The 72,089-nt window shown below is 41.2% G+C and overlaps 1 protein-coding gene across 1 annotated transcript; it reads right to left on the bottom strand.

Moving 5' to 3' along the window:
* Positions 1-39,208: 39,208 nt before the first annotated feature.
* On the bottom strand, positions 39,209-69,772 carry Hprt1 (hypoxanthine phosphoribosyltransferase 1). Its single transcript, XM_052170961.1, has 9 exons — positions 69,621-69,772; positions 60,610-60,716; positions 57,911-58,094; positions 51,071-51,136; positions 46,496-46,513; positions 43,922-44,004; positions 40,723-40,769; positions 40,478-40,554; positions 39,209-39,806 (listed from the first exon to the last, which is right to left on the bottom strand). The coding sequence occupies exons 1-9, from the start codon at positions 69,645-69,647 to the stop codon at positions 39,759-39,761; spliced, it is 657 nt and encodes a 218-aa protein (XP_052026921.1). The 5' UTR covers positions 69,648-69,772; the 3' UTR covers positions 39,209-39,758.
* Positions 69,773-72,089: the final 2,317 nt, after the last annotated feature.

Below are 72,089 nucleotides of genomic sequence, written 5' to 3'. Positions count from 1 at the left end.
AGGAGTGGGGCTGTTATTTTTTTGTATTTAGTTTAATTACATACTCTGTATATTTATTTAATTAATTAATTAATTAATTGGACCCAGCATTTATTGTACTAGTTTTGAAAAACTGACATAATTTTAAAAGGAAATACAGGAAATTTGGCAACATTAAATTTCTGTTTATGTACATAGAATGTATTTTTGCTTTTCAAGGCACTAGAGTTTTATTGTTTTAGTTATTAGGTTTGTGGTGAAGGACTGAAGGATATTTTTTGTGCTTTCTTGAATGCTTTGTTTAAAGAAGGAAACGAATGTAACTTATTGCTCATGTGTGTCCATTTTGAAAAGCAACAATGGGAGCTAAGGAGTTAATCACTAAGGAGAACACACAGTGCCCGCCATTTCAAGACATGCATTTTGGTGGAGTTGCTTAAGAAGGAGTGATTTGTATTTAACATCAAGTATTTAAGGATGTCATTTATTTAACGATCTTGATTTGTGATTTGATGTTGGTGATGATAAATGTAAATTATTTATAAATAAGCTTGAGTAGCCAGCAATGTATGAGAATATTCAGGAATGTATGTTTCATCTAGAACATTCTCATCCTTTGTCCTTAAAAATAACTAATGATGAGAGGTGTTTACTGTAAGAACGGAGGAAACTACTAGACAATTCTATTCCATGCCTATAGTATTCAGTAAAAACCATCTGGGTCTATCCAGAGGGGTTTTTTGATTATCAAAAGTTCCTTGCATCGATTTTCAATAAATAACCAAAACCCGGGGACAATAAATGAGACTTATACGAGGCAACAGGAAGTTTCACCAAGACTTTGGAGCTGGCAAGAGTGATCCAGATGTTACCAAATTGTCTCACTTTATTTAATCCCACTTTTCATCTACTTTCTGAGGTAAGAGTCTCTCCCCACCCCACTATCATAACCCTGCTTTCCACCAATACACCCTTTGCCTCACCAGCAGATCTAAGAAGTATTAGTTTATAAGAAGTCCACCAACTTGGAGTGCTATGTCCTAAGAGGGGAAACATTGTACTTAATTCCCACCCAGGGGCAGAGCAAACAGGGACTCCTTCCTTCTCACAGAGACTTTCTTCATTCGCAGGTACCCCAGAGCGGCCCCACCCTCGTTGGCTCCGAAGGGATGCAGCAGCAATTCATGTTTTGGAGTATTGCCAAGGTTCAAAACATGAAGCGCTGCAACACCCCTTCGTGGGAAATATAGAAGGTGGGGGCCTGCAGAACAGATCTGTGTGGGTTCCACTAAAGCCCTAAAGCAGGTAGGTGGGAGGGCAGGAGCCGCTCTGTCTCTTCAGTCCATCCTTCTTACTCTGGCAGAGCCTTAGTTTAGTGAGGGTCGCTCCACACAGTTGAAAGGCCTGGGTGGGGGTGAATTAGCAAGCTGGCCATTCAGTTGAAGAAGGGACAAGGTATCCTGCACTCAGCCCGCCACACTCAGTCGTGCCCTAGCAGCGGGAACAGTACTGCAGTGAGTCTTTGGTGCCCTGGAGTATTGTTTCCGCTGCCTGGGTAAGTCTGGGACTTCTACATGGGCACACCCACCAGGTAAGTTTCGGTCCATCGCCTACAGCACAGGCCCCATGGGAGGGAGACTCCAGAACAGCTCCAAACTAGAGTTGCTGATCTGTGACTATGACTGGGTGTGACTGAAACTGTTATTAGCACCTCATTCACTGCTCAGGTAAAAGTGAACCAACTGGGAAAAAAAGCACTTCCTGATCACCAAGTTGAAAACCACCCACAAGCCAGAAACAAGAAAGTTTGCCTTCAGTCCTCAACAACAAAACGGGGAGGGGGTCCCCCAAAAGGAATAAGAAGGGTTCCAAAGGAAGGATGACTTGAGGCAATCCCCATTTCACTCTGCAGTTCCCACAGAATGTTTAGGTCCAGCGTGGAAAGGACTTTAGAGGTTAGGAAAGATTAAGGGGCCCATGGGGGTGTCCCCCCATCTCTTCATGCCTTGCTGGTGGGGAGCCCCAGGTGGTACAATGAGAGACAATGGCCCAACAGGAAGCCTCAGTGAGGCTCTGCATTTCTAGTCCCCTTTTATCCCCCTTTCCCAAAGTCATCACACAATTCTACCATGGCAGTGGGGACATGGGGACACCCTTTTCACTGCCTAGAAGCCTCTGAGAAAATGGCTGCTTTGTGACATCCCAAACTCTGCTGTGACTAAATCATGGCACCTCCATTTCCCTGAGGAGCCCTTTGAGCCTGAAGTGAAAAAAAAAAACAGGTCAAGAGGCGCCTGGGAACTGGAGAAGAGTGTTAACTTCTGGAGCAAGACCTTACTTTTCCTGTGAAAAATCACTTTACATAATCTGGAGTATGGGCATGTAAAGAACTATTGGAAAATGGAGTGTGGGTGAATTTGTGCTGCTTTGTCTTATTAAAAAGAAATAAAAAATACATACACACACTCTTCTGGTCTGTATGAACTGCCTTGTGATCTTCTCCAGGGACTGGGTTCAGGCCCCCATAAAATTTACAGTTAGAGGAGGCCTTGTGAGCCTAGGAGTCTAGCTCTAGCCACCAAATGCCTTTCTCCCAGACTCCCTTGCGTTTGAACACTGTGTGGGAGATGGTTTGGGTCCCTTTGGGCCCCCAAGGACCCCCTGGCTCCCAGGAGCACTGAGGCCCCTTGGGACTTCAGCCAAGCCTTGCCCCCATCTCCTCCTTGGCTTCCTGAAGCCACGCCCCCAGCTCCTGCCCCACCCCTCTCCTTGGCAGGGCCCCTCTGGCCCGTAATCCCCGGACAAATGGCTAACAGGTTCAGCCCCGCTTCCTATGAGCAGGGTTGGAGGAGGGGCACTGTGAGGCCTCCTATTCTCCTTCACCAACTTCCCTTCTCCATTTCCACTGTTAACAGGGCTTTGCCTTCTGTCAAAGGAAGAGCGTCGGGGCGCACTGAAGGCCCCCACTCATCCAGAAGGATCTGGCCTGTGCCATGTGGCTGCTTCCAGTGGGTGTCTGCAAGACTCAAGTGAGATTCAGGTGGGTTGGGGACTTTAGGGCAAAGAGCAGAGGAGATCCAGGTTTAAGGCCATTGACTTTAAGAATCTAAGATGCCATTAGCCCAAGGTGCCCAAGGGGGCCAAAGCTGAGCTCATCCACATAGCATCCGGCTGCGTGGTGCCCTTTTCTGATTTGAAATGCTCTTCACACCTTTATTTGCCCAGTCGAAGTTATGATGTGCTTAGATTGTCTTCCAAGGGCAAAATGTGAATAAAGCAATATTTTAGCCAAACACTTCTATGTCAATTAAGAAGATGATAATTCGTTCCAGATTATAAATTCTCTTTAACAACTCCCTACGGTATTCTTTTAAATTGTTTTTTCAAACATTGCTAAATGTGCATCATAATGTGAGGGAGACTTGTATAAAGTGATTCATTTTATGGTCGGCTGATTAATTGATCCTCCATTACCACATTCAAAGAGGCACCTCTCCATTGTTTTCTTGATTTTTCCCCCCCAACACGTGTTATTTGTTAGTGAGGAAGCTGTGTGCACGTGGCATTGTATAAAGTTTACTAGACAGACACGGCTCTTAAAACTAGGAAAAGCTTAGCCTGGCTCTAAATCTAAACTATGACATTTCTATAAGTTGTAGGACAAGACATTCAGGTTATTATGAAACATTAGAATTGAACACAATTTTGTAACAATTTTAATAACAGGAATACATCTGAAGGCATCTTCAGCTAGCCGTACTGGTTTTGTTTTCTTTTCTTTTTTTTTTTTTTTCCCAACAAGAGAACACTACTTCAACAATCTTGGGGATATGGACAGAGAAGACTTCTGTTTCAAGAAAGTACAATCGTCTTTCAAAAACTGTAATTTATATGCATTTTACCACACTAAACATTGAAAACCACCTAACTAGGGGGTACAGTATATACATTATTGTATGCCTTTTTAAAATGTTACTGGAAAGTGTTTTATGATCTGTAAGTCAAATAATCTGGTCCCACCATTTCATTCTTCCTGTGATTCCACCAAATCCAGGCTCCTTTGTTCCAGTTGGCATGTAAACTTGTTTTTTTCCACCAAATGAGTCAGTCATGATAGGAGTGTCAATTGATTTGAACAGATGTGTGTCAATGTTACTTGGAAAAACTAGATGCCAATAACCAGGGCCACAGAAAAAGTCAGTGACTGTAACTGTAAAGCATTTATGTATGCACACAGACAAGAACAAAAGTCAAATCCTAAACAGGAAAACATTTGGATATACTCCAGTGCTGGGAGACTAAATAATTGTGTGTTGCTTTTGATGTCCATTAACATGGGCAACTGTCCAATTAAACAAAAAAAAACAATAAGGAATCCGCAATGACCATTATTTTGCTGATTATTCTAAAGCACTATACCTTAGAGGAGGAGGGATTAGCACGGGACTGGGTTTGCGCCTCAAATCCTGGAGAAAACATGATGATGCTACGAGCAGAAATAAATTAATAGGCAGCTTTCCTGAGAGACAGTGCAGGATAAAATATACAAATAGTTTCAAAAAGTATGCTTCAGGAAGACCAATGGATATATATTGATAAAGATCGAAAGACTTGAGCTGTGGGCTATCCCAAGTTAACATTAATTGCTAGAGATCTGTTTTCCCATTGTCCGGAGCATCTCTCCTGCTGCCAGAAGTTTATACGTCCATATTTAGAGTTATTGTATAACTCTTAAAATGAAACACAGTATGCATACACCAATCATATGAAATATGCATCTCCCTGGCCCAGTAGAGCCCGCCTTATGCCCACCCATTAATACCTGTGCATTGAGCTAGGATTTCCTGGCTCTGTCCTGTCCTAATATTTCGCTCATCTGTTTCCCCCGCCCTGGGTCCACAATTGATCTCCTGCTCAAGTTTAAAGGGGCTTAGAGCCTTGTGGGAGGAGCCTCTAAAGACTTCCATTTCCTGTGGTCCCTCAGCCTTGGAGCAGTCCCCCTTAAGCTCTTGAGCTCTGTCATCGGAGCAACTGGTGGAAATTGAAAAGGGGGCCCTGGCTCCAAGTCGGGGGCGGTGTTGGGGGCTGGGAACACTGCTTGCTTTGCAGCCTGACTCTCCTGAGACAGTGCCCTTTCGGGTCTGTTGCTACCCCTCCCCCACCTCCACTCTGCAGAGTGAAGGCGGAAATTTTGTGCCCTAGAAACAAAATCTTTACAATTCTCATCTCAGCACTCGCCTTCATTTCCTCTGTTCACTTACTTTCCCAACTGCTTTCAGAGATTTGTTGTTTGCAACAACTTTGAGAGACAAGTAAGACAGAAACCTGAGGATTCTGAAGAAGCCTCTGAAGCCTCTGTGCAGACTTCATGCTGTGCCAGGTAACATCTCTGCCTGGTCATCAGAAGCTCACACCATAGTGACTGCAACAGAAAGTGGAGCTGAACTAGTGTGTTTGGTTAGAAAAGGTCTAGTTGAAACTGTCTAGTCCTCAGCCGAGTGAGAGTCTAACTGCCGGACACTTCCTAATTGAGGCTCAAGATTGGCTTCGCAATTAAGTAAAGACTGTAAGTTACCTACCTATGCATGATTCAATGTGTACAAGTATAGTAAATTGTAAAGTGAATTCACTTTAAAGCTTTGATCCTTTCTATAGACGCAAGTAAATTAAGAGAGCAAATGTGGATTAACCATAGAGATTAATTTAGTGGCGTCCTCAAGAGAACCTTTGTAGTCATTATAAATAATCATAAAAACTACCGAGAAACATTCTTAAGATAACAAGTTTTTAAAAAATCAAGGTCACAGAATTACACCGACTCTGGTGGCTGAAAGTAGAGTAAAAACTGGAGAGAAACAGCAAAACAAAGAGACTTTTTAAAAGTAGAATTAGACCCAAAGGTTGGTTAGTTGCTTGGTTGGTTGTTTTATTTTTTAATTCCCTTTTCACAGTTTTGCTGTTTCTTTGTTTTGTTGTGCTTTGATTTGTGTCCCATTGTGAAATGTTACTCTCCAAAAGGCCTTTAAGGGTCCTGGGAGATAAAGAAATTTGAGGTTCCATATGTGAGGATCTCAGACGTCTCGGGGATCATCATGTCACGAGATACCACTGCGCCCTTGTGACAGATTGATAACTGAAAGGTCTGGGAGCCACTCCTCTTCTGAAGAATAGGTGGGGTGAGTATTACAGAGATGAGAGGTCAGGAGGGGAGTGGGCCCTAAGCAAGGAGGACAGGGGTTGCCATGGAGTGGGGGAGGGTAAGGGTTGTGTTTTTAAAGAGGAATGAGAGGGGTTTGATTAATTTGCATTTCTATTCAGTCCATCGAAGCCTAGACAGAGCATATGGTTTTATATATAGGCTAAAATATTAAAACTATTTTTCCTCAAGCAAGAAAAACACTAACTGTAAGCTTTAGAAACACAAGTCAACTTTAAAATGTGGAGTCATATAAATAGCCATGAAGAAATATAAGAGACACAGAAAATGAAAAAATTCTTTTCAGGATGTTTATTACTATTTATTTATTTGTTTATTTATTTGTTTTTGAGACAAGATCTTATGTCACCCAGACTCACACTTGTGTAACAGAGTCTCATGTTGAATTCTTTAACCTCCTGATGCCCCCTCCCAAGGGCTGGCATTGTAAGTGTGTGCTGTCATACATGCTTGCAAATTTTTTTTGAGACAAGGCCTCACTAATTTGCTCATGCCGGCTTTGAACTCACTCTCTAGGCCTGCCAGGAGGAATATGAATATGTGGCTCATTCGCCTCACCTTCTATGTTACTGTGGTTACCACCTCCTTCACTTCAGTAATTTTGAGGATAAAATGACTAACAATAAAAGGTTACATAAATAAAATACGCTTTTCTAAGACAATGTGATAGGATGCTATGATTAAGATTGATATTTCTGAAAATGATTTTTGTGACATAAAGATATGCCACAAACACTAATAAAAAGTGTTTAATGATAAACATGCAAAATATTTTCTTCTCTATTTTAATTTTACATACTTGGGATTAATATACAGATGTAAGGCTAAGAGAACAGATCAAAATATTATAGTTATTTCTGAGCCATGCTTTAATGTTATTAAACAAATGGAGACAGGGGTGTGGTTGAATGATAGAGGAAGGAAGAGGGTAAACAAAGATGCTGAGCTGTTTTTGCGATGTGTTCCTAATATGTGCTATGAGTATATTGGGGATGCTTTGCATTCATAGTTCTGCATCAATAATATGGAGTGAAGACGGTTACCTCCAAGCTGTAGCACCGCCAGTGACCAAAGAGAGATGCTGAGCTGTTTTTGCGATGTGTTCCTAATATGTGCTACAATTATATTGGGAACATTTTGCATAAATAGCTTTGTATCACCACACAGGCAAAAGGTTGGAAGAAAAGAGCTGCAGATCTAGCCATAGCTGTTTATGGTTTGTTTTTATAATAGGAATCAGATACAGAATTATTTTTGCAGTATGTTCCTAAATACATAACATAAGCGTATTGGGGACATTTTGCATACATAATTTTGTATCAATATATGGGGGGGGACTGGGAAGAAACATGACAAAATTTTAACAGCACTTATGTCTGTGGTATTACAGGTGATGTTTATTGTTCTCTTTATAGTTTTATTGTTTTTTACCAAGTATTATGTAAACAAAAATTTTCTTTTATAGCAATAATAAAACTTATTTTATTTTACTTCTAGACTCTACATTGATTTTGGGGGGGTGGGGAGTACTTGAAACAAGGTCACCTAATGTAACTAACTGTGTGTATAGCCTCACTATATAGTGAGGCCGGCCTCAAGCACATAGAGATCTAGCTGCCTGCCTCTGCCTCCCAGAGTGCTGGAATTAAACACAGTTGCCACTGCACTTGGCTTTACATTGATTTTTTTTTTTAAATCATGAAACCCTGGCCCATGTGCAGAAGAAGATTTCTATGCAGGCAGTGGTCAGCCTAGAACACATTTCCAACCTGTCTAGGAAAAGCCTACAGGACCACCATAGGATCTGCACTGCATACATACATACATGTGTGCAAAAGACTCAAATATACTTTTTTAAAAGTCATAATTGTACTTGTGTTCTGGGGAAGTAGATCCTTAGGGATCTAACTGAATTGGGGAGCCCCGAGTCCCAATGAGAGTCCTTATGTCAAAAAACAAGGTGAGGAGCTCTTAAGGAATGATATCTGGGGTTGACTCCTAGCCTCTATGCATTCACACACATGTACAGGTATAACAACACACTTACACACACAAACATCACACACTGAAAGAAAGAAATGAAATAAAAATACAACTGTCACGGCCAGGTGTGGTAGCTCAAGCCTTGTGATCAGAGCTTCTGGAGCCTGGGAGAGGATGTTTGCTGGAAAGACTGAGCTGAGCCTGGACTAGAGAGTGAGGCCCTCTCTCAGACCTCTGGATCCACACAGAGTAATCCTAGTGACTGCTCAGCAGACCGAAGGCTCTTATCTAATCAAACACTCTAAACACAGAGAGAGTTAAACGGGGCTCATTTTCTCCCAGGAGCAATTCAGGAAGGTGGCACTTGGGTGATTGCTCTTGGCCTCAAGACACACTGGCTAGTTCGGGAAATGCCGGAGTCAGTGAAAGCCCTTCCAGAAAGCCCACATTCATGGACTACAGATGCCAGCAACTGGCTGAAGTTCTCCACCTACTGCCCATCCATCTAAATCCCTGGATGTTGATTTGAATGCAGGAGACCTCCCAGTTCTGCTTCCCCTCTTCTTTCTTAAGAAGAGAGTTGGACCTATATCTGGTAACTTAGTACACCCATGATTTTACTGGTTCCTCTCAGGAGTATTTTTGGTTTCTTGGGATTTTGTTAGTGTTGCACCATTGTAAATAAACATTTGTGGGTATGTGAGGAGGAGGGTTCATGTGTGCTCTGACCCTCTTGCGGCCATCAGAGGACATGTGGGAGTCAGTTCCGTCCTTTCACCGTGTGGATTCCTGGGATTGAACCTGGGTCCCCGAGCTTAAGGGCGAAACCCTCCCCCAAGACATAAGGCACCGTAGCAAAATCCATATATTCCCTCAAGCAGACCTAGTGCTTTGGGGGAGAAGCAGTCAGTCAGTCAGGAAGGTACTGGGAGATCATTCATCCCACAGTGCCTCACGCCCCGCCCGTCTGCTTTAGAGCAACCGCACAGCCAGACATATCCTTGGCAGTGGGTTTTTCATAAACATTTGACTCTGCCACATTTAGTTAGAACATTTTTTCCTGGACCCCTCCCTCTGTACAGGGAAGGGAGGATGGGAGAGAACTGGGAATTAAAGTGAAGCTGAGCCAGAGAGACCTTGGATGCGCACATCCGCTGCTCTGTATGGTTGAAAGCAGAAATCGGCAGGGTCCTGTGACCTTCTTCCAGGCCAGGCCCAATCCCACAGAAAACGTCCTTCTACCCTGAATGATCAAAGCGACCTCCTTCCACACAGACCTCACTCTGGTCCTTGCTAGGCAAGGATTATGGAAAAGGAGGGGAGCCAAGGTGAGAGCCTTCCTGAAATGGAAAGTCTCGCCTCTAAGGGCGGAGAAAGTAATAACTCCATCAATTTAAGCACCGAGCTTCAAGGCCTCTCATTTCACACTGGACTAAAGTGGAGACTTGCATTTCTGAATCACAGAATATCCTAGAATTTGGCGGATGGAGAGAGCATGCCCCCTATTTGGGAGGATGCCAAGTGGCCCAGGATGAGGGTGGTGCAGAAGAAGGGAGGGCTTCCCTTTCTAACAAACCAGTCTTCCCTTGGTGCTCAAAAGAGGAAATGCAGTCACAGAAAGAGGAAATAACTCCCAGGGAGGTCATGCAAAGAATTGGTGGCCAACTTGAGTTTTGATCTTCAGGCCTTTTCCTACTATAATACACTGGACCTAAAGGACAGAGAGGGTGACTTTAGAAGACACTGGGAAGCATGTGGGACTTGAGGAGCACCTTCAAAGGTGGGTGGAACTGGAAGGGGCAGAGAGAATGCGGGAGTGAATTTCAAACAGAGGAAAATGACAGGGGCACAGGCAGAGGCAGGAACAGATGGCTTCTGTCACAGAACAGTCAGGAGCGTCTGGAGGAACCTGTCAAGGACAAATCCAGTTTCCAAATTCGGGTAGGGCTATACCCTGAGGGCGGAACTGTGACTTGGGGAGTGGGGAGTGCAAAATGCCCCAGAAAATGGATGGCATGAATTCCCAGGATGCAGACTTGATTCAGTAGTGAGAAACTTACAGCAGTTTCTCTATGCAAAGGAAGACAGATTTGAAAAAAGCTAGGCTCTCAAAGACCATTTCCAACTTTTCTATTTGTCTTGGGCTTCTCCAGCTCCTCCCAGGCCAGCCTCATCCCGAGGGGAGAATTCAGGCACCCTACTCCAGACAGTTGGCTTTCCATCTGTTACTGCTGCCAAGACTCTAGCCTCCAGGTCTTCTAACAGTTTGGAAGGGGGGCTCTTTCCCTTTGTAAGATATCCCTCCCCCATCATAATCATGAGACTCTGGAAGAACTGTCAATCATAGTAAATAGTCAAGCCTCTCCCACAGGCCTCCAGCAGACAATCCTAGCACCTTTTCCTTTTTCTATTGATTGGCCTAGAACCAGTTCATGTGATCCTAGCTTGCTGCTCAGAGTACTTTCTAGGAATTGGTGGTGGAGGTGGTGGTGGTGGTGGTGGTGGTGGAGGTGGTGGTGGTGGTGGTGGTGGCTGTTGTGGTGGTAGTGTTTTGAGGATTTTTGAAACAGGGTCTCACAATGTAGCTCTGGCTAGTCTTGAACCAGGCTGGCCTCAAATTCAAAGATTCCCCTGCCTCTGCCTCCCAGTTGCTGGGATTAAAGGCCCAAATCACCATGCCTGTCTTTAGATTTGTGTTTATTCATTAAATACTGAACCAGACAATCTCTTTTTCTTTGGCAGTTTTTACCTCTAGAATTGTATGTAGCAGAGTCCTCCTACACATCTTTGAATTCTTGCCTCAGTTTCCTCTTTTATAGCATGAGGATTTGACAAAGTGGTCTATCTCACTCACCACACTAGGACAGTAAGACAAATGACACAGAGAGGGCTGGAGAGATGACTCAGTGTTTAAGAACACTGACTGGTCTTCCGAAGGTCCTGAGTTCAAATCCCAGCAACCACATGGTGGCTCACAACCATCCGTAAAGAGATGTGATGCCCTCTTCTGGTGTGTCTGAAGACAGCTACAGTGTACTTACATATAATAAATAATCCTTTAAAAATGACGCAGAGGAAAGTGGCAGGGAGAGAGAGAGAGTGTGTAGAGAGCTAAGAGGGAAGAAGAGAAAGCAGAACGAGAGAGGGAAAATGGGGGAAAGTGAGAAACTTAGTTCCCAGACAGAAACTGCTCTGTGGTCAACTGTACTGTCTCTGCCAGTTGTTACAATGTGTTTTAGACTTCTTTTAAAAACTAACTTTATTTGTTCATTCAACAAACAAAACCGCCATGCTCCTATCCAAGGACTAAGCAGGTTGGTCTTGTTTAATTTCAGAAGTCAGGGACATTCATGGATGTATAGCTGTAGTGCAGACCATCAAGGGCTTTCTGAGTGGCAGGCTCCATTCTGGGTCCGAATATGGAAAGGAACCAACGCGTTCTTTCCAGGCCTGCTTTCCTGCTGCATGGGGGCTGGAAGGGATGGTGCTGCCTGTCAAATTAGGAAAGATTTGTTACTATAAGGAACTAAAAAAACAACCTCTGCCTGAAGATTTCCCAGAAGAATCACGCATTCCTTCTAAATGTCCAGATCTGAAATCATCCCTGTACATTGTCAGCAATAATCAAAAGGCCAAAGAGTTTTGTTTGGGGTTTTGGGGGCTTTTCAATTTTTTTTAAAAAGGATTATTTTATTTTATGGCTGGTTTTGCCTACATATATGTATGTGCACCATGTATATGCTAGTTCCTGCTGAAGCCAGAAAAAGACATTGAATTCCCTGGAACTGTGGTTGCTGGGAACAAAACCCAGGTCCTCTGGAAGAGCAGTCAGTGCTCTTAACCTTTAAGCCATCTCTCCAGGCTCTTGTTTGTTTGTGCTTTAAGTTACATTTTTATTATATTTTGTTTATGTTGTGTGTGCAAGCGCAGGAGTGTGCAGCTGACACTTGTGGAGGCCACAGAGGAAATCTGGGGGTTCTCCTTCCGCCCTCCTTCATTTTCTCAGGAGACTGAACTCAGCTCCTCAGGCTTGGTAGCAGGTACCCTCACCCACTGATCCCAAAAGACTGGAGTTTGGGGTACTTCGATTTGCTCAAATTTTGTTTTTATTTTCAGAATGATTTTTACTTTTAATTGTGTACTTGTGTATGTCTTTGTGTGGCCGTGTGCATATGAAGGCAGGTGTCTGCAAAGGCCAGAGACAGCAGATCCCCCCAGAGGCTGGAGTTACAGGCCGTTGTGAGCCACTCTATGTAGACTCTAGGAATCAACTTCTAGCCCTCTGCTAGAACAGTCTGTGCTTAAGCCTGAGATGTCTCTCTTTTTTGTTTTTGTTTTAAAGCCAGGGTCTTGATATGTAATTGAGGCTGGCTTTGAACTGTTTGTGCAGCCCAGGCTTCCATCCAACCCAACCTCTGCCTCAGCATCCCTACTGTTACGAGTGCATGCATACTGTGCCAAATCTTGGGGTTTTGTTTTGTTTTATTTTTTTAATTTTTTGTACCTTTTGGGTTTTTTATTTTTGTTTTGTTTTGTTTCTTTGGTTGGTTGGTTGTTTTTGCCAATTTTTTTTCTCTGAAATGGAGTCTCGCTTTGTAACCTGGGTCTGCCTTAAACATGTGACCCTTCCACCTCAGCATCCTAAATGTTGGGATTCCGTTTCTGTCTGCCCCATGCCTGGCCCTGATTGCTTCAGTTTTTGCAATACCTCATGAGGTGGATGGCATAGATAAACCAAGGTCCCTTCAGTGGAACCCGGTTGTGAAAGAAAACAAGATCTTTTCAGGAAATAGTTCATACCCAGTCTTCTTGCCCTCTCTTGTCTGTTTATTGTGTCTGAGTTCAGTCTTCCATCCTCCTGCTCCATTTTCTTGCTTTTGGCTTGAGTGGTGCAATGATTGACTGTGTTCACTCTGGACACCTCCATCCATGTCTATCTGCATGTGAAGTCCTTATGCCACTGTGATGGTTTGTATATGCTCTGCCCAGGGAGTGGCACTATTTGGAGGTGTGACCTTCTTGGAGTGGTGTGTCACTGTGGTCGGGGCCTTTTACACCCTAGTCCTAGCAATCCAATATTCCACTAGCAGCCTTCAAGTGAAGATGTTCCTCCTCAGTTCCTCCTGTACTGTGTCTGCCTGGATGCTGCCACACTCCCACTTTGATGATAATGGACTGAATCTCTGAACCTGTAAGCCAGCCCCAGTTAAATGTTGTCCTTGTAAGACTTGCCTTGGTCATGATGTCTGTTCACAGCAGTAAAATCCTAAAACAGCCAGTACCAGTAAAACACTAGCTGAAAGAAACATGTCCGGTCCTTGCCCCTGTCCTTTCACTGTCAAGAACCTAGTCAAGTACTGCCTTCTACTGAGCACTGTTTCATCTCCCCGCACCTGCCCCACTGGACCTCCTCTGAGCTCCTGCCACAGGCCATGGTCAATCACATGCTGAGAGGATGCAAATGTTTTCAAATTTGCCCTTTCTCTCTTCTGTAGGATTATTGACAGCTGCCCAAAGGGCCCAATGATGGGTTAAAAAAAATAACTATACAATGGGAAATTATTCAGCCTTCAGAATTACCAAGAGATCTGGGGAGATGGCTCAGTGGGTAAAGAGTTTGCTATGCAAGCATAAGGGGTTAAGATCTACAGAGCCTGGCTGGAGAGATGGCTCAGCACTTAAGAGCACTGACTGCTCTTCCTGAGGTCCTGAGTTCAAATCCCAGCAACCACATGGTGGCTCACAACCATCTGTAAAGTGATCAGATTTCCTCTCTGATGTGTCTGAAGACAGCAACAATATGTACACACACACACATACACACACATATAACTCCTTAAAAACATCTACAGAGAGCCCATGTAAAGTGCTGGGTGCTACTATGCATGCCTATAATTCCAGCACCAGTGACACAGACGGGAAAAGCCCAGGGCTGGCTGGTCAACCAATCTAGCTGACTAACTGAGCTTCAGGTTCAATGAGAGAGCTTATTCCAAAGATTAAGGAGGAGATCGGTGAGGAAGACATCTTCTGTTGGCCTCTGTCCTCACACACGTGTGCCTTCACATGAACATGTATACATATATCAACCCCTCCCCCTGACAGACAGCTATGATTTAAGCCAGAACTGATGATTCATGTGTCCATGACGCCAAAGCTAGATGACTGAGCTCCAGGCCAATTTAAACTATGCAATGAGTCCCTGTCAAAATAAAAGGAAGCACACACACACACACATACACACATGCACACAGGCACACACACACACACACACATGTATGCATGCACATACACAGAATGGTGCTTGCATTGCAAACTGAGCAGTACAAAGAAGGGAATTAGTGACTAATGAGTTTAAAGTCTAGTCGAGGGAGGATAGAGACCCTCTAGAACTGGAGAGTAGATATTGGTTGTACAGCAATCAAGACATGCTGGGATGTATATTTTGAATGTTTACAATGGCAAATGTTATGATATGTGTCCATTATTATAATTTTAAAATTCAAACTCTTCCACAGATAATAATCACTAAAGTTGAGGGGAGCAGCTCTGTGGAGGTTCACACCTAGAATCCCAGAATATGTGAGGCTAGGACAGTGGGATTTCCACAAGTTCCAGAAAAGCTTGGGCTACATTGTAAGTTTAAGACCTTGGTTTGCAGAGCAAAACTATCTCAAAAAATGAATGAATGAATGAATGAAAAGAAAAAAAGGAAAGAAAAAGAAAAAAGAAAAAAAGCTGTGGCAAGCTAGTGAGATGACTCAGTGATTAAAAGGCATTTACTGCCAAGCCTGATGGTCTCCTTGGGGCCCACATAATGAAAGAAGCACTCCTTCATGCTGTCCTCTCCCTTCCACATTCTTTTATTATTAATCATTTCTTTGTTTACAATTCAAATGTTATCCCCCTCCCCATCAGCCCTCAACAATCCCCCAGTGCATCCCCTCTCCCCCCTCCCCTTTGACTCTATGAGGGTGCTCCTCCACCCATCACCCACTCCCACATCACTGCTTTAGCATCCCTTTATCCTGTCCACATTCTTTCCATGTCATGTGCACACTTGTACACACAGACACACAACAAAAATAATTTATTATTATAATATTTTTCCCAAACCATTTTAGCATACGAAATTTCATAGCGCACATGAGCCCCTAGATTTGGTACCCTTTTTGTTGTTGTTGTTGTTGTTTAAAAGCCCAGGATCTTCCATGTGATGAGCAAATGCTACCACAAATGTTGCCAACTAACCCATCTTTCTACAGATCTTTCTTTTTCCTTTCTTTTAGACAGGATCTTGCTCCTTAGCCAAGGCTGGTCTCGCATTCACAGTCCTCTTGCCTCAACCTTCTCAGTCTTGGAATTATAGGCCTATACCACCATGTCAAGATGTAAATTGCTTTTCTAACCTCCAACAAAGACTAATGAGGCGAGCATTGTTTTTAGCTTGTCCTCCTGGTGCAACAAAATGTTCCAGGTCTTCTCGCATGCTTCTTGACCCCGACCTTGAATTAGCCATTTGTCCAAGGAGCCCTGTTGCTAGCAGTGGGAAAGAATGTTTCAGGGTCACAATGCAGACCTTGCGTATCATATTTCAAGCTCCAAGTTTGCTTTGCTTTTTGCCTTGCAGTCTCCTCTCTCCTGCTTTATTTTTCCCTTGCCCTCTGTTCTCCTGCTACACTGGCTAAATGCATATTTCTACTATCTCAAATCATAAACACCACAAGAGTGAGGAACCAAGATGGTTTTGTTGCTGACCCTGCTCACTGACATTATCTCCACGACCTAGCTGATGTTTGGGAAATGTAGTTCAGTGACTGGATACACTTAAGCTCGCAGATGACAAAAGTTAACCGCTATAATAAAATGGGGACTTCTCTGGGAGTCTTGGGGCAGACTTGGAAGTGCTCTGATCTTCTGATCCATCTCTTCAAAACCCCTTTACATTTTTAATACTGTGGCTGTCTTATTTTATTTGTAAACTTTTAACTTAGTTACTAACTCAAACTTCATAGAAAAGTTACAAAAGTGGTACAAAGAACTTTTCTTTTATTCGATTTTTTCTTTATTTACATTTCAAGTGTTACCTCTTTTCCCTCATTTCCCCTCCACAAACCCCTATCCCATCCTCCCTCCCTCTGCTTCTACGAGGGTGTTTCCTCCACCCACCCACCCACTCCTGCCTCCCCACCCTGGCATTCCCCTACACTGGGACATCAAGCCTTCACAGGACCAAGGGCCTCTCCTCCCATTGATGTCCAATAAGACCATCCTCTACTACATGTGCGGCTGGAGCCATGGGTCCCTGAATGTGATACAAAGAACTTTTGACCAGCTTGTGAATGTATTAGCTATGCCATAACCAGTTCTGGTTGAGTATCCCTAATCTAAAAACCCAAAATCCAACATGCACTAAAATCTCAAAGTCTCTGAGCCCTGACATGATGTTATAAGTGGGAAATGACACATCTTATTCCATGTAACATATTAAAGTTACATATCAACGTTGAGGAGCACTAGAATACTGCATAAAGTTATGTATGTGTCATATGTTTACAATGTGTGTGAGACATAGGGGTTGGAGCCCAGCGGGTCAAATACTTGCCTCGCACACACAGAGCCCAAGGTTCTAACACAGCATAACGCACATGTAGTGCTGCATTCCTGCAACCCAAGCACTTGTGAGGTGGAGACAGGGAGTTCAGAGTTTCAAGGCCATCCTCCTCTACAAAGAAAGTGTAAAGCCAGCCTGAGATACATGAAAGCCTATCTTTAAAAATAAAAAATACAAAGACAGGCAGCTGTGGGAGCACCTGCCTTTATTCCCAGCACTCTGGAGGCAGAGACAGGTAGAGCTCTGTGAATTTGAGGCCAACCTGGTCTACAGAGTGAGCTCCAGGACAGCCAGAGCTACGTTAGACAGTAACAAGAACAACAAAAGCAAAAACAAAACAGAAGGAAGGAAGGAAGGAAGGAAGGAAGGAAGGAAGGAAGGAAGGAAGGAAGGAAGGAAGGGAGGGAGGGAGGGAGGGAGGGAGGGAGGGAGGGAGGGAGGGAGGGAGGGAGGGAGGGAGGGAGGGAGGGAGGGAGGGAGGGAGGGAGGGATAAGGGAAAGAACGAATGAAGGAAACAAACAGTGAGCAAGCCAGGCATTCATGGTGGTGGTGTGTGTCTTTTAATCCCAACACTCAAGAGGCAGAAACAGGTGGATGGCTGTGAATCTGAGGACAGGTTGGATGAGAGAGTGAGTAAATTAGACAGTAATTAGGAATCGGAAACCATTTGGGACCACATGTCACCTGTCTACATCGAGCCCCTGTGTAGGAGAATCCTTGGAAGCTCTCAGGCCAGGTACCCTGAAGTATGTCAATGAGAGATCCTGCCGCTAACAAATCAGTATTTATGTGGTTGTTTGGGCGCTCACATGTGGAGGTCCGTAAGCAACCTCAGCTGCCAGATCACCATCTACTGATTTTAAAAAGGTCAAAGGAAGTGTAACATAATAGAAGTAAGACTCTCTATTCAAATCCCGCTAGTGAGGTGCTGGGAGTTAGGATGCCAACATAGAAAACAGAGGCAACATAATTCATGCCGTGGCAGCGACTCAGCAGATTTACTCAGCTTGAGAGCAGTTCCTACAAACAGCTAAAAAGTATTACAGCAGGGAAAAGGGCACATGCCAGCAGGCTCGGCTAAGCCTAGGCCAGGTGTCCACGGTCCTTGTGAGGTGAGGGCACACACAGCACGTTTTCTTTAGAGCAGCAAAGTGCAGATATGGAAATCAATGAGTCTGCCCTGGGAAGACTGCTCGGTATCTCCAGGTCTGGGGCCCAGGTGGCTTCTGGTTACATAAACTCATCTGACAGTGACTGTCTATGACAATGCAAATTCAGGGTTCCAACACTAAAAGCAAGCAGCAAGCACAGACACATGCATGTGAGTGCGCGCACACGCACACACACACACACACACACACGCACACACACACACACACACACACACATCAGTCTTCGTGCTGATTTGGCAGGCCCTACCAAGATGGCACAGCATGCTCTAGTATTACAAGTGTGCACAGTGAAATCATCAATCTGTCAGTGACATGAGTGCTCGGGAAGCCAAGTTCACGAGGATTAAGAGCTCCTTGGAGATGAGCAAGAAATGAACCACCAAACCTGCTGAGCTAACTGTACCTCACAGCAACCCAAGCCTAAGAGTTCTAGGTTACTAATGCCACACTGAGGGACAGGTTGGATGAGAGAGTGAGTAAATTAGACAGTAATTAGGAATCGGGAACCATTTGGAACCACATGTCACCTGTCTCGGGACTGATTTGTTCAATGGGTTCTTTTGATCTCACTCATGTAAAGGTCATATCTTCTTATAGACTGGTTTCTTATATCAACCTTCTCAGCTATAGTAGTTTCTTTTTTCTTGGCTTTTAAATTTTCACTTTATGTATGTGGGGTTTTGCCTGCGTGCGTGCGTGTGTCTGTTCACCATGTGCAGGTAGTGCCCAAGGCCCAAAAAGCACATCAGATGCCCTGGAACTGGAGTTACTGATGCTTGTGGGCCTCATGTATCTGCTGGGAACTGAACCTGGGACATGTGGAAGAACATCCACTTTCTCTTAACCACTGAGCCATCTCTCAGCAGCCCCAGAATAGTTTGACTTTTATTTATTTTTTTTTTTTGAGACAGTGTCTCATGTGGCCCAAGCTGGCTTCAAATTTCCTATGTAGCTGAGAATGCCCTTGAATTCTGGCATCCCCTGCTTCTATTTTCCAAATGAGAGTTTATAGGCATGCATCATCACGTCCCATTTATGTGTGGTGCTAGAGGTTGAATCCAGGCCTTCGGGCCTGCTGGATGAGCATTCTACCAATTGAGCTACATTCCTAGGCCTCTTAGAATAAATCCAACCCTATGTCTTGGCAGTGTTCAGAGCCCTACTTATGTTTCCCTTCATCTCACCTCTCTGACCTTACCTCCTATAATTTCCCTCTTCCCTTTCTTCTCTGTCCCAGCTGATGGCAACCTCAAGGTTCCTCAACACACCAGGATCATGTTTAATGTGGTTGTGGAGGTGTCTCTGTCTGAAGGATTCTCAGTAATTGACAGCCTGCTCCCAAACTTCCCCAAGTCTGTCTATGCCCCAACTACTGTCTCTGACACTTTCCCAACCATGTTATCCAAAACAGCAGCCCCTGCCATTTCATGGACTTCCCCACATTTCATCTCTTCAGGCCTGACAAGGTTAGCCTGAGTATTGCCTTCCTTTATGCTTGCTCTCCCATCAAGCCCCACCTCAAGGCTTGCTTCGTGAGGGCATGATGGACCATGTCCAGTTCATTGTTAGCTCCCTTTCCTTACTGCCTGCCCCACAGAAGGAATGAATGGATGAACCAGATATCCAGGGCTGAGGACGGAGGGAGGAAAGGTACCTGGACAAGAGTACGATTGATTCCTTCTTTTAGCAGTGTGCCTTGGTGGCACACACTCAATCCCAGCACTCCCCAGCACTCAGGAGGTGGAGGCAGGAGGATCCAGAGCTAACCCTGGGAACCACAGCCAAAGAGTATATTAGTCAGGGTTCTCTAGAGTCACAGAACATATGGGCAGTCTCTATACAGTAAGGGAATCTGTTGATGACTTAGTCTGTAGTCCGAGTCCCCAACGATAGTCAGCAGCAGCTGTGGATGGGAGAAGAAGTCCAAGAATCTAGCAGTTCTCAGTCCCACAAAGCAAGAAGACAAAGAAGAGAGAAAGAGTAAATCTTCCTTCTTCCAATGTCCTTATGTAGGTCTCCAGAAGAGGGTGTAGCCCAAATTAAAGGCATGCGCCACCATGGTGCATGCTTTTAATCCAGATGACCTTGAATTCAGAGATCTCCCTGACTTTTTTTTTTTTTAGATTTTTTATTCAATATTTGCTTTATTTACATTTCAAATCTTATCCCCCATTCTGGTTTCCCCTCCGCAAACCCCCTATCCTATCCCATTGCCCTCCCCCTGCTTACCAACCCCCCTCCCACTTTCCTGACCTGGCATTCCTCTACACTGGGGCATCAAGCCTTCACAGGACCAATGGCTTCTCCTCTCATTGATGTCTAAAAAGGCCATCCTCTGCTACATATGTAGCTGGAGCCATGGGTCCCCTCCATGTGTACTCTTTGGTTGGTGTTAAGTCCCTGGGAGCTCTGGGGGTATTGGTTGGTTCATATTATTGTTCCTCCTATGGGGCTGCAAGCCTCTTCAGCTCCTTGGGTCCTTTCTCTAGCTGCTCTACTGGGGACCCTATGCTCAGTCCATTGGTTGGCTGTGAGCCATGGGTATTTTGATCCCCCTTCTAAGAAGGACCAAAGTAACATACTTTGGTCTTCCTTCTTGAGCTTCATGTGGTCTGTTAATTGTATCTTGGGTATTCTGAGCTTTTGGGTTAATATCCACTTATCAGCAAGTGCATACCATACCACTCATGAACATATATACCCAGAAGATGCTCCAACATAGAATAAGGATACATGCTCCGCTATGTTCATAGCTGCCTTATTTATATTAGCCAGAAGCTGGAAAGAACCCAGATGTCCCTCCACAGTGGAATGGAAACAGAAACTGTGGTATATATACACAATAGAGTACTATTCAGCTATTAAAAACAATGACTTCATGAAATTCTTAGGCAAATTGATGGAGCTTGAAAATATCATCCTGAGTGAGGTAACCTAATAGCAAAAGAGATCTCCTTGTCTTAATCTTCTGGGATTCATAACCTCTATTCCTCAAGATCTCCATGCCAAGATCCAGGTCAGAAATTTGTATCTCTCAGCCTCCAGATTAGGATCACAGGTGAGACTTCCAATTCTGGATTGTAGTTCATTCCAGATATGTCAAGATGACAACCAGGAATAGCCACTACAAAGAGTCTGCCTGGGGATATGGCCTAGTTGGCAGAGTGGTTTTACCTAGCATGCATAAAGCCCTGGATTCATTTCCAGTGCCATATGAATTGGACACAGTAGAATATACCTATAATCCCAGTGCTTGGGAGGTAGAGGCAGGAGGATTACAAGTTCAAAGTCACCCTCAGCTACATAGTGATTTTGAGGCAAGCATTGGCTACATGATATCTTGTCTCAAAAAACAAGTTGCCTAACTGTTAGCTGCAGATTTCAGAGGATATATCTTACTAAATAGTTTATTTATTTATTGTTTTAGAAATTAAGTAAGCAAATTTTATATTTAATACCACTAATATTTTTGTTAATTAATATTTTACTGGACTTTGTGAATCTTTGGCAAGTGTCTTCCAACTAAACTATATTCTTTGCTCTGTCATTAAATATTTTTATTGCCCTTTTGTATTATGCAAGAATTTTATATATCAATATAATGGAATTTTGATCAAATCTAGTAGATTGTCCTTAAACATTTTTTTAAATTTTACTTTTTTACCCCATACCTCCTTCCCTCCCCCTAAACATTTTTTAAGATTTATTTATTTATTATATGAAAGTACACTGTTGCTGTCTTCAGACACCCCAAAAGAGGGAGTCAGATCTCATTTCAGCTGGTTCTGAGCCACCATGTGTTTGATGGGATTTGAACTCAGGCTGAGCCATCTCTCTAGCCCCTTAAAGTTATTTTCAATTATATGTATGTATGTGAATCATTATGTGGGTGTATGGACGTGACTGTACGTGCCTGCAGAAGCCAGAGCCATTGATTTCCCTGAAGCTTATAGTTACAGGTGGTTGTGAACCACCTGATGCGGGTGCTGGGAACTGAACTTGGGTAGTTCAGAAGGGCAGAGAGTGCTCTTAACCTTCCAGTCATCTGTCAGCCCTGTAGTTTTCTCTACCCCCACATATCCAAGACTGCAAACCAGCGAATGATGTCAAGTGCTTCCAGACTGGGACTTCCCATGTCAATCAAAGCACTCATGACAATCACTCATAAGACATGCCCACAGAGCAATCACTCATCAACACTTGCTTAGTGAGTGATTCTAGGCTGTATCAAGTTGACTAACCATCAGCAGAGGCTGTTTAACAAGATTTTTTCTCTCTTTGTTCCTGATTAAAAGTAAGATATTTACAAAAGGCCATTAAAAAATGAAAAAAAAGAATACTGTGTGCTAGGAAGCCCAAATCATGTGGACTAGACTTGAAGGAGCAAGAAAGAGCCAAAAACCCACACATTTTCATCAGGGCAGCTGTTGCACAGTGGCTGCTGGATAGTAGCTGGGTCAAAAGGGCTCTGTTCCCAGGAATAACTTGGTCACATCAAAATGGCTTGCTTTACTATTTATATTCTTTGCCTACTTTGAAAGGGGGAAATTCCTTTGAATGTGTATTTTCAATTTTTTGTGTGTATTAAAAATCTCTATAAATTATTTCATCTTTCTCTCTGCTTATTCTCATCTTCCAATCAGTTTTTTTTTTTTTTTTTTTAGTTTTATTTAGACTTGTAGAAATCTTTCTCTTGGATGATCCAATTTTTAAGATTTATTTATTTATTTATTTTATGTGTAGGAGTGTTGTGCCTGCATGTGTGCCTGGTGCCCATGGAGGCCAAAAGAGAGAGAGAGAGAGAGAGAGAGAGAGAGAGAGAGAGAGAGAGAGAGAGAGAGAGAGAGAGAGTCAGATTCCCTAGAACTGGAGTTAGAGACAGACATGGGCCACCACTGGGTGTTTGGAACTGAAACTGAGTCCCTGCAAGAGAAGCTAGTACTAACTGCCAAACCATCCCTCTGGCTCTAATTTTGTTTTCTATTGGTTTTTGTTGTTCGGTCACCTCTTTTGGAGCTGTGCCTTTGTTTCTGCCATGGATATCATGCTTAAAAAGGTCTCCCCTAAGACTGGGAATATAGCTAAATTGGTAAAGAGCTGGCATAGCGTGCTCAAAGTCCTGGGTTTGACCCCCAAGCCCTACATAAAGTGAGTTCAGTAGCACACGCCTCTAATACAAGCACTTGGAAGGTAGTCAAGAGAGCCAGAAATTCAGGGCCATCTTCTAGGTGGCATGAGATCCTATCTGAAAATAAAAACAAAAAGTCTTACCTAATCTAGAATGACAAAAATTGTTCACCAGAACTTTCTTTTGGAACTGTCATGAGTTGATCTTACTTTTTCATCTTGAAACTTTTTTTTAAGATGTATTTATTTATATTTATTTATTTATTTATACATTACTGTCTTCAGACACACCAGAAGAGGGCATCAGATACTATTACAGATGGTTGTGAGCCACCATGTGGTTGCTGGGAATTGAACTCAAAACCTCTGGAAGAGCACAGTCAGAGCTCTTTTTTTTTTTTAAGTAGATGTATGAATTTATTGAAGTAACCAGAAGGCACCCCTCAGGGTGGGTAGGGTCTTCAGAGATGACTGAGTGCTAAGTCATCTCTGGGCAGCACATATTCACCTTCTATGGCTTCTCCTCTTTTTTTTTTTTATTTGATATATTTTTTATTTACATTTCAAATGATTTCCCCTTTTCTGGCCCCCCACTCCCCGAAAGTCACATAAGCCCCCTTCCATCCCCCTGTTCTCCCACCCACCCCTTCCCACTTCCCTGTTCTGGTTTTGCCTTATACTGCTACACTGAGTCTTTTCAGAACCAGGGGCCATTCCTCCATTCTTCTTGTACCTCATTTGATGTGTGGATTATGTTTTGGGTATTCCAGTTTTCTAGGTTAATATCCACTTATTAGTGAGTGCATACCATAATTCACCTTTTGAGTCTGGGTTACCTCACTTAGTATGATGTTCTCCAGCTCCATCCATTTGCCTAAGAATTTCATGAATTCATTGTTTCTAATGGCTGAATAGTACTCCATTGTGTATATATACCACATTTTCTTCCTCCTCCGTGCCCTCCTCTCATCTTCTACTACTTCATCTTCTCTGCACAGATATCCCTTGGCTCAGAAATAACAAAGGCAGATAGATGACTGGCTACATTCTATGGATAACTATATTTTGTATGTGGGGACATTATCTCTTTCCTTCCTACCTCTTCTCTAACTGCCTGTTTCCTGCAAACTACTCACACTAACACAATTATGTGTACATATGGAATAGGACTGGCCAGACAGTAGTGGCACAAGCCTTTAATCCCAGCACTTGGGAGGCAGAGGCAGGCGGATTTCTGAGTTCGAGGCCAGCCTGGTCTACAGAGTGAGTTCCAGGACAGCCAGGGCTATACAGAGAATCCCTGTCTCCAAAATCCAAACAACAAACAAACAAACAAATAGAATAGGACTGATTCCTGCAGTAAACAGCTACTTAGTCTCATCACCCTAGTACATCGATTTAAATAGAATCTTGCTTTCCATGTGCACACATTTCTTCAGGATTCCAGCTTATACAGAAGACCAGCTGAAACACCTAGCCTCATGGGATTGAGCAACTACTAGATTCTTGGTCTTCCCATCACAGCTGCCCATTGTTGGGTAAGTTGGATGGTAGACTGTAAGTCATTCCAATAATTTCCTTTAATATATAGAGACATTTTATAAGATCTATGACTCTAGGGAACCTTGACTAGTACATGCAGATACTATAAACTTGTTAGCCTAGATATGTAAAATGCTTAACAGGTGAGTAGGTTAAGCAGAGTCATGACAGAGAATGTCAGCAAAGAGGAGAGAGCAGTACAGGGAAGAATGCCTTGGGTTTCCTTGTATCTTGATTTCTTCCTATTGCCTTTTGTACTCTTCCTGTTGCTTGTTAGAAGAATTGATTTGGTGTTTCCATTCCATAGCAGTCAGTGCTCTTAACCACTGAGCCATCTCTCCAGCCCCCCCACCCCAGACACACAGTTTTCTAGTAGTACTAGGTAAGCGCTTATTGTACACTTCTATCAGGTCCTGTGCCAATGGAAAGTAGAGGCCCTAGGGAGAGAATTGCTAGTTGGAGCCTTGTTCTCACAAGCGGGAAGCATAGAGAAGCTGGCTGCTTCTCTAGGGCACACAGCTGGAGGAGGCTCAGTTCACCTAATGTTACAGCCTCCACAGGCCTTTTGTCAAAATTCAGGTTAGTATATGTGAAGTCTTTGGAAGAGTAGACAATAAATTAGAGAGGAGTTATAAAATTATTACTACATAATCTTCAGGAACAATATTTTATTTATTTGTTTTTGTTGTTTCCTTCTGTGAGTCTTTGTGGTAAGTGTGCAGGTAAGAGGACAAATTGCTGGAGTTGATTCTCTCCTTCCTTCTAGGGATCCAATGCAGGTGAGCTAGCTTAGTGGTAAGATAAGCCTTATTTCCAGACCCACAAATATTTCTTTTTCTTTCTTCTTTCTTTCTTTCCTTTTTCTTTCTTTCTTTTTTCCTTCCTTCCTTCCTTCCTTCCTTCCTTTTCTTTCTTTTTTCTTTTCTTGGTGTAGCGCTAGCCATCTTGGAACTCGTTGTGGAGACCGGGTCTGACCTTAAACTAATAGTGATGGGCCTGCCTCTGCCTCCAGAATGCTGGGGTTAAAGGAGTGCACCACCACCACCACCACCGAGCATAAATACAATTTTGGATGGCTGTATTTTATTTAGAAAACTTGATTTTCTTTTTAGGTATACTACTAAACCTTTTTGTTTGTTTGTTTTCCAAAACAATGTATCCACACACTGTGCTTCTTCTATATTGGATTAATTGAGTTCTTCTTTCCCTCTCTCTGTACCCAAGAACTATGAACAGAGAGGAATATGGAAGCCTAGAGGGAGTTGTCTGGAGCAGGAAGGGTGTGGGGAACAGAGCAAGACGTGCAAGGAGACAGCAAGTGAGAAAAGGCACAGTTTACACTCAAAAGGCCTTCTGAATTTGAGGCCAGCCTTGTCTACAAAGTGAGTTCTAGGATAGCCAGGGCTGTTCCACAGAGAAATCCTGTCTCGAAAACCAAAAACCAAGCACTAAAGACCAAATCAAACCAAGCCAAACCAACCAACTAAGCAAACATTCCCAGTACTACATAAAGCACAGAAAGACTTGATGGTTGTAGCTTATCTATAGTTTGTATTTTTCTAATTTTAAAAGTTATTTATCCAGAATCACTGTATAAAGATACATAACTTTTTTGGAGACAGAGTCTCTCTGTACAGCCCAAGGTAGACTCAAACTCAACATTCCCAGCTCAAAAATTCAAACTCCTTAAGATATGGGAAAATGTTATGCGGAAACAAAAAATGCTAATAGCTGTTTTCAAGTCTGAGCAGATGGTCGGCCAGGGGCAACTGGCTTTGGGGCAGAAGCCACCTGCAGAGACAGGTGACAGGAACACACACGTCACAATTCCCAGAGCTCTGACTCATCAGTGGTCTGGTTTTCTGAATGCAGGTTAAATGGTTAAGATTTCACGTAGGATTCAATCGTGAAACTGTTATATTGAAAACAACAATGTTCTATCTATTTACTGGGTGTGAGGAGTGCCCATTCAATAGTGAGTCGATGGAGGTCAGAGAACAATTTGCAGGTGTTGGGGTTTTGCCTTACAACATGTGGGGCCTGCCTCAGTGACTGAACCCGGGGCCTTGTGTACCATCGGCCTGCACTCTACCAACTGAGAGCTCCGCTCCTCTCTGGGGTTTCTGGGGACGGAATTTAAGGAAGCAGTTTCCTGATTGAGCTACTCCCAAAGTATTCCCCAGTGCTTTTGAGGTAAGAGGATTAGGATTTCAAGGCCACATTCAAGTTTGTAAAGCTTTTGTGACAATCCTAGACTATACTAGCCCCTAACAAAACAGAATGACAAAACCCCACCTAAAACTTTCTCCATGATCCCTGTGATCCCTATTTTTTGTCTCAACAAGCAGAATATGTTACTTTTTCAATACTAGAGACCACAGTAAGTATTCCTAGATGTTTCTCACACCCAATTCTCCATGCCTTCCAGTCTTACCAAATCCTGGAAAGGTTTAATGTATTCTGAGGGCCATGACTCAGGAGAGAGCTTCAAAAATCCATATGAGAATTACGAGGAGGATTTGTTAGAACAAGAAAAGTTCTTTTTATTTTATTTATTCATTCATTGTTTGATGTGGTGGTGTGTGTATGTGTGTGTGAGTGTGACTACTGTACAGCATCCATGTGGAAGTCAGAAGACAACCCTTGAGAATCAGTTCTTTCTTTCCTCCATATCAGTCCCAGGGACTGAATTCCGGTCCTCAGGCTCTGCAAGTGCCTCTATGAGCTGACCATCTCATTAGACCAACAAGAAGGCTCTCAGGAGAAGGAAGGGGGATAAATATACAGTACTGGGGGATAAGAAGTTTTAAAGTTTGTTATATACATGTATGTTGCTGCTCAACAATAAAAATTAAAAGTTAATTTTAAGGCCTGTCATGGTGGCACACACCTTTAATCCCAGAACTCAGGAGGTGGAGAAAGGTGGATCTCTAGGTGTTTGACGCCAGCCTGGTCTACATAGCCAGTTTCAAGCTACAAGTTCCAGGCTAGCCAGGACTACAGAGTAAAACTATGTCAATGGATTAGATAGACAGATAGATAGATAGATAGATAGATAGATAGATAGATAGATAGATAGACAGACAGACAGACAGACAGATAGATAGAGTACATATATTTTAAATATAAGCTTGAGCATCCATTGTGGCAAATGAGACATGAGGAGAGTATCTAGTCCTTTGAAGACAGTTGACACAGAAATCCATTTGGAGAAAACCTGTTCTCAGATTTCTACTAGCAGCCCTCAAGTGACCACAAGGAAGGACAACTGTTGCTGTTCTTTCTCTTTTCCTTTTCCCCTCCTTCCTCCATCCCACTTTCCTTTCTCCTTCTTCTCCCTTCCCTTCCAAGGACCTTGAGCTAGCACGTGCTCTACAACTGAGCTACACTCTCAGCCCAGGAGCGGCCTCTGAGCAGCAGTGTCAAGGGATGGAAATCACGTGGGTATCTCTGGACTTCCCACTTAGGAAGCTCCTATTATTAATAAGCTCCTGTTATTAAAGTAGGCTTGAGCTGGCAGTATGACCAGAAAGCCTAAAACATCCTGACTGGTACAGAGATTGTTAAGAGCTGACAACCTATCGACTGGAGCTTCCTTTTCATTCATGTTTATCCTCCTCTTTATCATCAAAACCAATTTGAGAAGCCACCATTTTCTCAGACAACCTGTGATTTTTTAACCTAACCCTTTGCTAAGGCAGGTCCTATGGCAAAAGTCTTCTTTCTGCTTCCCTCCCATCTATCTGACCAAGTCTTCCTCCAAGTCTCCTTAACATGGCTTCCTCCTGAGGACTTTAAATCCCACCTCTAGCTATTTCTTCCTTTGGATGCCCTCCCTTTTCTTTGAGACAGGGTCTTACTTTGTAGTTTTGGCTGATCTGAAACTCATCATGTAGACTGAACAGGTCTCAGAATCAGGGCCTCTACCTGTCTCTGTTTCTAGAATGCCTGGATTATAAGGCATGTATCACCATGAATACTTGACCTTAAGTCTAGCAAAGGCAGGCAGAGTATATACCCCTTCAAAGCCCCAAGTTCAACTAGTGCCAAGTTCAAGGAAGGCCTAGAACTAGCTATGGAATTTGGTAGCTCTTTTGCTTATGTGGCATTAGACCAGTGCTTTCTCTGAAGGCTTCGTGACTCCACACTTAAGAAATGGAAGGGAAAAAATCCAGGTAACTAGAGGTGTGTTCCAGTGATAAAGTGAATTTACTATGCATAAGGACCTGGGCTCCATCCCCAGCAAACAAAAGAAAGAAAAGGCAGAAAGAAGAAAAAGAAGGAAGGGGATGGACAAGGAGGGGGGAGAAAAAAGAGAAGAAAGACTGGAAGAAAAGGGAGGAAGGGAGAGAGAGAAGGAGGGAGAGAGGGAGGGAGGGAGGGAAGAGAGGGAGGGTGGAAGGGGAAAAAGAGAGGGAGGGAGGGAAAAAGAGAGGGAGGGAGGCAGAGCAGCATGGTTCACATACTGGTACTAGCATTAGAAAGATTGCAGTTTGTATTGTGGAGCAGATATCACCTTGAACACCTTGTTTATGCTGAGACTCAGTGGCTTCATCTAGAAGACTTGTAGCTACTATGCAGGGTCAAAGTGGACCCTGGCTCAAACAGTACACACAATACAGTAATGCTCAGTAAAAACAAGGATGCCGCTGCTCATATGGTGATGAGTGGGAAAAGATGGAAACTAGAAGTTGAACAAGACAGGGAGGACAAGGAGGGAACCAAGTTCCTTTAACTAGACCTTTCTATGTGGTTCTGACTTGTTTGGTTTTGTCGTAATAGGAATTAAAATTACAGTATGGTAAATGAGGGCATAATGGGAATATAAACTCCAACCCAGCAAACTGCTACAAATAACACACTGATATTCAAATTGGGGAAGAAGAAATAAGTGGTTATGGAAAACATGAACTTTTCATTGGGTACCAAAAGATTTAGGATTAAAAGATGCATAACTGTCTAGTCAGCTTGTTAGCGGTATGTGTAATTTCATGATACTAAGGTAAAATAAATGAGGGAATAGAGTATATAACAAGAACCAGAGCTCTCACTGCTGAAGAAACAAATCGAAAGCAAGGAAAGAGGAGCTGCCAAGATTCTCAGTGGGTAAAGAGCTAGCTGTGTAACCCTGACAACCTGGAAACCCACATAACAGCGGGAGAGGATCAGCTCCACAGTGGTCCTATGACTTCCACACACATGCTGTGGCACAAATGTACCCTGCACACATCCTACGCACAAATAAAACTTGTTTAAAGGAAAATACAGCTTTTAGAAAAGAGGGGAGTATAGAATGAAACCTGTATATAGCATGGAGCAGAGTTTACTTTAACCTGTGTGCAGACAGAGACAAAAAAACAGATTTTAACCTATGACAGAAAGGATTAGTATGACTGCTTGTTTTACCTAGCACTGTCCCTCAAGAGACCCCACAATCAATGACATTCCAACAGCAACGAACACCCCCAGTGCCCAAATCTTCAATTCTAATTTCATTTCCTATTAAAGGAACTAGGGCCCCTCAGAAAATGTCTGCATCTAGACCAGGGAAAGGATAATACCGATGAGTCTGTAATGTCTTGTACTCCAAAAAGAATGAGGCAGGTGATGAGAGAGCACAAGGGCTTGTGGGAAAATTGAGAGCAGTAAGTTCCATGCAGGGGTAGGGAGATGGCTCGGTGGAGAAAGAAGTGTGAAGACCCTTCACACTTTAGGATCCCTAGATCCCACATTTTAAAAAGAAAGAAAGAAAAACTGGTAGCATCAGGGCCCAAATATAATTCCAACACTCTCCTGGAGGTGAAAGGAGTCCCAAGGCAAACTGGAGAGAGCTAGACTAGCAAGCTCCAGATACAGTAAGAAACGCAGATTCAGTAAATAAAACAAAGGAAGAGTTGAAGAAAACATCAAATGTCAAATTCTGTTCTCCACATGCACACAAATACACACACACACACACTACATACACTGTGTATAGATGCAAAGTAAAAGTTCTAGACAAAGGAAGCCATGTGCGTTACAAGCAAACTCTTGACTAGGGGGATGGGGGGAGGTTGTCAGGAAAGGAAACGCTGCTGAGAAGATACCAAGTTTGAAAGTCACTTCAGTCAGGAATCAGACCGAGGAAGCCCATTACAAACAGCATTCATACAATCTAAAGCAAAAACTTGAGATTTAATTTGACAGTTTATCAGAAACACTTGAGGTTACAAATCATCATAAAAAAATTAAAAGCATTGCTCTTTCAAGTGGCTGGGGGTGTCTATAAAATTCACATTTACAAATGGCAAAGAGCACCCATAATCCTTCATACGAGAAAGTTATTTTGTCTGAAGCTGCCCACAAGATTATAAAATAGGCCAGCAGAAAAATGCGAAGAGCACATTGGTAAGGAGGTCTAGAAGCCTTTGAAAATACTGGCTAACGCCACACGAAGTCAAATGGCATGCTTAAAGTTCAGTGGGACCTCCAAAAGCCATGTGTGATGGCCAAGTAATTTCTGATTATTACCTGCAATCAGCTTAATGCATTTCCTCAATTGTTAGTGTATTCATTTCTACAGAAAATTTGACTTAAGTGACAGTGCATTACTCAGGAAGATTCTGGAATAAAATTGCCTCTGTTTAAATTCCTTATCTGTTATTTACTAGCTGCGTGATCTGGGAAAATCCTCAACCCTCTCTGGACCCGCATTTCGTTATCTATAAAGTTGAGATGAAAGAAAAAAGCAAACGTTCTTATCAGAACAGTTCTACTGCCTAACAGACATATAATGGTAAAAAAAAAAATGTTAGCTATTCTCAGGAATCAACAATTAGGGTTTCTTTCACCCTCAACCCCTCCCCACAAAACGTATTCCCTCTCTACCTGTGGGTTCCAAATATTTGGATTCAAACAGACTCAGATTGTAAATTTTTGAAAAACAAAAATCAGATTCACATTGAACAGGATTGTGTCTCATTCCCTTAACAATAGAGTCTAACAATTATTACATAGCTTTCATATAGTGCGATATATCACTGGAAATATAAAATTATTTAAAGTACATAGGAGGTGGTATCACAAACACCTCTACCCATATCGCCAAGGTTAACTTCAGCTTGCCCGGTCTTGAAGAAATGCCCCCAGAGCCTCCCCTGAACAATCTTGTGAGTTGTCCCAAGGCCGTTTTTCACCCACCTCCCTGTCTTGTGGAGGCTGCCTCCAGTTCTGGAAAGGCATGGGACTTTTGACCTTGCCTCCCCAATAAGGGTACAGCTGCAGGTCATAAAATCTTTAGAGCTGGAGTCTGGAGCTGACCTCCCAAGATAGAGCTACCCAGTGTTTGAGCAATCCTGTGGGACCAGGGATCTGTGGAGCTGATACCATGCTGGTTTCCATGGTCTAAGTAAAAAACAAACAAACAAACAAACAACAAAAAACAAACCCAAAAATCTCTCTATATGCACTTGGGCTTTTTTCTTTCTCAGCCAAATCTATGCTGGAATGATGAACCCAAGCTAGCCTTTGTAGGTGTTTCTACATAAGAACGGCTTGACTCATAATGCTGAGAACTATGGGGAAAATAACCGAAGTAATTAATGGAACGTGATGTTGAGGAAGTTACAATGGTCAGGGCAGGGTTCACCAAGGTGACCTAAGAGGCAGCCATTCTCATGAGTAGTGAGGAGGAAAGTTAGAGAAGATGCAGGGGAGGCCTGGATGCTGAGACAGGTTTGAGGACTGGTAGAATAGCGCTATGGTGGAGGCAAAGGTAAGCAGGGCCTAACTTATATGTGGGTTTGTAGGCCAAACAGCAGTTTGCTTTCTGAGGTGCTAAGGAAGTGATGTGATATGATTTATACTTTGAAAAGACCATCTTCCTCCCAAAAGTAAAATAAATGAATACAAATTTGAAAAATAGCAAAAATAAACAAAAATAGGACTGGCAAGCTGGCTCAGTAGTCAAGGATGCTTGCCACCAAGCCTAACAACCTGGGTTCTATTTTAGAACCCTCAGGATATAAAAGAACCAACGGTCACAGGCTGTCCTCTGACCTCTATATGAATAAGGTACACATACACACCTTTAATGTAGAATAAATCATAAATGACTTCAAGTGCAGGGTGAAGAGTTAATGGGCTGAAAAGAGGAGAAAGAGGTCAGCTGGGAAGCATTTATGGTAGTCTCAGTGCTTGAACTAAGTTGGGGGCCAGCTCAGAGATCGCAGAGCCTGCTTGGTAATGGCCAGGTTGTCATAATGGAGAATAGTTTCTCCATCACTAAAGGGCTTGATTTTATTTTATTTATTTATTTATTTATTTATTTATTTATTTATTTATTTATTTAGGTAAAACTGAGTCCCACAAAAGATTCCAGCAGAAGAGAAACTCACTTTAACTAAAGCACATCATTTTTTTTTTTTGCCTTTTCTTTTAGTTCTGATCATTGAAATGGTTCCTTGCTACCTAGCCCAGGCTGGCTTCATACTTCTGGGGTCATGATCCTCCCGACCTTGTTTCCTGAGTAGCTGAGATAAACAGTACTCACCATCACTTCTAGCTCCAACTAAAGGAATTTTTTTTTTAGTTTCCTTGGTTTCTTGAGATAAGGTTTCACATAGACTAGCCTGGTCTGGAACTCCTCCCCCCCCCCCCCCCACCCCAGACAGGGGTTCTCTGTGTAGCCCTGGCTGTCCTGGAACTTACTCTGTAGACCAGGCTGGCCTCAAACTCAGAAATCCGCCTGCCTCTGCCTCCCAGAGCGCTGGGATTAAAGGTGTGCACCACCACCGCCTGTCTGGTCTCGAACTCCTTATGTAGCTGAGGATAACTTTTAAATTTCTGGTCCTTTGGTCTCCACCTTTCCAGTGCTGAGACTCATTTCAAGAGCATACTGATGTTGGTTTTTTCAGACATTCGTTCTCTCTCTCTCTCTCTCTCTCTCTCTCTCTCTCTCTCTCTCACACACACACACACACACACACACACACACACACACACACACACACACACGCACGCCATGTGCAGGCCTGGTACACAGAGGCCAGAAAGTGGCAGAGTCCCTGAAACTGGAATTATGGGTGTTTGTGAAGCACCATGTTGACGATGGGAACTGAATCCAGGACCTCAGCAAGGGTAACACGTGCTCTTAACTGCTGAGCCATCATTCCAGCCTTGTGTTATTTCTTTTAAGATTTATTTATTTTGGAATATGCTACCTCTTATGCTGGACTTTCCAAGAGAGAGAGAGATGTATGAGGGAAGTTGGGCCAAGGTAGAAGCAGATTAGGACATACGCTTCCTCAACAGTCCAGACAAGAAATCAAGGTCGGTTTTCCATACTTGCCTAATTTGGCCACAGAACACCTGAGATGGCCTTCCCTCTGTGAAGCGTGCTGAGAATGAAAATAATGTGCACAAAGCACATAGCATAGGACCTGACCACAGTAAACAACAGTTAGCCACCATTGCCACTATCAGTCCTGAAGGCCATGAGCCTGCTTTTCAGATGACTCTTAGAGGTTCGTGTGCTCTTAAAAATGCAAATGAAACCTCCTCATTTCTGGCTTAAAACCCTCAAGGGCCTTCCCACTGTGGAATGCAGAAAAGTCATACTTCTTGCCATAGCCTTCAAGGTCATTCATGGTACAGCTCTGCCCTTTTCTACTCTTAGGTCCGACCACCATCCCAGCTTCTACTTTCTCTCCCATTAGATTTTCTCTGTGGCGGCTTTATAGCATTCAGTTCAGCCACCACCTTCCCTGATCACCTATGAACAAGGCCGGTCTCATGGGTCCTTCACAGCACAGGTTGTCTTTGAGTTGGAGTAGCTCAGTGGTAGAGTACTTGGCCAGCATGTGTAAGGCCTTGGGTTCAGTCTGATTTTTAAGCCTGGTATTTGTAGCAGGTATAGACCTGTTATATCAGTCTGCCCACAGGAATCCCTGTTACAAAAATAAAACAAAATAATATAAATGAAATAAAAATGTCTTGCTTACTAGTTCTCTAACTAGAATGAATCTAGTTTGTGTTTCCCAATACATGAGACAGAGGAAACTGTTTCTAGTACATGGGACAGAGGAAACTGTTTCTAGCATCTCAAATGCAGGGAAGGACACCAATTGGTTAACCTTACAAGCCTAATAGTAACACAGTTAACATCTGTAAATCCTTACACAGAGACTTAAAAGAGGGACCTACCAATACTTACAGATGATTTTAAGTATCTGGAAAGAGAAGTACAAAAGCTTTTATGGAATAAACCACCACCTCTCTCTCTCTCTCTCTCTCTCTCTCTCTCTCTCTCTCTCTGGTTTTTTTGGAGACAGGGTTTCTCTGTGTAGCCCTGGCTGTCCTGGAACTCACTCTGTAGACCAGGCTGGCCTTGAACTCAGAAATCTGCCTGCCTCTGCCTCCCAAGTGCTGGGATTACAGGTGTGCGTCACCACCATTCAGCTCCACCACCACTTTCTTGGGCCGTAATATTTCTGAAATAAGTGCTTAGATGTTTCTGTTAAAACACAATGTCTCCTCACTTAGACCTAACCAAGGTAACTTAAAGCAGTATAAAAGCCTGGCCTTCCTGCCTGCATTTTGTCTGGCTGAGAGGACAGAGCTAAGTCATCCTTAACCTTTGGTCCAGTTACCTAGGAATGATGGGACAGCGGAATCTCGTAGGACAGGTGGGAGTTAATTATCCATGACGGCTTACCCTGCAGCAGTGATAGCTGCAGAAACCGAGATAAGTCCCTCAAGGGAGAAACAATGACGGGAAAAGGGTTTCTGGGATCATCTTGCACAAGCAAACCTGAGACAACTATCAACCAGATCAAGCCTTAGTCAGGACTCCTGAATTATGCCTCTCTTACATTCTTTCCCCAGCTTCTTCTATCCCAACCTAAACCTCATGCTGGTACTCTGGATTATCTTGGACTCACTGGATCCCTTTATCCCTCCCTCTCAACATTGCAACAATAAAATCTTTTCTTTCCTTTTTAAAAAAGATTTATTTTTATGTCCCTTTTCAGACACACCAGAAGAGTGCATCGGATCCCATTACAGATGGCTGGGAGCGGCCACATGGTTGCTGAGTGCTGGGAGCCACCATGTGGTTGCTGAGTGCAGGGAGCCACCATGTGGTTGCTGAGTGCAGGGAGCCACCATGTGGTTGCTGAGTGTAAGGAGCCACCATGTGGTTACAGGGAATTGAACTCAGGACCTCTGGAAAAGCAGTCTGTGTTCTTAACCACTGAGCCATCTCTCCAGCCCCTAAATAAACCTTTTCACAATGAATTTTTTTAAAAAAAACATATCCCTGGTTTTATTTTTGTAAGATTTATTTATTTGTTGTTTGTTTTATGTGTAAGAGTACACTGTAGCTGTAAACCATCATGTGGTTGCTGGCAATTTGAATTCAGGCCCTCTGCTCACTCTGGTTGGCCCCACTTGCTCCAGTCTAAAGATTTATTATTATATGTGAGTACACTGTAACGGTCTTCAGACACACCAGAAGAGGGCATCAAATGCCTTTTACGGATGGTTGTGGTTGCTGGGAATTGAACTCAAGACTTTCAGAAGAGCAGTCAGCAACCGCTGAGCAATCTCATCTCTCCAGCCCATGACTTTTTTTTAGTGCATATTGGGGATGAGTGGCTGAGTCTAATTTGTTGGAGATGCTTGTACCAGGGCTTCTGCTCCCTTACCCCCAAAAAACCTTAATATAATTCCTAAAATGGGCCAGGCAGTTGGTGGCGCACGCCTGTAATCCCAGCACTCTGGGAGGCAGAAGCAGGTGGATTTCTGAGTTCAAGGCCAGCCTGGTCTACAGAATGAGTTCCAGGACAGCCAGGGCTACACAGAGAAACCCTGTCTCAAAAAAGTCCTAAAATGGATATATGCTTCCCTATCTCTCTAAACAACTTTAACACAATTTTGTTTACTTTGTCAGCATCCATTTTGCAGTACTGTAATGAAAATGAAGCCCTGGAGGCCTGAGGTGAAATAGTTGTAACCATTTGCACCATACTGAACAGCCACAGAAAGTACAGCTTTCTTTCCGATTTTACTCCTCCTGTATCTTAGACTGTCACCCTGAAAATGACTGCTACCTCTCAGTGACTGACTCCCTTTCCCTGACTATATTTGAACTATGGAAAGTTGGTTTTTAAAAAATGACACCATCAGGGAACTGGTAATATAGTTCAGGTAGTACACTGTCTAACGTGAAAAGCCCTTGGTATAATCTCTAACACGACATAAACTGGGTTAAATTCCCAAATTTGGGAGATGGAGACAGGAGGATCAAAAGTACAAGGTCACTCACCAACAAAATCCAGTTCAAGGCTGGCTTAGGCCTATCGAGAACTCCCACTCAACAAAATTATCAGCATTATGTACCCTCAAATTAGGTTAAGTAAATGCAGCTTTCTTTCCCAGCTGTTAGCTACACTGTTGTTGGGCTAGGCAACCAGTTCAAACATTATACTAAAAACAGAAAATGCTCCATGGTAAACTGTAGTAAGTATCAGGCAGATCTGGGTTAAATCTGGCCTCTGTCATGGTTTAACAGTAACTTTTTGAAGCATTTACTTTTTCCAGTAACAAGTAATGCCAAGGGGGCATTTGTCATGTGTCAGGTTCCTGTCCTATCTCACCTGCCCTATTGTAGCTAATGAATGATTCAGAAAAGCCCATGAAGAAAACAGCACAGAGCTGGTGAGAAAGCTCACCAGGTAAAGGTACTTGCTGCCAAGCCTGATGATCTGAATTCGAGTGGTGACACCTACAAGGTGGAAGAGAGCCTATCCCCAAAAGTTGTCCTCTGACCTCTACACACTCTCTATGGAATGAGTGCACCTCCTCCAAAAATGTAAGAGAAAAAGACAACCCACTCCCACGACCGGGTTCTAAATGTCGGTAACTGAATGCCAAATCCCTAAAGAGTATGCAATCACCACAAACCCAGAACAGTCTTGGAACTTGTATGCTCTCTAGCAACTTTGTGTGAATTTTTATACAAGCACTGTTTTATTAATTATATAAAATAGAAAAATAGAAAAAAAAAGAGTAGGCAATCTAGCCCAGAGCAGGGCCAGAGCTCTTAGCTACTTACTCATGCAGCAACCATCATGTAAGTTCCTATTTTCTAGGCACTGATCAACTCACCTAACAACACACTAGTGAATAACAGAGGGCAACTCTGCTATAAGCCACACCCTTGGCAGGCAAAGGCAGAAGTGTTGTGAGTTCAAAGGCAGTCTGGATTAAGAGAGCCCTGCCTCAGTATAGACAGACAGACAAAAAGACCAAAAGTGTTCTGCCTGCTGGACATGGTGGCACACCCCCTTTAATTCGAGCACTAGGGAAGCAGAGGCAGATGGCCATCTGTAAGTTCGAAGTCAGCATGGCTTACATAGTGAGTCTAGGACAGCTGGAACTATGTAATAGACAGACCTTGACACAAGAATAGTTTGCCTCCTGTGGGACTTATATTCTAGCAGGGGTTGGGCAAATAGTAAAAAATGAACGTAAATGTAAACTACAAGGCATGCTATTTATTTCCTCACTTCAAACTGCCAATAGCCAAGTAGAGAACTGCTTTACCCATAAAAAAATGGTCATCTCACGTGGCTCAAGCCAATAGAGGTGATGGTGCAACAGAATGAAAGGAGTAAGTAGGCTCTGCAATGGGAGTCGAGCAAAGTGTTAACTAGAGGCTCCAGGTGGACCTCAGTAGGTGACACTTTATGGGAGGAGAGGACTCAGGAGTTACTTGACACTGCATTCACATGTAATACCACCGGGCTATGAAGAAGAAATGAGACAACAGAAGGGAAATATTTTGTAAACTAGGAAATTAGAGTTTGACACCCTTTTTATTTAATTATATTTATTCATCAGCTTAGTATGTGTGCCTGCGTGTGAAGGCGAGGGGACAACTGGAGTCCTCTCCTGTCACCATGCAGGTGTTCCTAGGGACGAAACAGACCTTTGCCTACTGACCCATCTCACCAGCAAGTTCTTACTTGCTATCATTTAAAGCTCCCCACTTCACTGCTGGAAATAAGACAGTCTGAAAGGAATAAAAATATGTACTGTGCTACAAGGTTGCTAGTTCATACCTGACGATAACAGGAGGGCAAATAAGACTTTTGGTTCCAAATATTTCTTACTCCCAAAAGACAAAACAAGGTTTTACTGTTACTGTTCTTTGGTCAATAAAGCTTTCTCCACACCAAAAAGGGAACAGGACATATCTGAAAACTATAGGTCAGATTGTAGTCTAAAGGACCTCACAGAAAACCGTGTTCTTTTTAATAGAAGAAAGTATAGTAAACAGTGCTGAGTGTCTGTAATTTCCTGTTTCACGTAGGTAGGTGCTTTGCTTTCCTAGCTCTACCACACCATTCTACCAGATAGCCAGTACTTGCAATTCTTGCTAAGGATTACAATTAAATTAGCTACTAAAACGTAAGCAAAGGGAACCCATTGTACTAAGTTCATCTGAAGAGAAATGATAGACATGGAGAATTCATTTAAAGAGCCAGTCCTTAGTTTTAAGGAATTTTACATGAAAGAACTCAAAATGTGGCAACTTTTTAGGATTTATTTATTTGCATTTCAAAGGAACTGCTGACAATGATTTACGGAAAGTGGGAAATACAGCCAACACTGCTGAACCGTGTTCATTCCACCAAGAAACCTGCTTAGATGCTGTTACTGATGAAATTGAGAACTTCAGACTGTTCTAAATTAACAAGATCAATCACATCTTTCTCTCCTGAATATATAAAAATTAAAATACCAATTAAAAAACTAATATAGCTTCTCTTTAAATTCTTCTTACAGATACAATCTCAGTATTATCAATTAACAGTGGTAATTTAAGAGATTTGTTTTTCTCACAAAGTAAGCCACAATCTACCAGAAGGAACTGATAGGCTGCCTATAGGCTCATAGTGCAAATCAAAAGTTCAGGGACACAGCAACTGACACTTCTAAAAATGAAAACCATAAAATTCATAGAAGGTTCATGCAAAAAGCTTTACTAGGCAGATGGCAGCACAGGACTAGAACACCTGCTAATTTTACTGGCAACATCGACAGGACTCCTCATGTTTGCGGATTCAACTTGAGCTCATCTTAGGCTTTGTATTTGGCTTTTCCAGTTTCGCTAATGACACAAACGTGCTATAAAATAAAAGACATTTATGTTATAAAAACAGATTCTGAAGAGGCATTAACAGCATTAGAGTCCTCCTACGCTGTCTGGGTTCCTACCAAACAAGGTATTTTGGGCCAGCAACTTGAAGAGAACATATTTTGAAAACAAAGCAGAATTATAGTCCATTAGTTTGCTTTTTTTTTGTCTTAGTATGTAACCTTGAGAAACATGAAGCTCAAATCAAAATACAAGCCCGAGTAAGTGAAATAAAAGCAACACTGTAGATAGGACTGTCCATGGAGTCTTTCTAATTGCTCCTGGACCATGCTCATAAACTCACCCAGGGGACTTCTACCTCCAGAGTAGGATGCAGGTATCTGAAGCAGTCAATTACAACATTTAAACTGAATCATTTACTTCTTACTTATGACTATATTTATCATGTGAAATAACAATAAGACAGTTATTACATATTAAAGCTGTTCAACTACTTCAGCCAGCAAGTAGTGTCGCCCGAGCCTGGCCAAGCTCCAGTTCTAAGGACGTCTGTACTTGAGTACAGCTTTATGTGACTAATGGGAACCATCAGCCTGGTCACATTATGAGGTGCTGGAAGGAGAAAACAATTCTTCCCTTTCCTAAATTTTTATGTGGGTTTTTGAAAAATGAGATCGAGAAAAAAAAAAGCATTACTTACATTCAAATCCCTGAAGTACTCATTATAGTCAAGGGCATATCCAACAACAAACTTGTCTGGAATTTCAAATCCAACAACTGTAAATAAATAATCGCAGTTTATTCTTTAGAGAAAATGCTTTCAAATGTAATACTTGCAAATGTACCTTCCTTACAAATGTTCTCTAAAGTAACTCTAAGCCATTTCATAGTTAACTTTTTCAGTTATAAGATGGATAAATGATTGGCCAAAGGGCATCTACTTACAGTCTGGCCTGTATCCAACACTTCGAGAGGTCCTTTTCACCAGCAAGCTGTTAATTACAAAAAATTACATGTGGCATATGGAAAGACTACAGAGCATTACAAAGAAAACATCAGTGTTCTTAAGTAGTATCATCTGCATTTAGAATAAGGTGAGCTTTGCATACCCATTGGAAAACTGAAAGGGGGAAGAACTAAATCACAGAGAGTTCACATGAAGGTCAAGGCCCGATGGATCACCACCTGGAACCCTGGAAGATGCTTCTGAGAGCAGAATTCTAACTACTTACATGTCAATTGAAAGGCAGCTACTGAGGAGGAAGAATGGATAGGGAGTGCCAATAAGCAAAGATGAAAAGATAAGGGATCTAGATCCAGAATCCTTGAAATATAACCCCTATGCTCGTAAAGGAGGTAAGAGATGCTCTTTCATCAAGACTTGTAGTAACTGGCTCATTAATGGGAACTTTTTTGCGGTGGAACTGAACCCACAGCCTTGATCACTTTAAGAATGAACTCACCACTGACTTACTCACTCCAGTTTTTAATTACATTTTCAACTATCTGACTTTTGCTAAAAACATAGGTTTTAAGCAGTTTTATTTTTTTTAATTTATTTATTATTTATAAAAATCATGAATTTATAAATGTAGTTTGATTACATAATTATATAAAACTATAAAGTTAAATGCTAGTTATCTAATGCTTGCCATCTATGCATACAACCAGAATTGAAACCCTAATATCACCAAAAAGTTAATGGCTTTCAAAATTTTTATTTTCACAGAAGTAACCAAAAAAAAAAAAAAAACCCAAAACAAAACACACACAGAAAGATATCTAGTGTCGTATTTCATCAGATTGTCAGAACCAGAACACAGAATTGGTGAACTAAGTGACCTTGTACAGATTTCATCAATTTAATCACAAAGAGACTAGTCTAATCACTACCACAAACAAGATCCTTTGACTCCCACAAGGCTCCCTCCTGTATTCTCTCAATCCCTGGCAACCCCTAATCCATTGTCATCTGTATAATTTTGTCATTTAAAACTGGATTATATAAGTAAGATCATATAATTTTATTGCTTTGCCTTTGGTGTCCTATTATAATAGGCTTGAAAAAATTAAAAAATCTTGGGCATATCAAAACGGGGGGGACAGGTAAGCAGTTTAAACAGAAAGAGTAAGATACCTGCTTTATGTCTTCCTGAAAGTGTACTGTACAGTTCCAATAATACTCATCTCAACTGCTGCATTTTGATGGTTGTGCCTAGTATTGCTGATTTGATGGTATAAGTGTGCTTCAGTTTTGTTCAAATGTTGTTCTTCTTAATTCTGAGCTATCACAAATGATGTGAACATTTGTATTCAGATCTGAGTAGGGAGGTTTAAGACAGGTTCTCACTATATAGCTCAGGCCTTATCTCAAATTCAGCGTGATCCTCCTGACTTCATTTTCCAAAAGCTGAGATCACAGGGGTGAACCCCCAAACCTGACTATAAACCAATAGATTTTTGTATTAACACATAGTTTCACTTCTCAGGGATAAGTACTCAATACAACTTCTGGAGTCTTCTGGTAGTTCCCTGTGCAGTTTTTTTTTTTAAACTGCTTTCTATAGTGGCCACATTATCTTATATTATGACCCAAATAAGACTTTTTAATTTTTTAGTTTGGGAAAGACCAAAACACACTTTTAAACACAAAATTACCCAAGTACTTTCTGAGTACATCTCACCTCCAGCATGACAAAAACTTACTGAGGTATATTTGCACCATCTATCTAAAAAGTCCATGAAGATTTATTGCTGAAATAAGTTTTATTAAAATTATAGAGACCCAAAGACTTTATAGATACTTGGATCTTTTCAATAGATTTATAAAGCTAGTTTAATTGATCAACAGAGATAGCTCAGTCTAGAAGGCTATTGCTGCCAAGACTGCCAACCTGTGTTCTACCCCCACCCAGGACCAACAAGGCAGAAAGAACCCTAGGCTGTCCACTGACCAACACAAGTGCAAGTGTCACATGCCTATATTCCTGCTACAATAGATAAGTGTAAATTTTTAAAAAACTAAGAACCAATTAATCATTCAGGAAAAAACAAAAATAAAAGACCTAACCTTTCCTATACACAAAAAGCACAGATCAGTCAAAGATCTTAAAATAAAAATGAAACTAAAAAGTAAAAATATAGCAAAAAGTAACAGCAACAACATAATAAAAAAGATGTTACTTTTTTGTTTGTTTGTTTTGGATTTGGTTTTTTTCAAGACAGGTTTTCTCTGTGTGGTCCTGGCTGTCCTCTGTAGACCAGGCTGGCCTCGAACTCAGAAATCTGCCTATCTCTGCCTCCAGAGTGCTGGGATTAAAGGCATGCGCCGCCTCTGCTGCCACCACTGCCCAGCTCTATCACAGTGTTAATACATACAATTATGCTAAATCATTTAGGGAAATATGTATATTTATATTGTAGTTTCTTAGAATATTGTTTATTTATGTGTCTAGTATATGTATTATGTGCAGGTGAGTCCACACTCATCATATGCAGAGCCCAGGGTAGGACTGAATATCTTCCTCTACTGCCCTTTACTCTGTTGTCTGAGACTCAGTCTCTAACTGAGCTGTAATCTCAAAGTTTTAGCCATGCAGGCTTATTGGTGAAGTTTATTGAATCCATTTCCAGCCCCTGCACTGGGATCACCAGCATATACAGCCATGGCCAACTTTTTGAACATTTTTTTGAAACCCTGTCTCAAAAAAAATGCACTTATTTTATTTGAGTGTGGAGTGGGAGGTATGTGCTATGGTCCACATGCAGGTCAGAGGGAGTCAGTTCTGTGTCCCACATGGGTCCCAGGACTGAACTCAGGCTTGGCAGCAGCTGGCGTTCCCCACTGAGCCATCTCACCTGCTCTTCTGACATTCTTTATGAAGGACTTGAACACCTAGGGAGTTTAGCACCTGAAGTAGTTCTGAATCCAAGGCCCTATACTCTAATACAGTATATACACTAAATATATACTGTACTAGAGAAGGAATTGACTATAAGTGCTTTCTTAACACAATAAAATTACAAAGAATACTGTCTTGAGTCTAAAGATAAAACGAAAAGTGAAAGCATTTCTCCTTACAAAGAAGCAATCACTTAATACTCTAAATAAAGAAAACATTCTACTTTAAACTGGCATACATACCTTGCAACCTTAACCATTTTGGGATTGTACTGCTTAACCAGGGAAAGCAAAGTTTGCATTGTCTTACCAGTGTCAATGATATCCTTTTAAAAAGAAAAGAGACATTTAATGGTAAATGGTAAGTAAAACCAGCACAATTTAAAAATCAGGCATTATTACAAACATAAAATAACAATTCCAATATTCTAGTATCCTTTTTTTTTTTTTTTTTTTTTTTTTGGTTTTTCAAGACAGGGTTTCTCTGTGTAGCCGTGGCTGTCCTGAAACACACTCTGTAGACCAGACTGGCCTCGAACTCAGAAATCAGCCTGCCTCTGCCTCCCAAGTGCTGGGATATATTCTAGAATTCTATAACACAATGCCATTAATTTTTAACATATATAAAATCTCACATTTCACACAGAAATAGTCTGGACTTGTAACCTATCTGGCTCTAAGCAAGCAGAAGGAATGTCAATCCCTAGAACTAGATTGCATAGGTGTGCCAAGATCAAAAACACTAAATGGAAATGTATACATGTAAGCACTGCACACATGTACAAATCTTCCCCACAGGATCTAGCTATGTAGATAGCTAGTGGTGTCCTTAAACTCAAAAGATTCTCCTACTTTAGACTAAGAGGTGGGGTTGCAGGCATAAACTATCATGTTTAATTCTGTAAAAGGTATATTAGATTTTCTTGTAAATTAAAGATAGGGACTCTTACATCCCAAACTCTGATACTCTAAAAACGTGCTTTGTATTATCTTTTTTAAAGAAAGATTCACTTATGTATACAATGTTCTGCATTATGCCTGTAGGCCATAAGAGGGCACCAGATGTCACTTTAGATGGGTGTGTGCCACCATGTGGTTGCTGGGAACTGAACTCAGGACCTCTGGAAGGGCAGACAATGCTCTTAACCTCTGAGCCATCTCTCCAGCCTGCTTTGTATTATCTTTTAAAGCATCTAAATAATAAAGTTTTACTATATAAAATGACTTTATACCCTCACATAGCACCCATTATGCCCCAGATTTTCCAGGACCATCAAAATAGTTTAGAGTCTAGCCTGAGATATTTATCTACCTCTTTTTCAAAACAAACAAAAAAGAGCCTGGTCGTAGAGCACTTGTTTAGCATGCTCTGGGTTTGATCCCTAGCACCACACATAAAAACAAAGAATAAAATTTCTTTTGTTTTTAAAAAAAATATGGGCATAGGGGCTGAAGAGGTAGCACAGTGGTAGCTAAGAGTTTGTATCTCAGCACTCACAAAATCCAGGCATGCTGCTTCCATCACGACCCAGGACTGAGAAGATGAGAGGCAGGAGGATTGCTGTGGTTTGCTAGCTTCTGACCTATGTAAGAAAATGTGAGCCCCAGCTTCAGGGAGAGACCCTGCCTCATAGAACAGACAGTTCAAGAGGGGGGCACAGACATCCTCTCCTGGCCTCTGTTCTTATGCACAGGCATGCATATTTGCACACGGATGCATATACACTCAGATACACAAAACAACACACAAACATAAATATTACAAAAAGCAGAAATGAAACAAGAGATTACAAAAATGAAAAGCAACTACTAGGGGCAGAAAATGATGATAGAAAAATGATGCTCTGGGAAATGCAGAGAGCATGAATGAAAAATGATGGAGAATGAGGTTGATATATATTCAGAAGCCACAGTGAGAATCTATTAATTTGTATACTGAAGAACTGGGGAATGGAGTCAATGTAGGAGGATGATCACAATCTATGGTGTACAGGTATATGTATAGAGTTCAGCAAGGCAGACAGATGTGAAATATGGAAACAACAGACAAAAAATAAAGTGTATGTATAGGCAGTTAAACAGTGATAAAGTAGGAAAAGGAACAGGAAGTTGAAGACATGGAAATGTAAGATTTTATGTAGGATAGCCAAAGAAGGCATTAATGAGACAGTGATTTCTCATTTACTTCTGAGTAAATCAATGGTTCTTAAAGCTTAGCTTGTATCAGAATCAGCTCAAGGTTTGGTCAAAAAAAGATTGATGGTTTTTATCACAAAGATTCTGAGTCCATAGGCTCCTTAGCTGATGCTTTGGGTTTTTAGGGATCACACTGAAAAGCAATGAGCTACAGACAGTGATGGTTTGAGTCTTCCACTCACTTGCCATGAATATTTGATACTTTTATATAATTTAGACGGAATATTAAAAATCTTCTAATATTCCATAAAATAGAATTTAACACACTAAATCACACACACACATATACACACCCTTCTATATATAGTTATAGCTAGTTTTAAAAGAAAAAAATCAAAACTGAAAACGTGTGTAATTTTTTCATGAGCAGCAAAACATATCGCTTAAAAATATAATTTTTGTGTCTCTTTTTAAAATAAGGGTTCTCTCTGGCTTTAAACTTATTATGTAACCCAGGCTAACCCTGGGAATTCATGAGCTTCCTGAGTACCTGGGATTCCAGGCTTGCCCTACTGTACCTGGCTTCTCTTGGGGTTAGAAAGCACAAGTCCCCCTGATTTACCTTTATTACTATACACACTAAGTTGTAAACAGTATAATAAAAGTAAATGTAGAACTTACTTCAACAATCAAGACATTCTAGAAGAAAACAGTAAAATAAAAATTAGTACATGAAATGAGACAGTATTTCTAATTATCAGTGAAATCATAAAACAAATTCTAAGAAATTACCCAAATTCTTAAGTACTTTACTATACTGAATCCTTCTTGAAACAAGTATGCTATTAGACCTCAGAAATCCTTCATATTAAATCCTTCATACAGAATATTTGGTCCATATGTTCATTTTTCATAAAAAATCTCTTAATCCTTAATGTAAGAAACTTGTGAAATTTCTCTAGATCTCAGTGACTCATATGTAAACTGAAAAACTTAAACCAGCTGGCCTTTTATGTATTTTGACTCTAATATTCCAAGAACTGTAATCTCTACAAATGTCTTTAAAAATAATGTATTTAACATAATATAGAATGTAAAATGTTTATTTCCCCATCAAGCTAAAACTAGTATGGTTGCACACCTATTTGGGGAACTGCAAAAAGATACCACCAATACTCCCACTATAAAGTTTAAACCCACCCCAACCCCAACTCACTCTTCTAGTTACTTTTAACTCTGTAGCCCAGGTTAGCCTAAAACTCATAATGTAGCCAAAGCAGTCTTCAAACTGGCAGCACCATTCCTTCCTCAATCTACTGAATACTAAGATTATAGTTGTGATTTACCATGCCTGGTTCCTCACTCACCCACCCTCTGTCATTTATGCTAGTTAAAGGAAGAAGGCGACATTTCACATGCACATTTCACATGCCCACAATACTCACTGAACCGATTTATTCTATACCATTAGTCTATAGTTTTCAATTCACTCTGCCAGATAACCATGTCATTGTTTGGTGGAACTGTTTGGAGAAGGATTAATAGGTGTGGCCTTGTTAGGATATATGTACTGAGAGTAGGCTTCAAAAGTGACATTTCAAAAGCCCATACTGGGTCTAGTCTTTAGTACTCTCTGCATCCAATGTGTATATGACATGTTTGCTCTCAGCTACTGCTCCAGTGTCATGTTGTCTGCTTGCCACCAGGATACCTTCCAGGATGATTACAGACTTACCCTCTCAAACTGTAAGCAAGCTCCCAATTACATGCTTTGTATTATAAGTTGCCTTAGTATTGTGTGTATTCAAAGTAACCAAAGACATACTTCGTCTTGTTTAACCTATAGTTTTAAGTACTTTACAAGACAAATTACTACCAAAACTCATACATAATTTACAAATACATATGCTATGGGTAAATCTGTTTAGTGACTGGTCATGAAAATATTTGGAGAATCAAAGCTTATGCATTAAAAGTAAATTATAATCAAGAAAAAACGTCTAATATGCCCATGTTTCTTTTTTTTTTAAGACAGAGTTTCTCTGTGTAGCCCTGGCTGTCCTAGAATTCACTTTGTAGACCAGGCTGGCCTCGAACTCAAAAATCCACCTGCCTCTGCCTCCCAAGTGCTGGGATTAAAGGCATGTGTCACCACAGCCCAACATGCTCATGTTTCAAAGCAGTTTATCATAGAAGGCAGTATCTTACTGTACTACTACACAGGTGTAAGAATAGAATTCAAGCAAAAACTTCTGGCAAACAAGCTACAACTGCATCCCATTCTATACACAGGAAAAGTCCCTTTAAATGTCAGGATATGCATAGAAAATAAAAAAGTCTATAAATTTTGCAACATTTTAAAGGCACAGAGTATAGAACAAATGAATAACATGACTATGTTTTATTATGAGGTCTATATAAATTCTAAGTAAACTCAAAATGCATTAATATACTGAGAAAAAAGGAATGTAGCTATTCAAATGTATAGTATAAGAAACACAGACACTGGACTAAGATGTTTATTCAAATTGTAGTTCTGTCAACTAACAGTTGCTATGACTGAATTTCCACATCCTTCTATATGGAAAGGACATAATGACTCCCTTACAGGGCAACTATGAGGACTACATGAAATAGTAAACATGAGATACTACAATGTAAATCTTTAGCAAATGTGAATATAGTTAACTCATAAATCAGTAATTGCTTCTTAATCCACTCTGCAGTTTTCTCAACACTCTGTTCCCTACCTTTAACATCTGAAAGACAATATCGCCCCATCAATAAGTGGTTCACAGCAGCAGTTATACCCACTGTAATATTATAAGATTATAGATTGGTAAATAGCATGGGCATCTGGGACAGAGAATGAGTTACTGAATTCTAATCTTGTGTCTAACACTAAAAAACTTGGTTGTGTCAAAAGTACATACTTTAATTCTTTACATTTATTTTGTTTCATTAGGAAGGTTGAAACATAGCTCACATGCAGAGAAAGGTCAGGTCTTAGTGGCAAGTATCTTCTTGCATCAATCCATCTTGCGGGCCCATCACTATAGATTTTATTAGCATAAGCCATCTTATACAAATCAACAAAGTCCAGAGATTAAATATTTTTACAACACAAAACTGTATTAGACTATTGTTCTAATACAGAGAGAGAGAATTGCTACCAGCGAGAGTTTGTCAAGAGCTACACATCTCCTTAATAAAGAAAACAAGAATTAGTAGTCAAATGACCTACCTAAAGTAGTAGACATAGAAAAGTGCAAGAGGGAGGGTTTGAATAAAGGTGAATTTTGTATCCAAAGACTACATCTTCAAGTATTAATGGAAAAAATGTGTGCATTATATCTGTACTTGCATATACATAAGATAAATTTCACAAAATATATGAATGTTTTAAATAAACCCATAATCTCATCACCAAGATTTAACTTCGCTAAATTTTTATTCCTTGATATTTTCCACAATAAAAAGAATCTACTGTGGCTGTCGTGAAAAGTTATTTTAGAAGCAGAGATCTGTTTAAGATCACAGAACTGTGTAGTGGGACAGAGCCATTAGGTAAAAAAGATAAGGTCAAAGTAAATCCCAGCAGGCCTTGAAGGCTAGGCCCCTTCCAGCCCTGAAAACTGATTATAGAAGTGCAGGTCTCGAATAGCTTCTAAATATGGACAAAGCATGCTAAAAGGGAAGGAGGTCTGGCAGTTGTATACCAAATGGACAGCAGAGAGAAAGAACCAACACATTACAAATTCTCCCCTGAAGTTTCTAAATACTGCTGATAGCAACATTAGTTTGGCATGACCCTGATACAGGCCTAAAGAATTCGTGTTTTATGTCAGAGTTCTCCTACAGACTTTCAGGGAAGTAGTGAGGGGTGAGTATGCAGGGTAAGGAAGCAGTGAGCACTAAACCTAAAAGCTAGAAGAAAGAATTCGGTGTTGGTATGCAAGCTCTTCTACTTCCCAGTTGTATGACTTTGAGATTGTTTACATTTCAGAATCCCATGCAGTTTTTGAAAGTAAGCATATTGCTTAATTTCCTGATCTGTAAAGTGGAAATTTTAAACTGCCCTCACCAGATTACTGTGAAAATTTAGTTTGCAGTCCTACCTAGCATTTGGGAGGCTGAAGAAGGCCCACCATGTCAAGGCCAACCTGACTTACATATGAGATGCTCAAGGATGGTGTGGACTACAAAGTAAGACTGTCTCAGAAAATCAAACAAGTGTTGGTGAGATGGCTCAGGGCACAAAGGTCCTTAGTGCCAGGCCAGATGATGTGAACACATTCTGCTGAACTGTTCGGTAGCAGGAGAGAACTGACTCCCGTTAAGTTGTCCTCTGACCTCCACCCACTGGCCCATACCCCCCTACACATGCACGCACATGGCACACAGAAATAAACCAATGTAACAAGATAAATAAACTAATGCAAGATGACTCTACAGATTTCTCTCATAGTAGTATATATTTATTTACCAGAAACTCTAATATAAACTCTAATAGTTATAAGAACTCCATCAATATGAAATCACGTAATCCTCTTAACTCTGCAGTAGCTACCACTATCACCTTAGGTTTACCTACCTCTGGGGCACAGGGGGTGCCTCGCAAATGTCACAGAGTTAGGAAATGCTGAGCCAGGTTTTTGATCAATGCTATCAGATTCCACAACTCACGTTTCTACTCACAACACAATACCAATTTTCTATCTTTTTAGAAATAATCAGAGGAGGGTAGAGTCAGGGCTCATGGGTAAGAACCCTAAGATCTGGAGTTAAGATCCCAACACTCATATAACAAGCAATATATCCTATAATGACTGATGAACTTAACACCTCTTCTGGCCTCTGTGTGCACACACAGGCTTGTATACTGGCATACATATAGAGAAGCATGTGTGTGTGCACACACACCTTAAAATGAAACTACATTTGAATCTATTTAAAAAAAAGACTGTCTCTCTCCAGCTATATTTTCTGAAGGATCCCAAATTAGATTTTCAAAGTGGTATTATAGAAAGCAGTAATTAGCAATACGGACTGTGAAGGCTAATGTTAGATTCTGCTGTCATTTGGCTATCAAGTCCAGGAGATAATATTAATCTATATCAAGTATTTCCAAGAGTGAAACATTGCCTGCTTATTTTTACTCATAAAGTAAAGTACCTTTGAGTGAGTACTTGAAAGCACATATACTAATTGTTTCTTAGTATAAAATGTTCTTTCTTTACTCTTCAAGATACATACCTTTCCAGTTAAAGTTGAGAGATCATCTCCACCAATAACTTTTATGTCCCCTGTTGACTGATCATTCTAGTTTTAAAAAAGAACATCATTTATATGCATATTCTTGTGTATATACAAGCTTCTCCAATTATTAGATATAAACTATAAGATTTAAGAAGTTAGCTATCTAATGGCCACAACATTATGCTATTCTAAATTATATAAATTATAAGAATTAGGTCTCTAAAAATGAATGACTAGGTAAATTTCACATGGAGATTAGTAAAAATTAAAAATCCTAATTGACCATTACTAGTATTTGATGCTCTGAAGAGTCCTAAAACTAGAGTGCATCTATTTCTGAATGGGCATATTATAGCAACTCATCAACCAGGTACTTCTCAACCACAAAGGACAATTTATTAGCATGACAGGTGTCTGCTTCTGGCCCTGTACCATTCCTGTGAGTCACACAAGTTGTAGGAGCTGGTCTGTATCACATTTAACCCCAAAGATATGCCCCTAAAATATGTGCATATCCTGGATATGCCTGTATCCAGGTCACCTTCAGAACTGTCTGGGAAACCAGGTCTGATTACTAGTCTCTTAGAACATGCTTCTTAGGGTCTCACTTTCTACTTGCAGAGAAATTAGCAGAAACCCTTACAGGGGTTTCAAAGGAGAGTGATTAATACTCACTATAGTTGGTGGGAATAGCTATAATTTGGATGTGCTGGAATGAAGACAGAAAACTAAATTGAAAAGTGATTAAGAGATTGGACTTCCTCTACTGGGATAGCAAAACAATCAAAAGTTGCAGCAATTACCTTGGTATAGACCCAGCACAGTGACTGACAAAGAGTTCACGGAACCAAGTAAAATCCAGAAACAGACCCAAAAACATATGAGAATTTAGTATATGACAAAGATGATATTGAGTCAGTAATTAGGAGATGAATTATTCAACAAGTGGTATTTGGTCAATTACTTATCCATGGGGGGAGGGGGAAGAAAGCATGGTTCCTACCTCACACCATACACAAAAATAAATTCCAGATGAACTAAAATCTAAATGTAAAAAATAGAACTATAAGTGGATTAGAAGAAAATGTAGGAATGCATTTTATTTTAAAGATTTATTTACGTATAAGAATAAACTATTGCTGTCCTCAGACACACCAGAAGAGGGCATCGGATCCCATTAGAGAGGTTTTTGAGCCGCCATGTGGTTGCTGGAAACTGAACTCAGGACCTCAGAAAGAACAGTCAGTGCTCTTAACCACTGAGCCACCTCTCCAGCCCCCAGGAATATATGGTTTTCCCCTGCATTCGTGGAAAGGACAAAAAAGTATTCATGAACTCCAACTAAAAAGATCTGTAATCAGTATTCCTAATGTATATTACTCTTCAAAATAAAAACCTAGCAGATGGGACTGGAGAGAGATCAGCAATTAATAGCACTTGCTGATCTCCCAAAGGACCTGGGTTCAGTTTCCAGCACCCACATGACAGTTCACAACTGCCTACACCCCCAGTTTCAGGTGATCTGATCCCCTCTTCTCAGCTCGCATTCATATGGTGTACATACATATGCTGGCATTCACAAATACACATAAAGCAAGATAAACAAATCATTAAAAAAAAAAAAAAAGAACTGCCAGGTGGTGGTGGTGGTGGTGGTGGTGGCGGCGGCGGCGGCGGCGGCGGCGGCGGCGGCGGCGGCGGCGGCGGCGGCGGCGGCGGCGGCGTACGCCTTTAATCCCAGCACTTGGGAGGCAGAACATGGAGAGCACTAATAGACAATTGATGGCTATCTGACAAATCCTACATGTGATTCTGCTGTTCCTTCATCCACATTTACAGCACTGAAGCCTGATAATACATTGAGGAGAAACAAATACTCAAGTTGCTGGTTAGAATACAGAAAGCAGCCGGGCGGTGGTGGCGCACGCCTGTAATCCCAGCACTCTGGGAGGCAGAGGCAGGTGGATTTGTGAGTTCGAGGCCAGCCTGTTCTACAGAGTGAGTTCCAGGACAGCCAGGGTTACACAGAGAAACCCTGTCTCAAAAAACCAAAAAAAAAAAAAAAAAAAAAAAAAAAAAAAAAAAATTCCAGAAAGCAATACGACCTCTTTTGAAAAAATACAGTAACCCCTTTTAAAATTATATACATGCAAATCATTTTGGTCTAACAATCCCATTTCCAAGAATCAGTGCTAAAAAAATATTCACAAACATGCAAGGGAACATTCAAGAATATTCACTGATTCACTGTAAGCCATGCAGTGGTGGTGCACATGCACGCCTTTAGCCCCAGCACTTGAGAAGCAGAGGCAAGCAGATTTCTGACTTTGAGGCCAGCATGGTCTACAGAGTGAGTTCCAGGACAGCCAGGGCTACACAGAGAAACCCTGTCTCAAGAAAAAACAAACAAACAAGCAAAAAAGAATGTTCACTGTATCAGGTATTCATCAAAAAAAAACAAAAAAAAACAAAAAAAACCAACATGTCTTTAAAAGGGATGTACCTAAACTAAAGAAGTTAATACACACAAAAAGTAATACTATGAAACTATTACAAAGAATTATACAATCTAATATATTCTTATATGGATCAATACTAATTAATAACACCAAGTAGCAGACCAATATACTACCTATAAAACTATTTTTATTCTGTGTTTAAAAGTATGTCCGGGAAGGTATTCATTAAACATACCTGTAATCACAGTACTATAGAAGATGAGACAGGATTCAGTTTGAGATTACTGTGGGCTACCTAACAAAACCCTATCTCAAAATATTTTTTAAAGAAATTATACCTCAGTTGGTAGAATGTTTACCTAGCATGTGTAAGGGGGGTGGAGGAACAAAATGAACAAAAATATACTACTAGTCTAAGCTGTAAACGAAATGTTGGCTTTTTAACCTTAATTTTTGCATATATTTCTTGTATTAGTCTAGCCTAAAACTCAGAATTTCAAACACACAACTGATTAATGACACAAAGAAAAAGAACTGTACAAAACCTGAAACTTAATGCTGAGTGCTATATAGTAACAAACCCTAGTAAACGCTGCCACCTGCTGTAGAAAAGTGGTATTACAGTCCAACGCCAATTCCTTTTTCAAAAGACTGACAAAAGGAATAAATAACTAAGAATGCAGCTGTTATCCAAAAGCTATTGCTATAGGGTCCAAGGAACAGAACTCCAAAGCACACAGAACACTGGTGCTCTAAGATGTTCAAATCTCCACAGTCCCATTAACCTCAGTGTTTCAGCTTATGTTTCCCTGAAGCTTTTTTCAAGGAAACAGCTTCCTTTTAAATGGGTGCTAAAAAAGTTTCATTTAATAGTTGTTATGTAAGTACCTATTTTGTTTACAAATGTTATCCATAAATTAATTACCTAACCCAGGTGACCCGAAAACTCTAGCAATCCCCCTGTGTGGAACACTAATCTCACTGTACAAAGGTTATTTAACTTGGCGCCTCTCAGAGGCCTCATCATGATTACAGTAAACTCTGAATAAAAGGACAGTCCTCCCTCTCCAGATTTGCTCTTTTCTTTCTTTTCCTTTGTTTACTTCATTAGGCAGAAGTATCAAAGGCATCCTTCATTCAGGCGTCACTACTGTCAATTACCAAAAATTCCCAGAGGAGACAGAAGAGGTGGCTCAGAGCACCCAGGTTCAGTTTCCAGCATCTATATTGTAGTGTACAGTTGAAAACTATAATCTAGGGAGCCAAACACCCTATTCTGACCTCTGTGGACTTCAAGCACACATGTGGTACACAGATATGTACGCAGGCAAAACACTCATTTTATATATTTTTCCCAGAAGCTCAGGTTTCTATAAATACAGCCTTAAATGTTTGTTTCTAAGTTGTCTACCTCTTAGAGTCTAGATGGAAAGATGGGGGTGACAGGAAGAAGCTGCATGTCTATTTTTCCTGATATCACTAGGATTTCTGGCAATCTCTAACAAGAAGAGCTCAGAGTTTAGAGCACATTTGCTTAGCATACTCAAGACCTCAGATTCATCCAACATGCAAAAAATTACACACTTAAAAAAGGCGGAGGTGGCATATGCCAGCATTCTGGGAGGCAGAGGCCAGCCTGGCCTCCATCTACAGAGTGAGTCCCAGGATAGCCAGGGCTATACAGAGAAACCCTGTCTCGAAAAAACCAAGTCCAAACCTCCCCCCCCAAATAAATAAATAAATAAATAAATAAATAAATAAATAAATAAATAAATAAATAAAACTCAAAACATTATTTGTTTACTAACAACCCTTTCTCACAAAGTCTAATTTTTTTCTTCTATTTTAGTAGAATTTTATAAAATTGAAATAAAACTCAAAATAGTACTTATCAAATGTTTCATTTTCTGTAGGTAATAGAGCACTGGGGACAGAAAAATGCCAAATATATAACACTGTATTTCACTGTTTGAAGATGAACAAACATACTTTACTACCTCTAAAAACATAAATCATAGCACTATACAACTATAACTGGAGGTAGTTTCTTTCTTAAAAGCACACAAATACAGTGGTTTTAATTAGTGAACTTCTTCATTTAATAAACTAGATATTTGGATTCCTTCGGCTCTTTGCACTTAGATAGTTAAATACCACCTGGGTTAACACTGATTATGTAAGCTATAGTAGTAAATATTCAAAAGAAAAAGTGATGACAGGAGCTAGAGAGAGCGTCCAAAAATTAAAAGTATGTGCTGCTCTCACAGAGTACCCAGGCTCAGTTCCCAACACCCACATGGTGACTCACAAACATCTGAAACTCCATTTCCAGCGGATCCCATATCTTCTTCTGGACTCTGCAGACATAAGGCACTCACATGGTCCACATACTCACATGCATGGAAAAACCCTCAGAAACATAAAATAAAATTACATCTATTTTTTAAAAAGTAGACTGGGGAATTTCTCTATAACTTTCTGGAGTTTTACTTTTAAAATAAACACATATTTTAGCCAGGCAGCAATGGTGCAGTCCTTTAATCCCAGCATTAGGGAGCCTGGAGGGAGGAGGGGGTGCGATCACTGCGTTTGAGGCCAGTTTGGTCTACATAGTGAGTTCTAGGACAGCTGGAACTACATAGAGAGTCACAGGGAAGGGAAGGAGAAGGGGAAGGGAAGGGAAAGAAAGGAAGAAACAAACTAAACCATCAAAATTGTGAATGGTGAAGTTTTTACATATAAAGATGGCAGTTATTTTGTTTCATCATACTGTAAATAATCTAAATCATTTCAAACTCTGGCAAAGGTAAAGTGGTCCTAGGTCAAAACTATTTCCTGTTTTCCGAGAAATAATTGTTAACCTTAATAAGACTTTGTTTCAGGGCTAGAGAGATGGCTCAGAGTGCCAACTGCTCTTCTGAAGGTCCTAAGTTCAAATCCCAGCAACCATATGATGGCTCACAACTATCTGTAATGATATTTGATGCCCTCTTCTGGGATGTCTGAAGACAGCTACAGTGAGCAAACAGGCCCAGAGCTAGAAAAAGTTTCTGAAGACAACTACAGAGTACTTACATATAATAAATAAACAAATAAATAAATCTTTAGGAAAAAATAGAATTTGCTTCAAATAACTTAGGATTCCTCTCAGAGCAATTTATCTCCAGTGAGAATATTTGCCACTAGCATACACAGTTGAGAAACCATGAAGTCTCCCTAGCACTTTTTTTTTTTTTTTTGGATTTGTTTTTTTCTGGAAAGGGTTTCTCTGTATAGCCCTGGCTGTCCTGGAACTCACTCTGTAGACCAGGCTGGCCTCGAACTCAGAAATCTGCTGCCTCTGCCTCCCAAGTGCTAGGATTACAGGCGTGTGCCACCACTGCCCAGCTTTTTTTTTTTTTTTTAAATTTTAAGTATATGGGTGTTTCTGCTGCGTGTTTGTTTCCTATGTAAAAGCCTGGTGCCCTCGGTGACCAGAAGAGGGCGGCAGATCTCTGGGACTCACCATTGTGAGCCACTATATAAGTGTTAGGAATTGAACCTGGGTCCTCTGAAGAGCAGCCAGTGCTTTTGAGCACTGAGCCATCTCCCCAGGCCTAGAATTAATTCTCTTAAGACTGACATATTTGAATTTCTATGTTTAGCAGTCTGACCTGCATGCCCATATGCATGCAGCTTTACCACACAGATGCTCTGGAACTGCAGCTACAGATACCTGTTAGCCATCTTTGAGGTGCTAGTAACCAAACTCCAGTTCTCTAAAAGTGCTTGTGAATGGTGAGCCATCTCTCTTCTCTACTTAATAGAAATTCTTAGGAGGTTTTTTTAAAAAAACAAAAACACAGCTAGGTGTGGTGATGCCTATACTCCCAAAACATGGGAGCTTAAGACCAAAGAACTATTTGAGGCACGCAGTTTGTAATGTATCAATGAATTAATAATGACGACGATGATGATATAATAATAATAATAATAATAATAATAATAATAATAAAGATAATAACAAAAATAGAAACAACGATCATGGCCAGAAGTGGTAGCACCTGCCTGCAATCGCAGCTACTTGAGAAGCTAAGGCAAGACGACTGAAATTCCTAGACCAGCCTATGCAATGACTTCAAGGATAGTCTGAGCAAGTTAGTGAGAAAAGGTCTCAAATTAAAATTTTAAAAAAAATGACTGGAATGAAGCTCAGTTTTATAGTACTTAGTCAGGCCCTGGGTTCCACCCTAGCACAGAAAAATAAATATATAACAATAGTAATTCCACCATCAAGTTAGATGATTATGTAGTATAGTTTGCACAACTTCAAAGAAAATATAGATAAAATTAGTATGGCCCTATTTTTTTTTTAAATTTTTAAGTTAATTATACTTACACAGTAGCTCTTCAGTCTGATAAAATCTACAGTCATAGGAATGGATCTATCACTATTTCTATTCAGTGCTTTAATGTAATCCAGCAGGTCAGCAAAGAATTTATAGCCCCCCTTGAGCACACAGAGGGCCACAATATGATGTCCTCCCATCTCCTTCATGACATCTCGAGCAAGTCTTTCAGTCCTGCAGAAATAAAATCAGAAAATAAAAAGAAGATTCTGAATGTTTTTTTTTTTTTGCAAAAGTAGAGACTTTATTTTACATATACCAAAGGTAAGATTTTTGGGGCATGGGGAAGGTTAAATAGCCCAGGCTGGACTGTAAATTATAATCCTTGTCTCTACTTTCCTGTGCTGAGATTATAGATATACACCAATACACCAGCTCAACCAAACTTAAAAACCAGATACCTTTAAAAACAAGAAAGATGCTAAGCATGATGGTGTATGGCATGAGCTGAAGGACAGCCTGGACTACAGAGTAAGCACTAGATCACTTGGGCTCCATAACAAGATCCTGCAGGGAGGGGGAGGGGAGGTGAAAGGAGAGGTACATTATAACATCTATCATAAAATGTAAAGATACAAATAAAAAGATATACTTTTCAAAGCTTACTAGATTGGCAAATTTTGGTTAAATTATATGTCTCTAATATAAAATATTAGAAGAGCCTAAAGAAAAATGAACTCTCACATACCATTGGAAGTACAAAATGATAGAACTTTTTGAACCACAATTTGACAGTATAAAAGTATCCCCACTGAGTACCATTTTCTTGACCAGTGGTTTTTACTTGCCTAAAGCTAAGCAAGCGTTAAAATGTGTATTTAAGATTTATTCCCTCTGGGCAGTGGTGGCACATGCCTTTAATCCTGACACTTGGGAGGCAGAGGCAGGCAGATTTCTGAGTTCAAGGCCAGCCTGGTCTACAGAGTGAGTTCCAGGACAGCCAGTGATACACAAAGAAACCCTGTCTTGAAAAACCAAAAAAAAGCCTGGCAGTGGTGGTGCACGCCTGTAATCCCAGCACTCTGGGAGGCAGAGGCAGGTGGATTTCTGAGTTCGAGGCCAGCCTGGCTACAGAGTGAGCTCCAGGACAGGCAGGGCTATACAGAGAAATCCTGTCATGAAAAAACCAAATCCAAAAAACCAAAAAAAAAAAAAAAAGATTTATTCCCCTCTAATATACTCTACTAAGTGCAAAATAATAGAGATCTTATGTGCCTATCAACAGCACAGTGGTTAAATCAGTTATGTCACATCTGTGAATAGAATAGCCTATATTCTTTAAAATAAATGTAGAGGGCTAGAAAAATGGCTCAGAGGTCAAGAGCATTCTCTGTTCTTCCAGAGGTCCTGAGTTCAATTTCCAGCAACCACATGGTCGCTCATAAGCATGTATGATGAGATCTGGTGCCCTCTTCTGGCATGCAGGTGTACATGCAGGCATAATAAATAAATCTTTTTTAATAGAATAAAATAAATGTAGGTGAACTGGGGTGTAGGTCAGCTGGTGGAGTACATGCCTAGTATACACAGGAGGTTCTGAGTTCTACTCTCACAACTGTACAACCTGGGTATGATGGCACACTAGGAGTTGAAACAGTAGGATCAGAAAGAAGTTCAGACCTTCCTTAGCTAAAGATTGACTTAGAAGCCAGTCTAAGCTATTTGAGACGCTATTTCAAAAACAAAGTAACATCTAGGGCTGGGCACGGTAGCACATACCCGTAACCTCCAGATATGAGAGGCCATTCGGGAGGACTGCTGAGTTGAGGCCAGTCTGGGCTGTACAGAAAGTTCCAAGCCAGACTGAGCTAAACAGTGAGACCCTATCTCAAAGAGCAAATACTTCACACACACACACACACACACACACACACACAGGAACTCATTGATTATAATTTTTAAAAAATAAAAAAATGACAGCTCTAGATTAACTAATATGAAAAAGTCCATAAATTTTAGGACTATATCATAGTATGTAACTTGCATGCATGCATGTGTGCGTGCCTGCGTGCATATACTTTACTTACAGTGTGTTTGAATTGGTATTGTCTAGGTAGAAAATATGTACAGTAAGCTGAGAAAACAGAATCATAATCTTCATGGCCTCGATGGACAGACTAGAGGCAATTCTTCTAACCTTTCTTCAAAAATGTTGATTTTCTTACTTTTGGCATCCTGGAATACACATGCTTCACATACATACATGCAGGCATTCACACATACCAATAAAAAATAGAAAACATTTATTCTAATAAGTTGGCTTAGCTTATATTCAAATATCAACAACTCAACTTACCAACTCAGCAGTTGCTAAGGCAAAATTAATACAAGATAAAACCCTTTTGGCTAGAGAGATGGCTTGGTGGGTGAGAGCACTTGTGTACTTGTGCAAGCATCAGGCCCTAAGTTCATATCCCAGTCCCCATATAAAACCTGGTGTGGTGGCACCTGTTTGTAACCTCAGCACTGGGGCGGGGGTTGGGGGGCAGAGAAGGAGATCCCTGGGTCTTGATAGCCAGGCAGCCAAATCAGTATGTATGCCCCAGGTTCTTTGTACATGCATACATTTCACATATATATCACAAATGCCTCTCTCTCTTACACAGACACACACACACACACACACACACACACACACACACGCACACACACAACCTCTAAAAATAACTTCAATCGAGGTCTTACTAACCTGTCCATAATCAGTCCATGAGGAATAAACACCTTCTCCAAATCCTCTGCATAATGATTAGGTATACAAAATAAATCTAGGTCATAACCTGGTTCATCATCGCTAATCTGCAAAAGAAAGATAGCTGTTTCAAACAGAAAATTATAAGATATGCACATTTAGTTAAATGTAAATAATAAGTGTTAGTTAATACCAGAGGAATTTAAATATGAGAGAGTATGAAGAACAGGTAAATTTTACCATTTTCATGATAAATTATACATCTGTAAGAAAACCATGTGTCTTATTGTTGAATAGGGTCAAGAATGAAAAGTAAAACATGACACAGAATTTCCTTTGGGACACAAAGAGAAACAGAGAAAAATTAAGGAGGTATGAAATATGTGGCACAAATATTTTAGACATTAAAGACTAGTATATACATTTTTGGGGTTTTTTTTTTTGGAGACAGGGTTTCTCTGTGTAGCCCTGGCTGTTCTGGAACTCACTCTGTAGACCAGGCTGGCCTCGAACTCAGAAATCCGCCTGACTCTGCCTCCCAAGTGCTGGGATTACAGGTGTGCCCCACCACCGTCCGGTTAGTATATACACTTTATACTCTATTCGTGTTAAGAACCTTTGAACCATTTTTGTGTGGATGTGTTTGTGGGTGTGTATATATATTTACATGCAGGTACATATATACATGTATGGACTTCAGAGATTGAAATTCGGTCTCAAAAATCTATTTCTTATGTTTTCAGACTGGGTCTCTCATTGAACCTACTTAACCAGTTTCCGCTTAGTCTAGCTTGCCAAGGAAGCCCAGGGGTCTCCCTATCTCTGTCTTCTCCTGCTGGGGTTCCAAACTCAGGTCCTGAAGATGACATGGCGGGTACTTTACAGACTGAGCCATCTCCCCAATCCCCTAAAATATGTTTTAACACAGTCTACTCTGGTAATTTAAAAATATCACACAGAATAAAAATGAAAACTGTTATTAACCATCTAAATTCTAAGAATTCTACCCCTGTGTGTGTATGTATGGGGGGGGGGATCACCAAAAAAAAACTGATCCTTTACAAACTCAAACTGAGATAGTTACAATTTACTAATAAGATAATTTCACAGCCGGGCAGTGGTGGCGCACCCCTGTCATCCCAGCACTTGGGAGGCAGAGGCAGGTGGATTTCTGAGTTCGAGGCCAGCCTGGTCTACAGAGTGAGTTCCAGGACAGCCAGGGCTACACAGAGAAACCCTGTCTTGAAAAAACAAATAAACTAAAAAAGATAATTTCCCAGATGATACTCCAAAATTGTTTTGCATTGTATCATTGGTTATATTAGTATGCCCAGAGCCCAGATACAAAACATTTAATAACATTAATTAATGATAAGGTACTTTGGTGGCAAAATATCTTATAATCGGTTTATAAATGTACATGTTCCTGTACAGACAGGAAAAAAGTACATTAATGCAAGCTAAATCTGCTGGACGCCCTACTAACCCAGTACCTGGGAAGATGAGGTAGAAGTTCCTGAATTTGAGGCCAGCAGGGATTACTAAGTGAATCCCAGGCCATCTAGGGATTACAAAGACCCTGTCTTTAAAAGTATCCCCAAACTCCAAATCATAAAAGCCATTACCTTTGACAGTGGGTGCTATAGTGAGATGGGGGAAGTGTCTAATGGATTGCAAACTAGTCTCAAACTCACTATTCAGCTGACCTTCAACTTCTGAGCCTTCTGCTTCTCCCTTTGGATTATTAGCATGAGCTATTACACTCAGTTTATGTGATGTTAGGTGTCAAACCTGGGGTTTTGTGCATATCAGGTAAGCACTCCATCAACCAAGCTAATCTCCAGGCCTCTTTACACTAAAAACAAAACAAAAACTATAAGAAAACTTTAAAGATCCTAAGTTAACTTATTAATCAAAATTGATTGAGAGAAATATGCCAGGAAGAATTAGACTACACACTCTTAAATGATATTCACGTCCCATCTAAGAAGTGGTAGTCCCTAGAATGGTGTTGTAGGAACTAAAGCATCAAGCTACACACTTCTCTAATACCAGCACTCGGGTACAAAGGCAGAAATAATCACAAGTTAAAGGCCAAGGTGGCCTACATAGGGAGCTCTGTCCCTAACCCCAGAAAAATCCTCTAAACCAAATAGAATACAAGACCTGGTTGTATAAGCTCTGGCAGATTTCAAGGAATATCGGCCAAATCATAACTAAATCTCATCCTATCAGTTAATTCATACAGAGTTCTTCCTTTCAGTTAAGGTTCTTTGGTAACAAGTGGTTTGACTTTGAAAAATATTGAAAGTACATAAATTTACATTCTTTGCAGAATTTACTTGCTATTGTTTTTAAGATGGACTCACACTGTATAGCTCATGCTGGTTTCGAACTCACAACCCTTCTACTTTCCAAGTTCTGGGACTATCAATACCTAGCTCAGAATTCAAATATATTTCGAGGTTTCTCCCAGAGAAAAAAATTAAGAGTTGTATAGTCACCGGGTGGTGGTGGCGCACACCTGTAATCCCAGAACTCTGGGAGGCAGAGGCAGGCGGATTTCTGAGTTCGAGGCCAGCCTAGTCTACAGAGTTTCAGGACAGCCAGGGCTATACAGAGAAACCTTGTCTCAAAAAAACCAAATCCAAAAAACAAAACAAATCAAAAAAACAAAAGCAAGAGTTGCATAGTCTGTCTGTCTCTCTGTTTAGTACCAAAAGGTCTATTTTGAGTTCAACATTTGATAGAATTTTACTTATTTTTAAGTCTGTTCACAAGACCCTACAACATGTAGAAGTAAATACTGATTTATTCTTAAATACACACGTATTTTTCATAATCAGAAAAATTTGTGAAACATGGCAATTTCTAAAAAAAAAAAAGAGCTAAAAAACCTGCTTAACATTCACTTAATATTCATATTAAAATGTATTTACTAATAAAAATAGAAATTGGACATTTGTATCATACAAAGGAACATTCAGAGTATTTTACAAAAAAAAGCATTTTTGTAAGTTTTATAAAGCAAATTTTAGTTCATGTTTTTGGGAAAGATGACCAACTGATCAATTTTATAACAACAGTAAGCATTTGTGCCAGGCTCATGTTGGATCATTTCAAAGTACCTTAGAATCAGGATTCGAATTCCACCAGGACTTTCCTGAGGCATACTCTCACCCTCTACCCACACAGTCTGTTTCTGCCATATTACAGCCAGGTTACAGTCTACTGCACCTACTAAAATGGCTCAGTGCCTGCCTACAAGTTCTACAGGTAACCTACCTAAGAACTTCTAAGATTGTTTCAATTAGAGACAAATTCAATGTGATCCTCTGCCAAGTTTATCCCAGTCTTTTTATGGGTTTGAGACAGGATCTTACTATGTAACTCTAGCTGTGCTGGAACTAGATATATAGATTAGGTTGGCCTCAAACTTGCTGTAATCTTCCTCTGCTTTTTTTTTTTTTTTTTCCGAGACAGGGTTTTTCTGTATAGCCCTGGCTGTCCTGGAACTCACTCTGTAGACCAAGCTGGCCTCGAACTCAGAAATCCTCCTGCCTCTGCCTCCCAGAGTAAGTGTGCCACCACCGCCCGGCTCCTCCCTCTGCTTCTTGAGGCTGGGATTAAAGATGTGCACCCAACTGTCAATCATGTAGTCTAAGAATACAAACATCATCAGGAACTACTCAAAAGTAGGAATTCTATTTCTGTCAACACACCAAACTATTCACCAATGCAAAAGTCTTGATTTCTAATTAAAACAGATTCATATCTGAGAATTTTTGTTTTGTTCTTCTGAAATATTTGTATTGTATTTTAACATTAAAAATTTTGTTTCTAGCCAGGCGGTGGTGGTGCACACCTGTAATCCTAGCTCTCTGGGAGGCAGAGGCAAGCGGATTTCTGAGTTCGAGGCCAGCCTGGTCTACAGAGTGAGTTCCAGGACAGCCAGAGCTACACAGAAAAACCCCCGTCTCTGAAAAAACAAAAAAAAAATTGTTTCTGATCTCAGATTGTTTTGTCTCTGTAGTCCACCCTAGCCTTAATCTCATGACATAGTCTAAACTATCCTCAAACCTGGGGCAATCTTTCTGCTTGGCTTCCCATAGTTTACCGGTATGAACCTAACATCCAGTTTACTAAAGCCATACTGATACAATTCTTCCCCAAAAGGCAAAAACAGAATCTTACAGCTCTTCACTTGAGATATTTGTGTGTGTGTGTGTGTGTGTGTGTACTTATGTGGGTATGCATGTGTGATCAGAGGTGCACATATGTGAAGAGTACATCTAGCAATTTCTATCTATTCTAAAACTTTGACCTGATTACTATTCATAAAATTAAAAGCAATTTTCTACTATTCATTATTCTCTCTTGCACACACCCTTTCCTGTCTCAACACTATGCAGCCCAGGCTGGCTTGGAACTCTTCCTGTCCTTGCTGGGATTAGAAGTATGCTCTACTACAACTGGCTTATTATACAAGTCTTTTGTTTAATGAGATATATTCTTTATTTACATTTCAAATGTTGCCCCCTTTCCTGGTTTCCCCCCCCCCCAAAATCCTCTAACACAGACTCTATTGTGGATGCCCACAAGTCCTTGCTGACAGGAGCCTGATATAGCTGTCTCCTGAGAGGCTCTGCCAGTGCCTGACAAACACAGAGGGGAACACTCTCAGCCAACCACTGGACTGAGCTCAGGGTCCCCAATGGAGGAGCTAGAGAAAGGGACCAAGGAGCTGAAGGGGTTTGCAGCCCCATAGGAGGAGCAACAATATGAGTCACCCAGTACTCTCAGAGCTCCCAGGGTCTAAACCAACAAACAAAGAGGACACATGGAGTTACCCATGGCTCCTGATACAGATGTAGCAGAGGATGGCTTTGTCAGGCATCAGAGGAGAGGCCCTTGGTCCTGAGAAGGCTTGATGGCCCAGTATAAGGGATGCCAGGACAGGGAACCGGGAGTGGGTGGATTGGTGAGCAGGGATTTACAAGGGTGGGAGAGTAGGACTGACAAGAGAGAAGAGAGGAGGGTTAGGATATAAAGTGAATTAAAAATAATTACTTGCTCTTGCAGAGGATCTAGATGTAGTTCCCAACACCCACATGGAGGCTCACAATAGTCTGTAACTGCAGTTCCAGAAGATAAAATGCCCACTTCTGACATCCACAGGCATCCTAATGGTACACACACACACACACACACAATGCAGGCAAAACATTATTAGCACAAGTAAGACGGATCACCAAACCACAGACTCATTCTCATTAGCATACCAAGCAAGGCAGAATATGTCTATCTCTACTTCCCACACAGAACATAAAGTGAGTTAGGAGACTAGACTAGAACTACAGAGAAACTATCTCAAAAAAATCTTTTAAGCCAAGGGTGGTGGCTCATGATTGTAATTCTAGCACATGGAAGACTAAGGCAGAAAGATTGTTACTTTAAGGCCATCAGGCCACATTAGTTTACAGAGTGTTTCTTTGTCTCAAGACATTATAAATTAAAAAAATCATTTAACAAGGTTTAAGTTTGGTTAGTATTCTATACTTTTATCTGAGGCATTTTGAAAATCAAGTATATACCATATAAAACATATCTGATGTTTCACATTAGTTTGTAAGAAGCCAGAAGCCTTTTCTAGACTGATAATTAGAAGCAACATGTTTTCGTATCTAACAGGAACATCTAGGGGCCAATTTCATGAAAGCAATGTAACTTATATTTACTTCCTCTACCTTGTGTCACCATAGTCATGTTAATATTCATCTACACAGGTGGTACTTATTCTGTAACTTTCGGGTATTGACATTAGATAAATCCACAAAACATTTGTCAATGCTGAAGACAGAGCAAGTATTTAATAAACATTCATTCACTGTAGCTCCTAACTTAAAGTCTACTGGTTTAGGTTGGAATCTGAGGCCAAATCAACAGTTCAAGTACAGTGAAATGATGCAGGCAAGTTATTTAACTCTTCTGTGTAATTTTTTTTTAAGATAAAGTCAAGTAGGGGTTGAAGGGTGGCTCTGAGTACTGACTGTTCTTCCAGAGGACCTGGGTTTCATTCCCAGCACGCCTACGGCAGCTCTTCTGGACTCCACAGGAACAAGGCAAGCACATGGTCTACGTACATACATATAGGCAAAACAGCCACATACAGGAAAAAATTAGAAATATAAAAAGATCCAATCAGCTAAAGGGCTTAGACTAGCAAGCAGCATGTAGTAAGCACTTTTTAAGTGTTTGTTATTCCTAGCATGCAAACAATTTAGGGGAAGGAAGCAAAAAAAAAAAAAAAAAAGGAACAGGAATTTGCAAACTAAAAATACAGTGAATTTCTTGATGTTCAAACAAAACTAAGAATAGCCACTTCTAGCACAAAGAACTAATTAACTCTACACTGAACAAGTAGCATAGCCCAAAGTTTAAAAGCAGCCATATCCGAATAAAAGCAACACCTACTACAGTATCTACTGTATCCTACCATAGTATTTACTTGCATAAACCCCAGAAACAGAACAAGATTTGAGACGGAGCTCTACTTTCTAAAACTGATACTTGCTTCCGGTGCTGGTGATCTAAACCAGGGTTTAGTACATAATTGGGGGAAGCTTTTTCCCCTCTTAAAAGCTTGCATCTGGTAATGTGAACTTGTCATTGTTACAGGGTTATTTTGAAAACTAATTAGGATAGAAATATGTAAACACAATGATGGCTATTATTACTATTCCCACTTAGGGACTATGTAAGTGTTGTTTATAATCTTATAGTCCTTTTAACAACACCAGCAGCCACCATCTCAATGTAAGAACAATTTACAACCAGATGGTAGCATATACTTGCTTGTTATTCCCACACTGAGGTAGAAGCAAGATGGCTGGCTGTAAGTTCAAGGCTTGGTCTACTTAGGGCAAAGGCTACACAGGACGAAATTGTCTAAAAAGAAAGCTTGAGGGCTGGAGAGATGACTCAGCGGTTAAGAGCACTGACAGTTCTTCCAAAGGTCCTGAGTTCAAATCCCAGCAACCACATGGTGCCTCACAACCATCCGTAATGAGATCTGACGCCCTCTTCTGGAGTGTCTGAAGACAGCTACAGTATACTCACATATAATAAATAAGTAAATTTTTAAAAAAGAATTTATAAAATAATTGTTTAAAAGAAAGCTTGAGCTGGGCAGTGGTGGCGCACGCCTTTAATCCCAGCACTTGGGAGAGGCAGAGGCAGGTATATTTCTGAGTTTGAGGCCAGCCTGGTCTACAAAGTGAGTTCCAGGACAGCCAGGGCTACACAGAGAAACCCTGTCTCAAGAGAGAGAGACAGACAGACAGACAGACAGACAGAGACAGAGAAAGAGAGAAGGAAAGAAAGAAAGAAAGAAGGAAAGAAAGAAAGAAAGAAAGAAAGGAAGGAAGGAAGGAAGGAAGGAAGGAAGGAAGGAAGAAAGAAAGAAAGAAAGAAAGAAAGAAAGAAAGAAAGAAAGAAAGAAAGAAAGAAAGAAAGAAAGAAAGAAAGAAAGCTTGCACCTAGGTGAAGATACTGAAGGCCACAAAGAACATATTCTAAACAAGCAGGATTCCAGATCCTTAAGAACAAAGTGGCTGGAGCCAGGCAGTGGTGGCGCACACCTTTAATCCCAGCACTCTGGGAGGCAGAGGCAGGTGGATTTATGAGTTCGAGGCCAGCCTGGTCTACAGACCAAGTTCCAGGATAGCCAGGGCTATACAAAGAAACCGTGTCTCAAAAAAAAAACAAAAAAAAAAACAAAAAAAACAAAACAAAAACAACAACAACAACAACAAAAACCAAATCCAAAAAAAACAAAACAGAAGAAAAGAAAAGAAACCCAGCAGGGCATGGTGATGTAGCATTTGAGAGGCAGGAGTCAGGATGACTGTCACAAGTTCAAGAACAGCCTGATTACATCACCAATTACAGACCAGCTAGAGCTATATAGTAAGACCCTGCCTGAAAACATCAAAGTAAAGTATGTCTGAGTGGGAAGTCAATCAACAAGTAACCAGATAACTGCTAAATCTGTAGTATATAGCGCATAATATGACATTTAAGTAGTACCAGAGGCAATAAGAAGAATGCAGGCTAAGGTAGTTGATCAGAAGCAGGAGCTTTGGAATGTTTTAGAACCATGATCAGCAAGGTTGTGGGGTGGGGTAGATGGGGGGGGGGGGTGGAAACAGCAGCTTGGCAAGTTACAAAAAATAGTCAATAGAGCAAGATCTCTGAAGATGAATGTGTGTGTGTGGGGGGGGGGGAGAAGTCATTTAACGTAACACCAAATCCATAGTTTGTTTTAAAATTCCCCCACAGCATCCAAGGGCATAGGCTCCCAAGTCAAGTGTATCTGAAGCCAAAGCCCACTATTCTGAGCCATGGGAAAAACCGAGCTGCCTTTCCACTCTTTAGGTGGAAAATACGCGTGATTTTCACTGCCTGGGCCTCAGTGCTGATTCAACGGAGTGATTGCGCACTCCCACAAATATGAATTATGGCATCTGCAGAATTAGAGGCAAAGCCCAGGCCTGAACATGCCCTCCCATGCTGTCGTCTTATGTCCCGAAGCTCCTTCTAGAGGTGCTCCCCGGCCGCCAAGCCCCAAACTTGTAGAGCTGGGCCTCTCCCTAGAGAGCTTCCCCCGCCCTCCCCACGCCAGATCATTCCCGAAGCGGCCCGCGGGCCGCACGTGTCAAGTCCAACGCCATTTCCACCTTCCTGGCCCACACGCAGCCAGCCCTCTCTATCTCTCTCGGTGCACTGGAGGGGCACCCCCACCCCGAACCCCGCCATTCCGTCCTGCCTGCCGCCCTTGTAGGGCAACTAGCCAGACTCCAGTGGTCTGTGATCGCCCCCGCCCCCGAGAGTCCCCTCCACCCCAGCGCCCAGAGCCGGCCTCAGGAGCCTCAGGGCCCAGGCCTGCGTCACTGTGCCACCGGCTGCGTGGGAACTGGCTGTGGGGCTCTGCTGGATTCCCCGTGGCTCACCACGACGCTGGGACTGCGGGTCGCCATGACAGAACCGGTCGGCTCGCGGAAAGGCAGTCTAATGAGGAAGCCGGCAGAGGAGGCGCAACCGCTTGGGAAAACTGTGAGGTAAGCCCAACGCTCTTCCTCGCCGCCTCGGCAACGGCTCCGCAACGTCACTGCAACGTCACTGATCAGGCCCCGCCCCTCGAGCCGCCCAAGCTCCACCCCCAGCGGCTCGGCAGGGCTTTCTCCCGCGCGCCTCCACAAGCAGTTCCTGAACTCTGTTCTAGCTAGGTGGGCCTGGGAATTTTCTTCCTGAAGAAAATGGGGCAGGCCATACTACAGCCCCAGTCCCTATTTAATGCCCCCCCCCCCAGGACTCCCAGATAATCACACCTACCTCATTCCGCATTTTTCTCTCTTCTCATGAGTCTGAAGCGCTCTTAAGGTTCCATTTATGACTTGATTCCTCACGATTTAGGTGCAGTTCTTTCAAAAATTCTAACTTAGTCATAAGAATTGAAATCCATAGCCACAGAACAGCCAGATCAGGGTACCAGTCCAAAAGGAAAAATAAACTGCTTGGTAACCTTATGAGAATTAGACCCTAAAGTGATTTTTTTCCCTTTACATAAAATGAGCATTTTAAGACAAGTATGGTGAGAAAGGCTTTGATGCCCAGCTACCAAGAAAGGGCATGCGTATTTGACCTCCCCAGACAAGATTTTGCTTCAAAATAAAAACTGATAAGGTGGAATAGGGGTTGAGAAAGACATCAACCTGTAGCCTCCTCCAGCACCTGCACAGTAAGCACACTTGCACATGACTGCAACACACACACACACACACACACGAAAGAAATGCTGATAGAGATTCATATATTACCAAATAAGATGTCATTTCTTACATGTTGATTTTAGACAGGAGTGGCAATACAACTTGTAATCCCAGCACTACAGAGCTAGAGGTAGGAGAATTACAGAATTACAACTGTGAATTCCAGATGAGCCTGAGTTACAAAGTGAGACTCTGGCTGAAAAACAACTAAATAACCAACGAATGAACAAACTGACTGACCAATGTGTGAAAAAAATAAAAGAGCCAGGATACAGATAGCAGTAATACATTTGGACTATAAGAGGCTCTGGGTTCAATCTTATACAACAAAAAAAAATTAACAAACAAATGAATAGATAAAGTGAGCATATTAACAGTACTTGATGAGAATATGGGGAATTAAAGGATTACACACGTGCATTTGAGACAGTATACATATGGGATACAATGTAAGGTACACACTATATGGGAAGTGTAGCTGTTAGTCACATTTATTTTTTCTCCACAACTTCCCACATGGAATTTGCTTTATATTTTGTTTATTTATTAGTCTGTTTTTGAGGCAGGTCCTCCTATAGCCCAGGCTAACCACAAACTTACTATGTTCAGCTAAGTAAGGCCTGGAACCCCTGTTCTTCTTGTCTCCATCTCCCGAGTACTGGCATTACAAGCAGCTGACTATCCGATGTGGAATCAGAAAATAAAATCATCCTCTATTTACTTTCAAAAGCAGCCAGCCAGCCGTTGCTTGCCCGAATGCTGCTGCTGCTACCTCCGTCACCCATCACCGTGCTTGACTGTAGTTAGTGGCCACTCTGCTTTATACTAATATAAAAGACGTGATGGTAGATTTGGGGTTTTTGTTTTATTTGGTTTGGTTTGTTTGTTTTCTGAGACAGAGTCTCTCTGTGTAGCCCTGACTGTCCTGGAACTCACTCTGTAGACCCCGCTGGCCTCGAACTCACAGAGATCTGCCTGGTGGATTAAAGACATGCGCCAGCACCTCCCTGATCTTCTTACATTTTTAACATGACAGTGGATTTTAACATAATTACATTTTAACATAATAGTGGATTATGGAGTGTTGTTTGTTCTGAGTCAGAGTCTTGCTTTATAGTCCCAGTTGGCCCGGAATTTGCAATCTTCTTGCCACATTGTATGGTGGGAAACAGCCTGCACAGTGCAAGCTGAAAGAAATCATGGTTTTTTGAAAAGTGAACAGCAAGTTGATATACAAAGCACTTTACTGAGATCAGACATTGCATTTGGAATGCAATTTGTTAAATTTTGGAATAATTTGTCTAATTACATTTGTTTTCCGATTCAATATGAGATCAGGAAAGTGACTATTACTAATTCTTACATGATACTACTGAAAATAATCTCATATACAGTCCGATGGAGCCTGGCATTTCTCTGTTTTGCATCTGGAGTAGCCCATTCAGTGCCTGTTGGACAGGCACATGTCCAACAGGTGCCAGATTTGGGTCTGACTCCAGGGCACTTCGGAAGAAAAGAATACCACCTCTCTCCTGCCTCTGTTTGGACACTTATGATTTATCTAGACACCATAAACAGTACCAAATATATGTTTCTGCTCCACAAGTTTCTTGATTTATTAGTATTCCTCTTTTCCCTGTTTTTAATTTC

This window comes from Apodemus sylvaticus, chromosome X, assembly GCF_947179515.1.
Source record: "Apodemus sylvaticus chromosome X, mApoSyl1.1, whole genome shotgun sequence".
Taxonomy (NCBI): Eukaryota; Metazoa; Chordata; class Mammalia; order Rodentia; family Muridae; genus Apodemus; species Apodemus sylvaticus.
Note: the sequence above shows the minus strand (reverse complement) of the source record. Positions and strands in the feature narration are given on the sequence as shown.

What these genes read in the sequence shown, in the direction of transcription:
- Hprt1 (XM_052170961.1), bottom strand. Translation starts at nt 69,647, where the DNA reads ATGGCGACCCGCAGTCCCAGCGTCGTG. An exon ending in CCCGCAGTCCCAGCGTCGTG is followed by an intron (nt 60,717 to 69,620) that starts GTGAGCCACGGG and finishes TTTCTTTTGCAG; the next exon opens with ATTAGCGATGATGAACCAGG. An exon ending in AAAATGGTTAAGGTTGCAAG is followed by an intron (nt 40,770 to 43,921) that starts GTATGTATGCCA and finishes TGTAATTAACAG; the next exon opens with CTTGCTGGTGAAAAGGACCT.